This window comes from Micromys minutus (genome assembly GCF_963924665.1).
Source record: "Micromys minutus genome assembly, chromosome: 15".
NCBI lineage: Eukaryota > Metazoa > Chordata > Mammalia > Rodentia > Muridae > Micromys > Micromys minutus.
In genome coordinates, this window is record NC_137984.1 from 9659201 (window position 1) to 9731289 (window position 72089).

The window sequence follows — 72089 nt, forward strand, 5'->3', positions numbered from 1 at the left end:
GGAAAATGGTTCTTTACTTGTAAGATCACTTAAACATATAACAATTGCCCAACCCATGGCTGATGAGGCCAAGGACTGTTGAGGAAAATCTATGACTACCCCTCCCTTAAACCATTGTAATCTCTCATGACACTGTAAATACATATCCTTATACACAAGAGAACTGTAAGTTTCTCTCTCAATCCTCATTATAGAAGCATCCTGTGCCCATGTGTTCTAAGGTTTTCCCTACTTTCTCATCTAATAGTTTCAGTGTACCTAGTTTAATGTGGAAATCTTTGATCTACTTGTACTTGAGCTTTGTACAAGGAGATAAGAAAGGGTCTATTTTCATTCTTTTGCATGCTGAGTGCCACTTGGACCAATGCTATTTATTGAATAGAATGTCCTTTTTCCACTGAATGTTTACATTTGTCAAAAATCAGGTGGCCATATATATGAGGGCTCATTTCTGGATCTTCTATTCTATTCCATTGATCCATGTGCCTATTTCTGTACCAGTACCATGCAGTTTTTAGCACAATTGCCATGTAATATAACTTGAGATCAGGGAGAGTGATTACCACAGATGTTTTCTTGTTGTTGAGGATGGATTTCACTATTCTAGGTCTTTTGTTATTCCAGATGAAATTGCATATTGCTCTTTCCAATTCAATGAAGAATTGGGTTGGTATTTTGATGGGGATTGCATTGAATCTGTAAATTGTTTTTGGTAAAATGGCCATTTTTAAAATGTTGATCCTCCAATCTATGAGCATGGGAGATCTTTCCATTTTCTGAGATCTTCCTTGATTTCCTTCTTTAGAGGTTTGAAGTTCTTGTCATACAGGTCCTTCACTTGCTTACTTAGAGTCACACCAAGGTAATTCATAGATTTTGTGACTATTGTGAAGGGCATCTTTTTCCTAATTTCTTTCTCCACATGTTTGTCCTTTGAGGATAGAAAATTTACTGAACAGAACAACAATGGCTTGTGCTCTAAGGTCAAAGATTGACAAATGGGACTTAATGAGATTGCAAAGTTTCTGTAAAAATAAGGACACTGTTAAGAAAACAAAATGGCAGCCAACAGAGTGGGAAAAAATCTTTACCAACCCCACATCAGATAGAGGCCTAATATCCAAGGTATACAAAGAACTCAAAAAGCTAGACACCAGAGAATCAAACAACCCTATTAAAAATGAGGTACAGAGCTAAACAAAAAGTTCTCAATGGAGGAATATTGAATGGCTGAGAAGCATCTAAGGAAGTACTAGACATCCTTAGCCATCAGGGATATGCAAATCAAAAGAACCCTGAGATTCCACCTCACACCAGTCAGATTGGCCAAGATCCAAAACTCAGATGATAGCAGATGTTGGTGAGGTTTTGGAGAAAGAGGAACACTCTTCCACTGTTGGTGGGGCTGTAAACTGACACAACCACCCTGGAAATCAGTCTGGTGATTCCTCAGAAAATTGGACCTAATACTACCTGAAGACTCAGCTATTCCACTTCTGTGCATATACCCCAGAGACACTCCAACATACAACAAAGACACATGCATCACAATGTTCACAGCAGCTCTATTTATAATAGCCAGAAGCTGGAAAGAACCCAGATGTCCTTCAGTATATGAATGGATACAAAAATTGTGGTACATTTACACAATGGAGTACTACTCAGCTATCAGAAACAATGACTTAACAAAATTCTTAAGAAAATGGATATATCTAGAGAATATCATCCTGAGTGAGATAACCCAGTCACTAAAGAACAGACATAATATGTAGTCACTGATAATGGGATACTAACCCCAGAATGCTCTGAACACCCCAGAAACAACTCACAGACTATGTGAAGTTCAAGAAAAGAAAAAAGAAAGAAAGAAAAAGAAGAAACCAATCTTTACACATCAAGAAAACTTTGACTATTTCCATGTTACATCCTGTTTTACATGTACTTTATGCTCATTGTAAGTAGTAAGACCTTAATGCACAGTATAAAACCTTTGGGAAATAAAGCCAAGCACTGATAAAAATGTATTTGTATACTTTTATGCAAAATTGCTTAAAATTTGTACATTTATCTTTGTTTTTTTAAAATACAGTTGTTCAAAAAAAAAGAAGCATCCATTTATAGGAGAGACCTAGTATATGGAACCACAACTCATTAAAGGGCAGAGGAATAATTATAGATGCCAGACCAAATAGATACATCTATAACACACCTCCTATTCCTATAACATTGAATATTGAAGAAGAGGATTAACAGGTGAAATATTTTATGAGCTAAAGTATCATGGTGTCTGCTGACAGACTATGCCTTCTATATAAGAAAGGAAGCTGTTCCCTAAAATCTGAACAAGAATGTCACCTAAAACATGCCCAGGAAATGCCAATGCAAATTTACATACCAACATAGGAGTTTAGGGAAATCTTATAAAACTCTCCTCTTAAATGAGTAGCTATGGCCTGTGTTTATAAATATGTAGAAATAATAATAAAAAAATAAGGCCATAACTTTGGGAAGGATTTAGGGCAGGGTATGGGAAGAGTTGTCAGAGAGAAAGAGAGAGAGAGAGAGAGAGAGAGAGAGAGAGAGAGAAAATGATGATGATGATGATGATGATGATGATGATGATGATGATGATGAGGATGAGGATGTAAATACAGCACTACAATGAAATTCTCCAAGAAAGGATTGTTCCAACTCAGACACATTGCATAACACATCCATATGGGCCTGGGCCTTTCCTTCCTAGATTCCTCAAGATTCATTTGGAGTGACAATAAAGAGGAAAGGGCTTAAATACCTTCCTGGACTTCCTCAAGCATATTTAGCTGAACACAAAGCAGAAGGGTCAACAATATTTTATGCAGGAACCTTATACTTCTTGCAGTTTAACACACCTACTAAAATCATAAGGTTGATAATCAGAAGGTAAAGGTTTGGTGCCATTTTCTATTGCAGTGGAGATAGGTCTCTTCCCTTTCACATTAATTGTTTGTTGACTGTACAAAATAGGCAGTAATTATACAAACAGAATTAATTATATATGTGAAAATTCCACAAACAAATATTGCTTGTTAGAAAACTATAGAGGAGCTCTACTGTATGTTGGATGTGAATAGTTCTTTATTAGACTGTTTAGGTGCATGCAAGAATCAATGGTTGTTTAAATATTGATTATAGTAGCTTTGTTTCTTCTTCCAAAGTAACTGTAATTTTGAACTTAGACAGTCTCATTATAGTATTTATTTCCTTTATTGATTAATTATAAAAGTATTTTAAGGAGTACTTTTTTGTTCTCTCTTCATACCTCTTTGCTTCACCATCCCCTTATGTGTCTTTCTTTAGCTCTGTCTCTTCTCTTTCTTGTGTGTGTATGTCTGTGTGTTATACATCACTTCCCACATGTGTTGAGTACCCTAGAGTTGAAGTTATAGGATTGTCAGTTACCTGGACATGAGTTGTTGGGTCTAAAATGAGTCCTCTCAAAGAGCCATCACTCCATTCCCCTAAATTAAAATAAATAAATAAATAAATAAAGACACAACACCAAAATTCTTTTTTTCAAATTTATGCTGAAAAAGTTTCCATATGTCTTCTCTAAGTTGTGATGTGATGAAAGCATGTATGGAGTCTTTTTCATTTTATTCTATTCCTTCCCACAAAGTGTTTGTTTTTTTTTTTCTTTCTTGAGAGCTTATTGTATAACTGAAGCCAGCATCGTTTGTGTTTTTCCTGCCCCAGTCTCTGAGTCCAAAGATTAAGGACGTACATCACAATACCTGGTAACATGGAAGCTTTTGAATCCATCACATATTTTACTTTTGTTGTCTTTAATTTCCTGTATATTTTGATCTATTTTTATTTTTAACATAGGGATTTATTGCCACTGACTTCCACCATTATACTCCTTTTACCCCAGATTATATTTTTGACTGATTAAGATATCTTTACTTATCTTCGTCTGTTTCTGTCCAATTTAAACATGTTTTGGTGCATGAGTGAAGCATAACAATTTACAAGAAAGCTTAGTCTAATTCATCAAATTATGATAATATCTAATGAGCACAAGTATATCGGTCATGATTTTCTCAATCCTGGCAGTTCATATCCTGAATAGTATTGACCTCCACTCCTGGTTTCCACCGAGTCTCCATTTGTCTTTTTATGAGGAAATTGCCAGTAGCTGGCAGCAGCGTCAGTAGGGAGTGACCAACTCATGGCTCAGAGAATCTACTGAGGTTCTCTTGTCCCTGATCTAGATATGAGCCTCAGGATCTGTGCCAGAAACTGCTGGGGCAGTAATCACAGTGCTGACCAAGATATCTGGACCAATCCCACTCCTTTCAAGGATAGGGTGTGCCACCCTAAATGAGTTGTCATGTTAACAGCTCTTGTAGACTTCTTGGGAAAATGGTAGATCAGTTGTGTGAAGCTGACATTCTCTATTCCCAAGTCCACAGAGAGGCTGTGGGATTTCAGGTCAAGCAAAACCACAATTAATAACAGTAAGAAGCACACTTGATGGAAGCCAGAGGCAAGAAAAAGGAAATAAGCTGAGCAGTACAGATAGGAACAAGTGTTTGGCAAGGACATTCTACAGTTGACTGCTAATCACCATTAGAAGCATTGCAATTAAAAAAAAAAACATTTAATTTAAAAATATTCAGTGAAGTTTAGAGTTTAAAATTTCAAGAAGATTTTACAAAGAGTGTAGTCTCCATGGAGATTTGGAATATGGTCAATTCCATGTACTACAGAGTCAATTTCTGACTGACAGCCTATCCAGTGTCATGGAAGCTCTACCACATTCCTTCTGTTTTTCCCTTATGTTTCCAGTTTCTCATTCATTTATCCTTTAGGTTAGAAGGGATAGAGAATTTTTACAAAATAACACATAAATAGGCTGGAGAATAAAATGCAAAGAACACATAAAGACACAGTCAGAGAAGGTATCTCTGTCTCATGATGAGGAATTAGCAAGTTCAAGTGGAAGTCCTCACCAAGTTCCACAAAGAAGAAATAATTGTAAAAAGTGCATTTTAAAGTAGTTAACAGAATTTATAAATTGTACCAATACTCAAATTTATATTTACCAAATGACATCAGGACTGATATACATTGCATTTTATTTATTGTATTTAAAGAGAATTTTAGGGCTAGAGAGATAGCTGCGAAGTATACTTACTACATTTTATTGGGTATCTCTGTATTTACATTACAGATGTTATCCTCTTCCCACCAATGCCATCCTGCTCACCCTCCCATTGCCTCCAAGAAGGCGCTCCCTCTCCCACCTCAGTGCTTTGGCATTCCTCTACACTGGGAAAACAAGCTTTCACTGGACTGAAGTCCACTCTTCTCATTAATGCTAGAGAAGGATATCCTCTGCTGCATATGCACCTGGAGAAATATGTCTCTCCATGCTAACTCATTGGTTAGTGTTTTAGTACCTGGAAGCTGTGGTGGGTTTGGTCAGTTAATAGGTTTTTTTTTTTTTTTTTTTTTTTTTTTTGTTATTTTTTCCCATGATGACCCTTTCAGCTCCTTCAGTTCTTTCTCTAGCTCATTTATTGGGTCCCTGTGTTCAATCAGATGATTAGCTGCATGATTAGCTGCAAGAATCCTCCTCTGTATCAGTATGCCTCTGGCTGAGCCCCTGAGGAAACATTCATATCAGATTCCTGCCAGTATGCGCTATTTGGCATTGCCAATAGAGCTTGGGTTTAGTGACTGCTTATGGGATGCATCCCTAGGTGATGCATTCTTTGGTTGATCTTTTCTCCAATCTCTGCTCCTCTATTTGTAATATTATTTCCTCTCATGAGCGTTTTGTTCTCCTTCTAAGAAGGACTTAGTCATCTACCTTTAGGCCTTCCTTGTCTTTGAGTTTCATAAGTTCTGTGAATTGTTTCTGGGGTATTCCGAGCTTTTTGGGCTAGTATCCGCTTATCAGTGAGTACATACCATGAGTGCTATCTTGTAACAAGGTTACCTCACACAGGATGATAGCCACAAGTTCCATCCATTTGCTTAGGAATTTCATGAGGTCACTGATTTAATAGCTGAGTAGTACTCCACTGTGTAAATGTACCACAATGTTTGTGTCCATTCCTCTGTTGGAAGGACATCTGAGTTCTTTTCAGCTTCTGTCTATTTTAAATAAAGCAGCTATGAACATGTGAAACGTGTCATTGTTAGATGTTGGAGCTTGTTTTGGGTATATTCCCTGGAGTAGCATAGCTGGGTCCTCAGGTAATACTGTGTCCAATTTTCTGAGGAGCCGCCAGACTATTTTCCAGAGTGGTGGTACCAGCTTGCAACCCCACCAACAGTGGAGGAGTGTTTCTCTTTCTATACATCCTGGCCAGCATCTGCTGTTGCCTGGGTTTTTGATCTTAGCCATTCTGACTGGTGTGAGGTGGAATCTCAGGGTTGTTTTGATTTGCATTTCCTGATGGCTAGGGATGGTTAGCATTTCTTTAGGTGCTTCTAAGCCATTCAACACTTCTTAGGTGAGAATTTGTTGTTTAGCTCTGTACACCATTTTTATAATATTATTTAGTTCTCTAGAGTCAATCCTCTTGAGTTCTTTGTTTATAATGGATATGAGTCCTCTAGCAGATGTATGAATGGTAAATACCCTTTTACAAGTCTGTTGGTTGTTGTTTTATCTTCTTGACAATGTCCTATGCCTTACAATTTCATGAGGTCCCATTGGTTAATTTTTGATCATAGAGCATAAGCTATTTGTGTTCTGTTAAGGAAAAATCTCCCTCTGCCTATGTGTTCTAAGCTCTTCACCACTTTCTGTTCTATTAGTTTCGGTGTACCTGGATTTATATTGATGTCTTTGATGCACTTGTACTTGAGCTTTGTACAAAGAGATAAGAAAGGATCTATTCGCATTCTTCTGCATACTGATTGCTAGTTGAACGAGCACCATTTGTTGAAGAGGCTGTCTTTCTTCCATTGAATGTTTTTTTTGCTTCCATTGTCATCGATCAATTGGCAATAGATGTATAGGTTCATTTATGATTCTTTAATTTTATTTCTTTGATCTACCTGTCTGTCTCTGTACCAATACCATGCAGTTTTTATCAAAATTGATCAGCAATATAGATTGCATTCTGGGATGTTGAATCCCCCGAAAGTCCTATTTTTTTTTTTTTTTTTATTTTTGAGAATAGTTTTTACTATCCTAGATTTTTTTCCTATTCCAAATGAGTTTGCAAATTATTCTTTCTAACTCTATGAAGAATTGAGTTGAAATTTTGATAATGATTGGATCGAACCTGTAGATTGCTTCAGATAAGATTGCCATTTTTACTGTGTTGGTCCTTCCAAACTATGAGCATGAAAGATCTTTCCAGGTTCTGAGGTATTCTTGAATTTCTTTCTTCAGAGACATTAAGTACTTTATATCCAGATCTTTCACTTGTGTGGTTAGGGTCACACTAAGGTATCTTATGTTCTTTATGACTATAAAAAGGGTATTATGTCCTTAATTTATTTCTCAGTCTATTTAACCTTTGAGTAGAGGAAGGCTATCAATTTGTTCGAGTTAATTTTATATCCAGCCACAGTGCTGAAGTTGTTTATTAGCTGTAGAATTTCTCTGGTGGAATTTTGTTATCACTTAAGTATACTATCATATCATCTACAAATAGTGATATTTTGACTTCTTCCTTTCCAATTTGTATCACTTTGACTTCTGCTATTTGCCTAGTACTTCCAGTACTATAATCATAGGTAAGGAGAGAGTGGGCAGACTTGTCTAGTTACTGATTTTAGTGGGATTCCTTCAAATTTCTCACAATTTGGTTTGATATTGGGTACTGGTTGGCTCTATATTGTTTTTACTATGTTTATTTAAATATGGACCTTGAATTCCTGATCTGTCTGAGACTTTTGACATGAAGAGGTATGGAATTTTGTCAAAGGCTTTCTCAGCATCTAAAGAGATGTGTTTTTTTTTTTTTTTTTTCTTCTTTTTTTTTTTTTGCTTTTGTGTTTGTTTATATAGTTGATAGTTGATTACATTGGTAGATTTCTGTATATTGAACCATTCTTGTATCTCTGGAATGAAGCCTACTTGATTCTGGTGAATGATTTTTTGATGTGTTCTTGAATTTTGTTTGCATGAATTTTATTGAGTATTTTTGCATCTATGTTTATAAGGGAAATTGGTCTGAAGTGTTTTTTTGTTTTTTTTTTTGTTTTTGTTTTTTTTTGGGTAGGGTCTTTGTATAGCTAAGGTATGAGTGTAATTGTGGTTTCTAAGAATGAGTTTGGTAGTGTTTCTTCTGTTTCTATTTTGTGGGAATAGTACTAGGTCATCTATTTATTCTGTATTAAAATGACTACTCCAGCTTGTTTCTTGGGACCATTTGGTTGGATTTTTTTTTCAGCCTTTTATTCTGAGGTACTGTCTGTCTTTGTTGCTGAAATGTGTTTCCTGTATGCAACAAAATACTGGCTCCTGTTACATATCCAGTCTGATAGTCCATATCTTTTATTGCATAATTTAGTTCATTGATGTTCAAAGATAATAAAGAAATAATGATGTTGTTTCTCATAATTTTGTTGTTAGAGGTAGATTATTTCTGTGTGCCTTTCTTCTTTTGGTTTTATTGCAAGAGCATTATTTTCTTGCTTTTCCTAGGGTTTAATTTTCCTCCTTCTGGTGGATTTTTTTTATCTATAATCCTTTGTAGGGCTAGATTTGTGAACAGATATTGTGCAAATTTTATTTTTCCTGGAATATCTTGGTTTCTCCATTTATATTAACTGAGAGTTTTGGTGGATATTATAAGCTGGGTTGGCATTTGTATTTTCTTATTGTCTGTATGACATCTGTCCATGGTTTTCTAGCTTTTCATATTAGAAGAGAAAGTGGGGAAAACCTTAGAACACATAGGCACAGGGGGAAAATTCCTAAATATAACATCACTGGCTTGTGCTCTAAAATCAAAAATCAATAAATGGGACTTAATGAGATTGCAAAGTTTTTGAAAGGCTAAGGACACTATCAAGAAAACAAAATGGCAGCCAACAGATTGGGAAGAGATCTATACCAATCCCACATCTGATAGAGATCTAATATCCAATATATAAAAAGAACTCAAGAAGTTAGACTCCAGAGAATCCTATGAAAAAATCCTATGAAAAATGTGGTACAGAGCAAAACAAAGAGTTCTCAATTGCAGAATATCAAATGGCTGAGAAGCAGCTAAGGTAATGCTTGACATCCCTAGTCATCAGGAAAATACAAATCAAAACAATCCTGAGATTCTACCTCACACTAGCATGGTATTGGTACAGAGATAGGCAGGTAGATCAATGGAATAGAATTGAAGTTCCAGAAATAAAAGCACACATCTATGGTCACACAATCTTTGACAAAGAAGCCAAAACCATCCACTATAATACAGTTGTATTACACTGTATGGGCTGGCATATATGTGGGTCAGAGCACAACTCATGGGACATAGTTCTCACATCTCACTATATGGGTCCTAAAGATCAAATTTAGGCCATCACACTTGCCTATAGACATCATTTTATCTGAGCCACTGGATGGTCCTCAGTAAACTTTCTTTGTAATATTATATAGGCATTTTCTATTCTAATGCTCATTTCTTACCCTACTTGAATTATGTTTTTAAAATATTATTTCTAATTGCAATTCCCACAGTATAAGTAAATAAGGCAACCAGAAGAACCATGATTATGTACCAGAAAGTTTTAATATTTATGTATACTAAAAAGTTTCACTTACATGTTTAGCTTAAGGAAAGTTTTTTATTTCCATTTAAAGTAGCACTAGGCTTATAATGTGACAGACATTATTTTCAACTTCCCATTGTAAGAATAACTATGCAACTCAAGACCACACTCAGTTATCAATAGGGAAGTCTCTTATTCCTGTGTACCTCTTTATCAATAAATAGGATCTCCTTCAGAAGTCTACATGTCTAGGAGTTTAGTTATTTTTTTTTGTTTTTATTGGATGTTTTTTGTATTTACATTTCAAATGTTATCCACTTGCCTGGTTGGTTGATATTAATGCTCTGGTTGGCTGATATTGTTGTTCTCCATATGGGGTTCCAAACCCCATTCAGCTCCTTCAGTCATTTTTCTAAGTACTCTTTTGTGGTCTCCATGCTCAGTCCAATGGTTAGCTGTAAGCCTAATAATCTGTATCAGTGAGGCTATTGCAGAACCTCTCAGAAGGCATCTATATCAGGCTCCTGTCAGCAAGAATGTCTTGGCATCAGCACTAGTGCCTGGGTTTGGTGGCTGCATATGGGATGAATCCCTCAGTGGGGCAATCTCTGGACGGTAGAAAGATAATACCAACCAACCAGAATGCCCCAGTGCTCCCTGAGACAAAACCACCAATCAAAGAATATACATGGGGGGACCCATGGTTCCAACTGCATATGTAGCAGAGAATGGTATTTTCTGGCCTCAAAAGGAAGAGACACCCTTGTTCCTGTTAAGGCTAATTTTCCCAATGTAGTGAAATGCCAGGGTATTGAAGTGGGAGTGGTGAGTAGGAGTGGGAGCATCCCAATAGAAGCAGGGGAAGTGAGTATCGGATAGGGGAGACCTGGGAATGCGGATAACATTTGAAATGTAAATACATAAAATACCCAATCAAAAAGAAGGCTTTTTGTAGGTTCATAGTTGCAGAGGTTTGCAGACCACCTCAGGGGAGTCTGGGAAGAATGGCTTAGTCCATTATGACATGAGCATGTGTCAGAGCTGTCTCCATAGTGGCAGGGTCAGCAGCCTGCTGGAAGAGAGCAGCTAGAATGGAATCCAGCTAGAACCATCAAAACCCTGATGGTTGTGATCTGCACATTTATGCTGGGCCCCACCAGCCACATGTTACACAACATTTCCAAGCAGTGCCACTATCTGGGAACAGATGTTACAAGTATCTGTGTTTGCAAACATTATTTAATCTTTTGAATTCTTTTTGTCAGATGCTATAGAAGGACAATGGTTTATCATCTATTTCTAGCATCTATATGTCTGTCTGTCTGTCACCTTTTATTATCTGCTTCTCTTTAATAGTGATGTTGATGATATTGGGGATGAGGATGTGATGAGCAGTATTATGGTGATGATTACTTGATTGATAGATCTTTGATGTAAAAGTATTGCGTATTTTATATAGAAATATCTATTGATTGGAAAATGTTCAACTCATGAAATATCAAATTAATTATTTGTGTAGATGTTCTATTTACATTTAGATTTTAAAAGTTCAAGGCCTCAATAAGTAGAGTATACAAAGTCTTTCCCTTGATCAGACTCAGAAAACAGTAATTTTCAAGGCCCTTTATATACCACATAAAGTTTTTTAAAGACTCCAGTACAACCTCCTTCTAATTATATATATATATATATATATATATATATATATATATATTTGGTAATTGTGCATACATGTGTGTGGGCCAGTGGGTGAGAAAGAATGTCTGTGTGTGAGAGTTTGTGTCTATGTGAACGTATATATCTGTGTTCATATATGTGTGTGTACATGTATGCTTGTGTGTATGCTGTGTCAGGTGCCTGTGGAGTCCAAAAGATACTGTCAGACCCTAGGAAATAGACTTGACAGGTACCATGGGCCAGGATACTATGGGTATTAGAAACTGTGGTTTCTGCAGGAGTAGTTATGCACTCTTAACTGCCAAGATAGTTTGCTATCTCCACTGTCCTATTTGTATCTGATGTATCTTGGATCTTTTGGGGTCATTAAGATTCTTTTGATCATTCTAACAACTATCAGAATCTATAACCTGCTATACTTCTTATATGTAAGTTAGTCAATAAAGGTCCAAATACATAAAGAGTGATCCTTGGTGTGGAAATTGCCACCTCACCTAAGATCATTAGTACATATTAATTTTTGTTCTTAAAATCATTGTAATTATGCCTTTTATATATATTCAAAACATCATCAAGCTCAAAGGAATGAGAGCTGAAATATTAACAATTTCACTGTGAGTAATCCTTATATTTGCCTTTATTAAATGCACAAGTAAATATTGCTTAGTTTTATTCAATTAAAATGTGGCATTAGAGTGTTGTTCTCTTTTGGTCCCCAGGATTCATCAAAGAATACTGGGCAGTTCACTGCAAGAAATATAGACCATTTCTTTTTGTATTTAAAAATATTGTAACACTTCTTATTATTCTTCTTCCAGATGCAAAATTTGATGCTTGTTATACAGCACAGTTATTTAAGGTGTTCACACGGGAGTGTGCACTCAGCACTGTGAAACTGCTGCTAATTTTTACTTCCACCCCATGTCACTTTGGAAGACATTGGGAACAAGTGCTGGGGCGAACTGCTCACTCCCCTTCCTCCTTTCTGTGTAATGCAGCAGATGAGGTATTGGTGTGCCACACTAATCTTAATCATTGTGACAAGCTTTGCTGAGGTTGCAGTGGCAACAGCAATAATACTCATTGTAAAAAGAAAAAAAAAAAAAAGTGCCAAAGCACTGCCTACCCATACTAGCCTGTGCCTTCTTCCCAGCTTACTTTATTTTCCTTGCCAGCATAATCTGTATTCCAGTTAATAATTTAGTGCTATTCACTCCTTATCTTCAGAAGAAGGAGAGTCTGTTTTGAATCACAAGGCAGCTGACCTTGGAAGCAAGTGTAATACACATACATGTATATATTTGTATACCATCCAGAGCTTTCCCTCTATGGATTTCTTGGTCCCAGCTGGGTTTCAGTGTGCAATCATCAATGGTCTTACCTGATTTAATCATGATATGAAATCAGTATTTCTTAGTCTTGAACTTCACTTGTATTTGTACATGTTGTTACAAATCTAATGGTTATATTTAAGTAGAACACACATAAATCTGGGAGAGAAAAGCAGGGTTATCAATAATTTAAAGCTAGCTTGGGTTTCAAAAGGAGACCTATGCTTTGAGCAAACAATCAAAATATCTAGTTAAATAAAACAGCTGAGTCATACCACTACTGCTAGAAAGAATAAAGTCATTGCTTTCAATCTTCCTTGTTGTTTTATAAAGCACTTGTGTGTCCTCAGACTGTTTTTCTAAACATTACTATCAAATGGCATTTTCTAGAAGTATGGAATGGTTCTCTTTAGCCGAAGAAAAATCTATGAATTAAATATAAAGCCAAAAGGTTTATGTTCCTGAGACTAAAGTTTGTGGCTTACAAAACATTAGTTAAAAAATGTCACAGAAATAATAATTTTAAAAGAAGAATTTCAACAGTTATAAGAGTTTAATTTAGATTTTAAAAATCATTAATGCTGTGGCAGAGATTGTCAGTATATGACACACAATTATTCATAATAACAACAATAATAGGTCAGTAACACACTTTCTGTCCGGAGAGAGTTTTGTATACATGCCCCAATGAGTTGATAGATGTGATTCTGATTAACATTACATGGCTCTACTAGACCTGAAAGAAGAAGCAGGAGGAGGAAGGGCAGGAGGAGGAGGAGGAGGAGGAGGAGGAGGAAGAGGAGGAGGAGGAGGATATGCATGTTTTCTCATTTGAAAAATCATAAGCAATCTGAACTTTAAAAAATATTAATCTTTCTGAGAATTACACCTATCTTCGCTAACGACTAACTTGTTTGTGTATCAGTAGCAGCAATTGCTTTGAAGATAAACATTTCCATCTTTGTTGGCCTTGGCTCTTTTGTATTTACTTTTTTTTCATAAGCTTTTCATCTCAAAAGAGGAATAATAATTGAGCTAGTGCAATAATAACCAGGAAGTATAATGATTTTATTGAGTTTCCTATGAGAGGTGAGAAGTTGTTTTGTTTAAGTAATAGTTTACTATGCTGAACGGATTTTATACATGGTGGTTTTCTGTTTACAGTGACAATTATTCTGTGTCTGTGTGGGTTGGTTTTCCCCTTCACCCCATATTTACTTACCGTATTTGTGTACTTTTTATACTGGTAAAAGAGAATATGGAAATAATGGAAATTACAGATATACTTTGGGAGTAAATTTAGAGAACAAATTTCACTAACTATACTTGAAAAGAAAATATTTTTATGTAGATATTAGCCTCAAAAATTGCTTTCATGAAAATGTCCTAATGAAAATAACCTTGATGTTTATTAGCCTGTATTCTATTTTAAATCACACTAGGACGGAATGATTAAATAAAACATGAAGCATAGGACAATTGAACAGGTTTAATAGTCCTATAGATAAGATAGACATGTTTCTGCTATTATCTTGAGAGTTGGAAGTAAACTTAGTTTTCTTCTTTAAGCACTAAACTACTCACTACATTTCTTTAAAGAAAATTAAATGGTGTATTTTCTTAAGACAGTTTAGAGAATCATTGCTTTGGGAATAACATTCCTAAGACTCCTTCTTTAAACTAATTCCACAGATATTTTGAATATAGTCCCCATTCCCTTCAGAGTGATTAGTTGCCCAGGTCTCAGAGAGTATGTGTGTGAGCTATCTAAACACTCAATTCTTTTAAAGAGTAGAACTCTATTTCTTGTCCTTCAAAGAAATAGTGAAAAGTGGGCTTAGTTAAGAGGTATTTTCAGTAAATGAGTGGTGGTGAACACTTGTGAATAAAGCATTCAGAAGCAGAATTCAAAGGGATTTCTGTGAGTTTGGAGTCATCCCATTGACTTAGTGAGCTCCACAGCAGCCAAGGATGACAGTGAGACCAGTCCTCAAACACAGAGAAAAGGTGGAGGGGGGAGGGCTCAGATATACTATCATTTCTTTCTTCTGTTTTTTTTTTTTTTTTTTTTTTTTTTTTTGATGACAGATAACATTTATATATTTCTAGTTTACAAAATGTGACTTATTCTCAGGGTTCATGTATTCATCATGATCTCAGTGGGCAGGTGATTTTTTCAGACTTCCAGGGTTAACTAAGCAACTGTGTTCATCCACTTAGCCGAATGGGGGGTTCAGTAGCTTCGGTCTCATCTCCTCAACAATTATGCTGTTTTTCTTTTTATTTAAGCCTTTGAAAATATCTAACATTACCTTGATGATTTCCTCCTTCTTTCCCTACCAATAAACGACATTTAACATGAAGACATGTAAATGAATATTTCACCTGTCTTGAATCTGAGGTCAATGGAAATTTTATCTTATAACTTTATTTTGCCTATTAGTGCCATTAGTATGTTTTATGAGTTATGTGAAATCCACAAGCAATTTTGAATGGAAAATAAAAGTAAAACTAGAGAATATGATGATATACTTTTGATTATGATATATAATTAACAGCACAATCTAATAACTTTAAAAATCTTTCTCTTTCACCTTTCTTTTCCCCTTCTATAATTCACAATCAATGTTGAATGGAAAATACAAGGAAACCTAGAGTCTGATACTTGTTTTGCTTATGTTTCATAATTTTCAGCTCTGAAATTATAACTTTCTCTGCCTTTTATTTCTTTCAATTCTCCATCCCACTCTGTGCATCTGCTTTCCAGGATTCCTGTCAGCTCTCACGTTCCCTATATTTTCTTCAAAGAAAGAAAAACTATTGTGAAGAGAGTCAAATATACTTTAGAAATAGATAACAAGGTATATTCTTGAAAGTGATTACGAGCTAATTTATAGTTAGAGAGAATCTTAGTTTAAAACCAGTACAAAATAAATCCTTTGAATTAGCTGTCTCCTGTGATCAACACAGACACTTGGTTTTCCATTAGGGAACACGATAATTATCATCCACCTCATGGTTTTATGCACCTATGGAGGCTTGACTGTGTTTGATATATAGCAGATTTCTCTCATTTCTTCTTGTTGTTTCATTTAATAAGATATTGCAGCAATTTATATATTTAATATTGTAGTAAATTTTCTATAATCTAGTGCAAGATGAGTTTAATATGTGTTTTACTGTTTCCCCTTAATCCAAAAGAAATGGTATGGAATTGAGTAAAAGTAAGTTGAATTATATATAAGAAATATTTTTAACTGTAAAACTCTAATCTATATTCAAATTACTTCATAGGTAGCTTTTACTTTTATTCCTATTTATAGGAATACTGAAAATTGAGGAGAGTACATGGAATTTATTATTTCTTTTAAAAAGAGTAGAGTCTTTAGCCATGGAGAGTCACTCAGAATTAGTCTTTTTCTATAATCCAGCATTAGCCTGTCCACTTGTTGGAAAGCAAGGGCACATTCACATCCCTTTCAATTCTAGTCATTTGTTTAAATGGTACAGAAAATTATCTGTTCAAGAATTATCAGAAGAAGGATTGTACTGTACCTTGTAAGCTAAGTACAAAGGCTGGAGGAGCCTTTTTTTTTTTTTTTGGTAAGTGGAGGCTGACTGGATTATTTGAGGGTGCCCATCTCTGAAATCATTAAGATGGCAAGCTATACCTGAGGAGATTTGCCTGCTGTTTTGGATCTGCTGTAGCTCTTACATTTTACTATTTTAGTATGCGATATGCAAAGAATAATTTACCATCCATTGGGAGGTAAACACATTCTCTTGGAATCCAGCCCCAATGAATGCAAAAATCTTCTTGAAGACCCATCCTCAGACACTACCATCCCAAAGAGGAACACCCTGGACTGATTGTCACATTCACCATGAGATGGAAACAGGATAGTTCAGAACAATAATAAAACTATGGAATTACTTTACTGAGCTATGATTGTGTTGTTTTACCATTGCCAGTGTAATAAACAAAGATTGTGCTGCCATTTCACCCTGTTGGTTAGTTAGCATGTATATGAGGAAGGTAGAGGGCTTCACTTACAGCCTTTGAATCCCATGGGAACACAGCCCTATCTTATACCACAAAAGGAAACACTTTATATAAATAAGAAGCACAACATTCATTTGCTTCACTTCTTCAATGATGGAATAATGGTGTTTACCTTTCATTTAAAAGCTCTTAAATTTAAAGAAATCCTTAATTGGAAATTTGAATATCATTCTGAGTGAGATAACCTGGTCACAAAAGAACAGACATAATATGCAGTCACTGATAATTGGATACTAACCCCAGAAAGCTCAGAACACCCCAGAAACAACTCATAAACTATATGAAGTTCAAGAAAAAAAGAAGAAAAAGAGAAAAACATTATGTTTACTCCTTAGACCCCAAGAAAATTTTGACTAATTTCAGGTTATATCTTGTTTTACATGTACTTTATGCTCATTGTAACTAGTAAGATCTTAATGCACACTATCAAACCTTTAAAAAAAACCAAGTACTGACAAAAATGTATTTGTATATTTTTATGCAAAAATGCTTAAAATCTGTACATTTATCTTTGTTTTTTTTTTAAAAAATAAAGTTCTTCAGTTAAAAAAAGGAAATTTGAAATATACTGATTATGAGGCAAAGAGGCTATTCCAATGGTCAGTATAATTTGGATTATTTAATTAATATTATTTATATTTTCTTCAGAGTAAGTTTTGAGTTTGTCTTAGCACACTATTTTTCTGTGGGGAAATGTGTTCATATGTAGCAGTATTTACATGAGTAGAAAATTGATTTACGAGATCATTTACTATAATCTTTTAACACATAGAATACAAACTTTTGAACCAAAACAATCAAAAGGGAGCTATAGCATTCTCTTTTAGAAACTAAAATCAATAAACATATTTTCAGAAGTAAAATGTTGATATTGAATATTAACTTTTAAATATTTCCTGAACTCAGAGTATTTGTTCATAACAACACATAGAAAATATGTTCTCTTATATGTTGGTGTGGATCAGAATTATAAACCCATGTGTTGGGGATAGCTTTACTTGACTAATGTCTAGGATGTAATTAGATAAAATTAAAATGACTTCATAATAATCACTGAGTTGAAGCACACTAGTCATGTTGCTGACCTTCAGGAATTTACAATTGTGGAGAAACACGGATGGTAAATTAATAATTAGAAAGGATATTATGCAGGTCATATTAAGACTCTGCCTGTACATTTCTAGAACACATCATAAATCTCAGTCACACAAATTGTAAATCTACTCTACTCCAAAATAAACAAAGTCACTTTTATTGTAGATATAAAGGAGACCTGCCCCTGTTAAGTGTTTGTGTGCTAAGTGACAGGTTGTAGTTTTCACTTACCTAATTTTGAGATCAATATGCATTTGACTTTTAAAACTCTGTAGTATGTGTTCTGAAGCTCCTCACGTGGGCTACCATCCTCAACAATTTTAGGTTAAATCCTGACAGGGACTCCTGTCTGTGTTTAACTGCTCTCTAAGTGACGTCATTTATTGTGTACTAGAAATCAATTTAGAAGACCATGTTAGTCTACTAAGCGCTTCAGATAACGGCAGTTCCATGAAGCATTCCAAGATTATCACAAGGAATTGCTCTCAAGGGCCATAAAAGAAAAATGAGCAGAACATGACCTGCTGAAGGAGTTACAGTTTGACAGCCCCTCCCACAGAAGCACTGAAACCACCCAGTGACAGTTAGCTCTGGTTAGTACTCCCAGCTGGAAAGCATAGCAGCTTGCCCACTCTGGGTGTGTGGAGCCATTCGCATGTGTGTCTCTCAACTGATGATGAGGGTTTCAGAGCCAATACTAGACATGGACATGGGAAACTACAGTGAGGTTCTGGACCCAACTTACTCTACCTTGGAATTTGACACCATGCAGATTCTCTATAATAGCAATGGTGAGTTCTCATTCGATCCTATGAAAGAGAAAGGAGCACAAGAAAAAGAAATGGAGCTTTTCTGATGGGTCTGATTAGCTTTGTGGCTGGAGAATTCAAGAGCTGTGTCTAAGGCCACAAAACTGAACATGAATCTCGATTTTTCTGTAACCTAAGCTGTTTAATGTTAGATGTAGAATAGTTTATATTTGTGTTATGAAGTAATCTCAAGATCCTATAGGCAAGTGGTTTACAAAGCAGTTTGAGGGTCTATTTAATTTGCTGTCCATCAAAGTGATAGTAATTTTGACATATTGGCCTTGATAATAGATTTTTCTATAGAGTATGCAAGGTAGCTTATGGTCAAAGTTACACAGGATGCTGGGGGAGGTTTGCTGGGACCACTCCTCATCTGGTTATCTTAGTACTCCATTGCTGTGGATGAGAAATTTCACCTAAGATAATTGTGCAGTCACTTCACTGGACACAGAAAAAGAAATAAAGGTTTATATTATAACCTCAGGTTGACGAGCTAATGTTTAGCTTTGAGAGCTAGGGGCATGTGTCTACTGTAATATTTTAACCTCATAGGAGACAGATTATTTCAGGGTTGAGTCTTTACATAATATACTATGTATTCAGAATGTAGACTTCTTTTGATAAGTAGAGAGCTTACCTGAGACAGGTTGTAAATGTTAAAACATACAATATGTATGCTATGGAGAAAGTATGTACCTGTCTGTATGTGTCTGTGTGACTATGTTTGTATTGTTCAGAACTGAAAAATTGTCTTATGTTTAGCTTAATACTTTTCTGAACTGCAAACTTCATATATTCAATAAGCAAATAACATTATTGGGGACATTTGTAGAAACTGAAAATGCAGTTCTCTAGCTTACCATAAATTCATAATGAAACTCTAGTGTAATTCTTAGGAAGACACAGGTTTGAGAACTCATTCCAGTACTCATTGAACAGTATTTATTTCAATAGAATAATGAGTAGTATTCATTTTAACAGAATAAGAGTTTTAATAAGAGACCAGAGAATCATGAGTAGTAGGTACAGATGTACCATGAAATGTATTGGATATTTCAGTGTATACTAAAACAATTCATACTCATACTACTTGTACAGTAGTTTCTCATTTTATTTGCTTCTAACAACATTGTCAGCTGAATGTAAATATGGCATTAGACATAAAGCCAGACTTAAATTTGTTTGTAAAAAGCAACTCTCCACAGACTGTAACCAAGTAAGAAGATACAAAAATATGGTATTTATTATATGAATCAACTACTCCTGGATGAGTTCTTCCCATAAGTGATTGGTTTACTCCTTCTTATTGGAGAAAATTGATTTTCTATCTCCCAATAAGTATAAATGATATTTGAGTTGTTCATTTTATGTTAGTGGCTAGGTTTTTTCATTCATTCATATTTTTTTAAATATATAAAACAAAATATAAGAAGATCAAACCAAACTATCACACAGAAGTTGGACAAGACAAACTTACAAAGGAAAGAACACTAAGGAAAGGCACAAGACTCAGAGTCCCACTCCTTCTCCTACACAGGAATTCTGGAGAAACAGTAACCTGGAAGCCATAATATATATAATGTGGTTCAGACTCATGTAGGACTTATATATTCTGGTTCAACTCATGTAAGTTCACATGAGCCTTGTTAGTTGATTTTGAGGACCTTGTCTCCTAGTGTCCTCCATTCTTCTGCTTGTTACATCCTTCCCTGAACTCTGAGGGGAAGAAGTTGATGGAGTCATCCCATTGTGGATTGAGTGTTTTAATGTCTCTCATTCTCTATGTAATATGTGGTTGAAATATGTAATATTTCAGATAATTCTAATTTTCATTCTATGTTGCTAATATCTTGTTAATATTGTAATTCAATTACTGCATGCCAACTTTTTATTTTACTGGTTTTTATTAGAGATAAAGTAATAAATATAATGTATAATGGTTATTTTATGCTCAGTTAATATTTTGTGGTTGGATATATGGTTATGAGCCTACAAAGCAAGTGCTTTATCATTTGGTGATGTCCTTAGGAAACAAATTTCAAGTTTTAATATATTTTTTATGCATTTAATGACTTTGAGTATCTTGTAATTCATAGAATACTTGTAACAACATGAACATACTAAAGAAATATTTATATAGTAATAATTATATTTATATATACATATATATGTATAAATATCAAGGAACTTCATATAAGCTCATGGGTCACACAAACAGACACACACACATATACACACATATTCATTTCATTGCTTTTAAAACTGTATTAGATGTTCCAGTGTAGCTGAGTACAGTTCTAAAAATGAAAATCAGGATGAGAGAAGCAGATGAATTCTTTGACATTATGATACTGATATTCTCCATGTAAAGATGTATTTGTGAGCCAGGCCACTTGTAGTACAGTTCTAGGCAATAATAATGCATGTTTAAATGCATTTTTAAAATAATGGTAGTTTGTACAACTCTAGGCTTTGCTTGAAGGATAGTTGAGACATAGCTGTCTTTTAATTCTCAAAGCAGATTCATACAAACATGAGAAGTGTTCAGGAACCTCAGAGTTAGCTTAAATAAGGGCATGGGCATGTCCAGGAAACGTTGAAAAATACAGTTGATGAAATCTGATTTCAAAGAATACAGAAAGTCACGGTGGTATAGAGCAATGAACAGGTTGGAAGTTGTAAGAGACAGTAGGCTGTGGGGGATGGGGATGCATTAGGGAAGGGTACTTCATTGGGAGGAAGGTCATTATGGGTAGTGGTGAAATAATTGTCTTCATGCTTTCCAATGAAATGGTCCAGTGCAAGATGTCCAGTAGAAAATTTTAAAAAATGAGTTTAGATGATAGTGTGAAAACTAGAACATTCTCCAGTCAGCCTTGGAAAGGATGATGTTAGGTCAAACCTTTCACCTTTGCTGAAGTTGAGAAGTGAGACCCTTAAGTCGGCCATTACATGCAATGTAAACAGTAATAGAAAGAACACATGAAAGACGTCTAAAACTTTATCTCTGATGTAGAATCGCCAGTTTATACGCAGAGGCCCAAATGAGGCAGAAGATCAATTAGGGAATAAAAATTCCAAATTCTATGTTTAATTATTATGCTTAATAGGCATCAGATTAAAATTCTTAAATAGGTTTTTATGTCTCTAAATCTGCATTCTATAGTGTTATCATGGAAGAAATAAAATCTGAAGACTTATTTTATCATTGAGTTGGTATTTGTTGTTACCAGATTGCAAGAGCTTCCCTTAAAAAAAAGGTGGTAGTTACGGGATTAAGACAAATCATACCCTGAAATTAAATGATCAGAAATAAGAGACAGAAGCTAAGGAGGATGCTCTCAGCACTTGAAAGGAAAGCAGAAATAAGGAAGCTTCTACTAAGCAAAGAATGATGCAGGAGCAAACAGTAGGCATTGAGATGTGTAGTTACCTGTACTAACTTCTCTCATCTTTCCTCAACAGACAGCTCTGCCCCGGAGACCACAAGTATGAATACCACAGACAGTGGTGTCAACTGTCTATGTGCCATCTGTGGTGACCGAGCAACAGGAAAGCACTATGGGGCATCCAGCTGTGATGGCTGCAAAGGCTTTTTCAGGCGGAGCATTCGGAAGAGTCACGTTTATTCCTGCAGGTAGTGGGGCAGTGCTCATTTCAGCAAAATTTTCTTCATTAGTGCTTAAAAATGGCATGGGCAATGCGAGGAAGGCCAGTTAAGAGCTTTCATAGCCCTGCAACTCCCAACCAAATTGACAAGCTTCAAAATAGTTTATATGTGCAGTTCACATTCACATTGCTAGTCCCATCCTACGAAGAATTTGAGATTGTAAATGTGCATAAAGAAATCCACTTGCATACCACCCAGTTTATAGCAATGTAGTTGAACACTCCAGTAGTCACCTCAGTGGCCCAGGGGAAAGTACCATCTAGAATTTGGTGTTAATCTTTTCCTTGTGTCTCTTTATTGTTTTATCACTCGTTTATAGGCCGCTAAACATTGTTTTAAATATGTTAAAATGGCTTCTTAAGGTGTGCCGTGCTTTTTGTTTTGTTTTGTCTTTAATTTCTCTCCAGGGTACACAGCATAATTCATTTGTTCATACATTTCTACTAGTCTTTGCTATAGGACCTATTCCATATCATACCCCAGGTTAAGTTTAGGTATTTATTCTGATTGATTTCTATGATAGTCCCTGAATATATACTGTTTAAGTTCAACTTGGTCTGTTAACCCAAACCACTAATTTTTAGTAGAAGGAAAAACAGTCTATTTTTGTTCTGTCAGTATTAGACATTATCACTGATGATTATTGTTACCATTTGGCTGAACTGGGGATTCAATGTGATTGAACTACATGTGATTCCCATTAATTGGGCTTCTACATAGTTTTGACATCTAGCAATCTCTGTGGTCTTCTTCTTTTCTTCTCAAAAACAGTTACTATATGGAAATTGAGAGGCCACGCCTTTAAAGTCAAGATCTTGAATGTGACTATTACTTGGATTGATAAATTCTCATTCTACTTTAGTAGTGCTATGCTACTGAAGCTGGCTTTTCCCTCCTATAGTACTTAAATCTTCTACTTTAATACTATTTATAGGACACTTTCTGCAACTTCTGTCCGTGTTTCTGTGTATTTGTAAGATTGTAATTTCTTTTAACTGCAAATATAGGCAACATTCATCTATTCTGTGCCTACATCAAGATCTTGAACATGTTAAGAACTTCATGGTGTATGCTTCTTCTTTCTTCATTGTTCAATTAATGTGAATTAAATGTACTCTCCCTGCGACTTTTGGTCACCTGTTCCCTAAGTCTCTTCAGCCCCATACTCAAAAGCGTTACTTCACTTTCTAGATTATAACTCATATGTAGCTTTAGTGTCGATCAATGTTGGGTCTTGTCTGTAAGTATTAATAAGTCACAAATCACAGTGTGTTCTCTTCCTCATTGAATCATCATCTGCAACAGATTAGATAATAACTTGGTTAGCTAGAAACTCGAAAATTAGCATATTCAGAATTGTGTGATTATTGTTACCATCAATCAAAACCAGCCCTTAATTACTCTATAAAGAAGTCTCTAATAGGAGGGCATTCCACAGTTTCCCCAGCTCTATTGCAGAGTAAGGACCCAGTTGTAGATTTGCCTGCCTGGACACTGCACTACATGATCATATCACCTTTATTTTGGAGGGTTTCAAAGTCCTTCAGCATGTGTTTTGGTGGGGCTTCATTCTAACTTATTAACTGTCCCATTGTGTGGGGTTTTATCCCTTTATCTCTCCATTGGTTTTTATTTCTCTCTAGAATGTACATAATGGAATTACTGTGTCCTCTTCATAGCTCTGTGTGTAACTTTCAGGAAAACTGCTAAGCATGTTTCCAAAGCAGCTAGTTGTGTATTTCAGACTTGAGCTGTGCATTGCCACGTATGCTCCATTCCTGAGATGTTCAGTTTCGTAGGAAGTTATTCTTATACATGCTTTGTATTGAGACTTGATTTGACTGTAGTTACTTAAAGTTGGATTGCTTGCTTATCTGCTTTATTTGAAAAATGATGATAATGCGTGTTTCCTGTTACAGGTTCAGTCGCCAGTGCGTTGTTGACAAGGACAAAAGGAATCAATGCAGATACTGCCGATTAAGAAAGTGTTTTAGAGCAGGAATGAAAAAAGAAGGTAATAGCAGTCATAACGATGATTATAATTACGATTATTGATGCAAAGGAATAACAATGTGCAAACATTCTCATTAATCACAATAACCTACTTAATAAGTTCTGATTTCCCTCAATGTATTAATGGAAAATCTATCAAAGAGTTCCTAGTTAAACAATTTACCCCAAGGACATGTCAATAGTAAGTGGAGGAAATAGTTTTTATCTATGCTGAAATTTGACATCATCCTCTCCATAGGCAAATTCTATGTACAGAGTAAAGACATGGGTGTACAGTATATACTGTTTACCTTTTTAGGAACACCTGGGTCTCTTTACTCATTTCAGGAGTATCAACTACAGATGTACTTTCTGTGCATTCCTCTAATGAAAAAGATTCATTGGACATTGCTGTTTCTTAAACATTTGTCAAGATAGTGAGATCTCAATTGTGACCAGGACAGGGAAGATAATTATCTATCCTGAGAAACTCATATTCAATAATAGAAGTAGTGCAGATATGGTATTCAGTGTATAGAACCTTAACTTATGCCAATCAAGTCATCTCATTTTATTTCTCCTCAGTCGGACATGATAAGAGGCCACTGTGCTAAACACCCCTAACATCAGACAGGTTTAACAGCTGCAAGATTTCATACCTGTATTTTGTTATGTACCTGTGCTGTCATATGCAAAGATCTGTTTTTGACACATATATTAAAAACTCACAAAAAGTATTAAATCAAATCATGGCACTGAAAAAGTAAAATATATACTCAATATCTATTCTTTCTCTTAATAATTTAAAAATGTGAAATTTTGTTAACCTTAAAAGAATATTACAAAAGCAAAGTTCACTACATTAGAGACAATTTTTAATTTCAGAAACAATTAGCTAATGTCCTAAAAGCTCCATTAGGTAGTTTATAAAAATAATTACCTAATTTATCAAATATTATTTTACCTGAAAACCAGTCTTTACCTTTATAAAACTATAAACAGAAACAAGCTTGCTTTTCCCCTGTAGAGTCTGACAATTTATAAAATAAAATTACCTTTGAAAATACTGAAATCACATCTTCTACTGTTCATAAAATGATGGTTTGATTTTACTAAATAGATTGGAAAGTAACCTTTGAGTTTAAAAATGGATGCATCTAATTCTTTATTAAATAATATAGCTTACTATCAATATTAATTAAATGGAAACAGAAACAGGGTCTTACATAAAATTTGCAAAGGTTTATGATATATCAGAAATATACTTAAATGTTTTTACAAAGTTTGGTAATATGAAACAAATTTATAAAATCAGAGGAACATATTTTCACTTCTATTTATTTCCACATAAGTGGAAAAAATAAGCTACTACTTTGTATAATTTTTAAAATAAAATGTTAAATATTTGACTAACCCTAAAGATCTCTCTCTCTCTCTCTCTCTCTCTCTCTCTCTCTCTCTCTCTCTCTCTCTCTCTCTCCAAACACTTACTACTTTGTCTGTTAACTTAATTTGAATCTCTGTGACATTAATGTTGAAATTGGTGGATTTTTTTTTTGCTGGAGACAAATTTTAATATTTTGATATAATATTTCCAACAGACCCAGTTAGAGTATTCACCTAAATAATTGAAGGGCCATAGTCCTTGTCTTCTTGTCTTTGGTTAGTGGAAGATAATTTTGTGTTCTTATTTTTGAAATTTAACTTTAACAACCAATTATTTTTACATTATTATTCATGCAAGTTTCTGGTGTAATGCTTCCCTTTTTTAGTCTTATGTTTAAAACGTTTTTTTTCATAATTGTTTAGGATGTGTATTTCTTGTTCTTTCCTCTCTAAATCAAGTAAGGAGATATATCTCTCTCTTTCAGAAATTTTATATAATGTGAGGAATGATTTCATCTTTCTGTAGAGCGGGTATTCTGTAGGTACCTCAGATTATCCACTGATTTCTGAAGCTAACACCTGTAAACATTGCTTTATAATAGGTCACAGGTTTACTTAAAACCATTGTAACTAAAATAAATTCACTTTCCAGTTTGGTAGTGTTCTATAGTTAAAAAGAAAATAGCAATTTTGGAAGCTATGGTTCACATCTCCTGACAGTGACTATGTTGTTATCTTTGACCTGGCCAATCCGACAGACAGTGTTCTTTGTCTCATTATCGCGATGTTGTATTAAATGAGAGAATAGAGACCTATCTTATTAAAAACACAGCTTGTCAAAACTGGGTGACCCAACAGTTCCCAGCATTCATCTTATCACAAAGTTCAAACCACAAAATTTTATGAACTCTGGGGACAGTTTTAGCTATTCCTATCTTTTGAAGGGTTTCAAAGTGGTTCAAGAGGGAAATTAAAAATAAAAACGGTTTAAATTTTACATTTTGAAAGACCATATCTGAGCTTCTTTAATTTTCCTTATTTCCAGCTCTATACTCTAGCCTACACTAGAGATCTAATAAACAACTGTGGTTTTTTCTCTTAGCGGTGCAAAATGAACGCGACAGAATCAGTACGAGAAGAAGCACGTACGAGGGCAGCAACATCCCGTCTATAAACACTCTGGCACAAGCCGAAGTGAGGTCCCGTCAGGTACATGCCACAGCTCAGCATTGGCTCTGCAATAGAATTCAGTGTCTGTGGATGCGGAGTGCCATCCTCTGCCTGCACTGTCTTGTGCACACTGCTAAAGTTAATATAGACTGGCTCAAGAAGAGCACTGCGAAAGTCATAGGGGGACGGTTGACTTTTTAAAATTTTGGTTCTGAATTCTTTGCTTTTTAAACAAGACCCTATCTTTAAATGAAAAATTTCCAAGTGTAAGACTGTTTGGAAATTTATTTATGAGGTCAAGTAAAAATATAACATAGCATGTTGCTCTGTTTTATTGTAGTATTTTAGTGGTTAAATTTGTAAAACCATCTGCTCCAATTTTGAGGGCACTTTCATCAGCATTTCTTCCCTTAAAATTTATGCCTGCACTCAAGAAGTCAACTCATCATCCCCTTAGGGAGCAAATGTTTTGATGAGCATTAGAGGCAGAACTCAGGAAGTAGAGAGGAAAGTAAATTTCATTACTTTCAAATTTTAGAGCGAGAATATCAGGTGTGAAGTTAAAAGGATCAATCAAGCATTTTACACATGAAAAACACCCATTAAGTCTGACATATAATCCTCTGAAGACAGTTCATTCTCACATTGCCTTTATTGGAAATGTTCAGGGTGTCTATGACAAGGTAAATGATGAAATAGCTAAGCAGTTAATCAGGTACTCTGTGGAGGCAGTGTGTCTACTTTCGTTCTTGATAACACAGGAGTAATGTGATGAGGTTAACATCCCATTATCATCACTATTACCTGGAGATAGCTTGATGGTCCAATAAAGCATTTAGAGCCCTGCTTAAAAGGGAGTTCTGAGAGAGTATTGGGGTTCACATGGCAAAGGCATACATCCACACACATGCGTACACACAAGAACCTATGGCTAAACTTGACGTTACAAAGATTTCATTAGGTAGAAAACATTGTAAAGTATCATTTATATTTTCAAAGTCAAGAGTTATGTACAATTGTAGCATAATTATCCTTCTATTACACATTTCACCTTTGCCGGGTTTGTTTTTCAATTTTGATTAGTTTTTAAATTTTAGTTTATGACCTTCTAATATTTTTAGTTTATTCTCTAAATATTTTCCCCCTTTGATCAATTTCTCCACTATCTCTTTTTTCATAAAAACCAACAAATATAAGATGGAGATCCTTAATGAAAATATGACTTTTAACTAAAAATACAATCACAGAGTATATTTCTTGTGGTTACTATCTATTTCATTATGGAGTCAGTTTGAACCACAAACTTCCTACAAAAACCTAACTTCATTTATAGATTAGGTATCTAAAATAAAAGTCTGCACTTAGAGTCTTTATTTATAATTATATTTTCATTTAGCTGTAAACCAATAAAGATTTTATTTTTCAAATTAATAATGCCTAATATATACATGATATTACTATGATAATGACGATTCTTCTTTCTATGCTGTTGATATTATATTGTCACAGGAAATAGAAGAATTATTGACTACTTTGCGGTTTCAATGATAACTTTATGCTATATTGTGTTCACATTAGATCTCTGTTCCAAGCCCCAGCACCAGCACTGACATAAACATTAAGAAAATCGCCAGCATCAGTGACGTTTGTGAGTCTATGAAGCAACAGCTCTTAGTATTAGTGGAATGGGCCAAATACATTCCTGCCTTCTGTGAACTTCCCTTGGATGACCAGGTAGGACTTGAAAGAAATCATGACTTCATTAGAGAGTGTTTTTGATATCTGCTAAATTCTCTTGCTCTTTGATCTGTATCTGTAATGGATCTAATATATTAGACAGTAGTTGAATTATTATGGGAACTAAACACAAGGTTTTCCCTGATCCTTTTTTTTACCTTTGTCTTCTCTCAAGAGACAGAAGTGTTTCTTGATTATTGTCTATTGGCTACTCCCAGGAACTAATAAAATTATGTACTGGCTAAGAGTTAATGAAGAAGCCCTTCTGCAGTTTTGGAGTTTAGAAACATCTACGAGAAAGAAAGATAAACAGCAAACACTAACAGTCATAACATTATTTTCTGGGTATTAGAGGAGTAAATATTTGGGGGATTAGCAGAAGCAAATGGTGAGCTGTGCTGTCTCAAGTTTCCTGAAGGTACTGAATGAGATTATTCAGAAATGCCTGGCAACTCTTTGACAGAAACCAAGGAAGACGGGTTGGTGTCTGTGTGGACCGTTTATATAATTAAGATGTAAGGTTTTTTACTTTATGGTACCAATTTTATTCTAGCATTTATTGTATTGAAATATAGATGTAGCAAAAATATCTGTAGATTCCATATCTAAAATCTGTAAAGGAAAAAACAAGTAATACACTGTCTTTTTTTCCCCTGAGATACACATTTTTTTCCAAAGAGTTACTTATTATATATACACAGTTCTGCTTGCATGTATGCCGGCAGACCAGAAGGTGCACCAGACCTCATTACAGATGGTTGTGAGCCACCATGCAGGTCCTGGGAATTGAGCTCAGGACCTCTGCAAGAGCAGAGAGTACTCTTAACCTCTGAGCCATCTTTACAGCACCAAGTATACATTTTTAAACTTGGCATATTGATAATAAACATTTTAAATAATAACTTAGAATTTTTTCATTAGTAGCTGAAGATTTATTTGAATTTGACTCACTTTGAGCTGTTTTTTCTAAAAAGCATATACCTTTCTATAGATGAAAATACTATTAAGGTTTCCAGTTCTTTCATGTTGAAAGAATTAACCACACTAAGAATTTAATACAGTGTGTGCACATCCTCTGAGCAGTACTGTAAAACAAGTGTGACTGTAATAATTAAGGAAAAGGGAAATATTCACATACCAGAAAGGAACAAAATCATTATAGGAATATAGGAGTTAGATTTCTAAGAAGGTACTTTACTCGGTGACAGGAAAATGTTCCATGAAAACTGAAATCACCCTAACAGTATTTTGTAACTACCTTCCTGGAGTGAGTCACTGTTATTGGCATGTCATAAAGATAGCTTGGCTCAGAAGATTATGTCACAGTGAATAATGCTATGTTGCTAAAACCTTCCAGTCTCACCCCAAGCAATATAAGTTGGGCTGTGTTATTTATCAGCTTTATATTTTTATTACCATTTGCATTTAAAACCTGCTGACTTAAATATAAGACGATTTTTGAAATAGTGGGAAATTGGTGCTTGGCAACTATTTTAAAAAGCCTTTGTTTACTTCTCATTAATATTAACAGCATAATGTTCATAGTAGGAAGACTGAATGCTGGGAAGGCGCTGATGTATAAACTCTCAAATGTATGCTCAGCTATGTTATTCCATTTAATTCTTTTAGGAGCTTTGTGGTGTAGGTGTTATCTCTATTTTACAGTTCCTGAAACTGGACCCTGGCTCAGTTTATTCCATCCATAAATTCATGAGATGACTATTTACTAGCAAACTACTAGTTTCAGTTGGGATGTGAGGGGATCCTGCCATAAAAGTACATATTGTTTCACTGGTATCATAAACTTTGTAGTCTATTTGGGAGAGACAAACAGTGAAACGAATCTATACAGATTATGAATAAGTTGACTAGGTAGGGGTAAGTTCAGTGGGGGTTGGATGGAAAGACTTGATGGGAATCAGAGAACACATCTCCCAAAGCAAAAATGGCAGGGGCCAAAGATGAAGGAGAATTCTTGAGTACATGAACACTGCACTCAGACATTGTCAGGCAGTGAGGAACAGTGAGTGATACAAGGTAAAGCAGGGACAGAACAGGCAGGAGGTATGTCACATGTGAGGCCACAACAGAGGAGTGTGGACATGGCTTTAAGGACAATTTGAAGGCACTGGTGTTTTTTAGCAGATATGTGGTATGTATATATAAGTGGCTTAATCAAAGATGCTTTAGGACTGGGGAAGTGATTGAGACACAAACATATCAAGTGGGTGTGCTGGAGTAGTCCAGAAAACCAGGCACAGAGTAGGAGCTACAGAGAAGATAAACACTGGGTGTATTTGGTTAGCGCTTTAATAACTGTCACCAGATCTCTGACAAGTTGAAGAGCACTCCACATAGACTTCTGTTGGATCCAAACAATCATATTTGGATGCTGGTACCATTTACCACTGAGCAGAAAACGAAAGAGAAGTACTCATTTGAGATGTGCTACACTTTTTTTGATTTCTCTGGTTGTAAGTGATGAGGCCCAGCATGGAAGTGAGTGCCAGAAAGAAACTTGGTTGAATGTTTACTGCTGCAATTCATAAGCCCAATCCAGACACAATCAGGAGCCAATCAGTTTCCCCCTTTCGCCTAGAAGCCTGGGGTTTGCTTTGTTTATTTAATTTATTATTTGCAAGAAATCGTGTTTATACACATTTCACCATTTAACTCCCAGGACAATATTTGGTATTTTGCTTTTTATATAGAAGCAGATGAAATCCAAACATACTAGCATATACGCAAGGTTAAACAAGAGATCAGGGAGCAGGCACCACGCTGAAGTATAAACTCAAGCCTGCTCCATTCTGCTTGCCTCAAAACAAAAACATCTGCTTTTCTCTGCTACCCCAAAAGCAAACACTTCTGATGTGCTAAGACTGAAACCTGGAATGTCCAATAATAATACGTGTTGAATATTTTTATGTCAGAACAAACCAAAGCCTAAAGGTAGTCAGACTTAAGAAACACTGTAAGTTAATGAAACTCATCTTGTGCTGTCTCTTAATTGTTACACTTTATAATTACATGTTAAATTTGGGAACTTTCTTTAAGGTGGCCCTATTGAGAGCCCATGCTGGGGAACACTTACTGCTTGGAGCCACCAAGAGATCCATGATGTATAAAGATATTTTGCTTTTGGGTAAGAATTGTTTTAAAGAAGATCTTTCGCATATTTTATCTTTTTAATATGCAGTATTTATTCAGCATGTACAAGCATCCAGCTCTCAGGAAATAGTGCTATGATTTTCCAAAGTGTATGTGTACACTGTTTATTTTCCTCACTTAGCTCTAGTGTGTTATGTACACTGTGTGTATGATGTGGTATGTGTGTGTGTGTGTGTGTGTGTGTGTGTGTGTGTGTGTGAGAGAGAGAGAGAGAGAGAGAGAGAGAGAGAAATGTGGTGTGTGTGTGTGTGTGTGTGTGTGTGTTGCCTGTGGAGTGAGAAAACAGATGACTGAAGTCCTGAAGTCAGTTCTCTTCAACTCTGTGTGTTCCAGAAATAGGTCCTCCTGCTTGGTTGCAAGCATTTTTACCCACTGAGCAAGCATTTTTACCCTCTTTAGAAACCTTTTCCAATATATTCTGGAAAACAATGCATCTTATTCTTCATTCTTGGTGATGTTTTCTTTAGTAAATAGGTCAGATATTTCACATGACTCTGTAACATGACATAAACTACATGCAATGATAATTATGTTAGTTTGTCTGGCTGTGATAATCATTTCTTTTTCCATGTATGTATTCATACAAGCATCATGTTTGTACAGTTTACATATATACATCGTCATATGTGTGTGTATGTATATATACACAATATTTTAGTCCATCACATATCAAGAAAGCTAATATGCAAGCTGGGAGATTGGTTATCATTCCATAAACACTCTTTGACTTATAGGCCAAGGTACTTGGAATTGTTGTTTGGGTCTGTGAACAGAGCAGAACGCCATGCTTGCTGTGTTGTTTGGAGTACTTGGGAGATAACACTACTCATTGCAAGAAGAAAAAAGAAAAAGGCTAGACTCTACACATTCTCCTCAAGGACACACATTCAGGGCTGCAGAGACAGTTCAGTGGTTAAGAGCATTGAATCTCCTTTCACTGGACGAGGGTTTATTTCCCAGTTACCACATAGTAGCCCAGAACCATCTATTATTTCAGACATAGGAGAACTGGCACTCCTTTATAACCTTTGTGGGTAAGAAGCACGCATATCCTACACAGAGACATGCATGGCAAACACCCATGTATATAAAATAAAGTTAAATTTTAAAAAGACCACCTTTTCAATGGCATAAGCCCTTCCTTCAGGGCCCCAGTTTTAAAAGACTTCACCATTTCCTAGTGATGCTGTGGTTTGAAGTTCAAGCATTCAATACACAAGCCTTTAGGAAATATTCAAGATTCAAACAGCAATGATCACCTGTAGTGGAATTCTTAAAATCACAATTGTTCACATAACATCAGGAAATAGTCATCTAGATTATAGGAATTATGGTAAAGATTTAACATACTGTAGCTAGAGAATGTCTAAGGTAAAAATTCTGGAGGAATTAGGTGGTCCTGCTCCATCAAGTTTCAGAACTCCATGAATTCAGTTCAATAAATTATTTAAGCCACCTCTATTTAAAGAAAACAAGGATCTTAGTTAGGATTTCTATTTCTGTTATAAAACACTGACCAAGAGCAATTTGAGAGGAGTGGTGTAATTTGCTTACACTTACATGTCATTGCTCATCTTGGAGAAAGTCAGGAACTTCCCTCAGTAGGGCAGAAATCCAGAAGCAGCAGTCAGTGTAGAAGCCATAGAGGAGTGTGTATTTCCTATGGCTTATTTCCCATGGCTTATTTCCCATGGCTTGGCCTGCTGGTTTTCATATAGAACCCAGGATCATCATCCCAGGGTTAGCACCTCCCACAATGGCCTGGGCCTTCCCACAACAATCACTAATTTAAAAAATGCCTAACTGTTGTGCCCACAGCCAGCTCTTATGGGGGTATTGTCTCAGTTGAGGTTCCTTCTTCTCAGGCGTCTTGAGCTTAAGTTAAGTCCATATAAAATCCAGGTGGCACACCCAGGAAAACCAGGCTGGGAAGATAAATCAATGGGTCAAGTTCTTGTAACACAGTCGTTAGGAATCAAACTCAAATCTCCCAGACCCAGGTAAAGTCACGTGCTTTAGAATGCATCCACAGGCCCAGGGAAGAGGAAGACTCCTTGGATTTTCAGGGGCTAAATACCCTAGCATCCAGCACGGAACAGCAAAGACATCCCCTGTTACACAAGGCAGTAAGGCCAGGTTGTCCTCTGTCTTCTGTGCATATCCTGGGTCTATTACAGGCCTAGACTCATCCTCCCCCATCCAACACAGCTGCACACAAATTAAACAGAAGGAAGAGCTATCCATGGAGAAGACTTAGGACAATTCGCTTGCTAATTTTCCTCCCTGTACTTAAGCTTATTAAACTGCATCTGATAGGTCCTTACTCCAAAAACACCAGCATGCTGGTTTTAATCTACTGTTAGAGAAGAGAATTCTTTAGGATTTGTGTTAAGCTCCTTAATGAGTAAGGCACTAATAAAGGTCTGACACAGTGGAAGGCTAATCATTATCGGTCGATCCTCCCCTGACAATAATTAGCTGGTTATGAGTCTGTACATTTTTGTTGTTGTTGTCAGTGACTGGGGCTGTTAAAACGCATGTGGGCACATTATTGTTATTGATTCTCCGAAGGTTCTGACATCCCAGCCTCCCCAAGTCAGTGCTAGAGAAAGGTGTTAAACCTGACACAGCCCCTTTTCGGAAGAGACCATCCTGAACACTGCTACATAGAAAGGCAGATAATGTCCAGCATAGAAGGGGGCTAATTCTTCTTTGCCTCTCAGGAAACCACTACGTTATTCACCGCAACAGCTGTGAAGTTGAAGTCAGCCGTGTGGCCAATAGAGTTCTTGATGAGCTGGTCAGACCCTTCCAAGAGATCCAGATAGATGACAACGAGTACGCATGCTTGAAGGCCATTGTGTTCTTTGACCCAGGTTTGTTTTCAAAACTCAAAGTCAGTGTCACGAAATTTAAACTACCCTTTTTTGTCCTTGAACCTTTCCTCTCACGATCTAGCCTGATGACATCCTAGTATAACTGAGTTTCTTCCTCCATCAGATGCAAAGGGATTAAGCGACCCTGTGAAGATTAAGAACATGCGGTTCCAGGTGCAGATCAGCCTGGAGGACTACATCAATGACCGGCAATATGACTCGCGCGGCAGGTTTGGGGAACTGCTGTTGTTACTGCCAACACTTCAGAGCATCACCTGGCAGATGATTGAACAAATTCAGTTCGTCAAGCTGTTCGGGATGGTCAAAATTGATAACCTCCTTCAGGAAATGCTGCTGGGTGGTAAGTGTACCCGGGTGGCTTCTTGTTGCTGTTTAATTAATTTTTTTTTAAATTGCTTAGCTTTAATGCATACAGTAGGACCAGGTGCCCCTTTGGCCCAGTGACATCAACTTTGAAGTTCCCATTTCTTCCTCCTTTTGGACAAATAACAGAGCCCAGGAAATGTAATTTGTTCCATTTAGAAAGTCTACATAGTTTGGTGGCTGCATATGGGATGGATCCTCAAGTAAGAATAGACTCTAGATGGCCTTCCCTTCAGTCTCTGATTTACACTGTGTCTTCGTATTTCCTTCTGTGAGTATTTTGTTCCCCCTTCTAAGAAGGACTGAAGCATCCACACTTTGGTCTTCTTTTTCGTGAGCCTCATGTGGTCTGTGATTGTATCTTGGGTATCCCAAGCTTTTGGGCTAATATCCACTTATTAGTGAATACATACCATGTATGTTCTTTGGTGACTGGGTTACCTCACTCAGGATGATTTTTTTTTTTAAAGTTCCATCAATTTGCCTCTGAATTTCATGAAGTCATTGTTTTAAATAGCTGAGTAGTACTCCATTGTGTAAATGTACCACACTTTCTGTATTCATTCCTTTGATGAAGGATATGAGGGGTTTTTTCCCAGCTTCTGTCTATTATAAATAAGGCTGCTATGAACATGGTGGAACATGTGTCCTTGTTATATGTTGGAGCATCTTTTCAGTCTATGCCCAGGAGTGGTATAGCTGGGTCCTGAGGTAGTACTATGTCCAGATTTCTGAGGAACCACCAGACTGATTTCCTGAGTGGCTGAGTGGTTGTACTAGCTTGCAATTGCAACCCCATAGGAAGAAAAACATCAACCAACCATACCCCCCCAGGTTTCCAGAGAATACAAAACCAACCAAAGAGTACACATGGAGGGACCCATGACTCCAGCTCTTCAGCTGCAAATGTAGCAGAGGATGAACTTATCAATGAGGGGGATAGGGAGAGAGGGAGAGAGAGAGGAGAGACAAGAGAGAGAGAGAGAGAGAGAGAGAGAGAGAGAGAGAGAGAGAGAGAGAGAGAGAGAGAGAGAGAGAAGAGAGCAGGATGTCAAGAATAAGTTAAGTAATCACCATTATTTTATATTCTGATTTAGATTAAAGACACTATATTTTTTCTGGCACTTAATATGTACCTAATAATATCTTTCTGAAATATAAGTTGTTCATGCTATTAGGGTGATTCCAAATACTATAAACTAGAGGTAAGTGATTCTTGGAACTGCCTTAACAACAGGCAGAAAGCCCAATGGTTCCAGGAAACAGCACCCACGGCCTATTGTTAAAACTCAGCATAATGATATAAGCATTCATCTCTCCAATGAAGCAGGAAAGCCGGCGTGTCTTTAACATGAAAGTTTGTTCTCTTCGTTTGTTTTTGAATTTTCCATAAGTACTTTGAAAATAGCTATATTTAAGCTGTTGCTGGCAATGTCTTCAAGGTAAGTCTACAGTTCCTGTAACGGTCACTAATGCAGGCATCTCTGTGTCTTCTGTAGGTACTGCCAATGATGGTAATCATCTCCATCACCCAATGCACCCACATTTGTCTCAAGATCCACTCACAGGGCAAACCATTTTTTTAGGTCCCATGTCCACACTGGTTCATACAGACCAGATTGGTAAGTATCTGGGGAAATCTGCTGCTATAAATAACAACTCTTACGTTTCATTATTTGGGGAAAAATATAATTTAGGAAAAAAGACCTGCTAGTTCCAAGGAACTGCAAACATTAGGTAGAATTTCCACTGCTATACTTAGCAGTGAAAAACAAAAATACTCTGTTTGTTACTTACATGCTCTCTATATATGAATTTGCATCTTAGGCTGAAAATATAAAAAAAAATGTAAATTTTTCTTTTGTGTAATTCTTGGAGGCATTCATTTATTGCTTTAAAGGATGAAACTAAACCAATAAATTGTAATAAACCACAGGGTAATCACAGTTGCTGATGACTTGTAACTGGTTAAGTTTTAGGACCTCGTCACTATAGATGGAAAATGTGCAAATAAAATGAAAACAAATAAACTTGCAGTACTGATTTAGGCAGTTCTAAGGGATCAAAAACCATGAGAACTAAAAAAAAATACAGCAGAGCAATTGCACACTTTCTCACATCATTGCTCCAGAGGCTGTGGGAGCTGGAGGAATTGAGCCAATCGCTGAAGTCTACTGAACTCTCATGCAATAGGCAATGATATCCAAAGCCTCCTACAATGTATCCTCTGAGGGTCAAGAAAGATTACCTGAGTAAAGTTCTTATGAGATCAAGCTGTATCCCATCACAAGGAAAAGCCACACATGGCCAAATCATGATTTTCCATGGAGGACTGTAATATAAGTTTTAAATATTTAACAGAAAGCAAAAATAGGTAATCAGGAGCAAATTGACTGCTATCTGCTACCCCTACGCAGACCACAAAAGAGCATTCCAAAAACAATTCCAACCTTTGAAGAAACTGAGGTAGCAAGATTCTTGTCTTGTTTTCGTAAAGTTTTCTCACAAGCACTCAGAATTCTCTTCATAGGACTCCATTCCTGGTTTATGTTTCAACAGAGGGGAGATGTTTTCCCTGTATGATGATCTGTTTTACCCCTTCAAAATTTTACACTCAGTTTCTCCTGTTTTATGTTTTCCATGTTCAATATTCTGAAGTAGCTGTGAACATTCATTTCTACTCACTTTTTCCATTAATGAATTCTTTTAAATCAACAATATTTCCCTCACTTGCATCAACAAACATTTCTTCTTACATTCCTAGATTCATGCTTATAGACTTGAACAGCAACACCATCTGCTGAGCTGCTTCTGCTATGGCCCCTTATCAACTTGAATTTCAATTTCCAGATGTTAAAACACATTAGAAGCACATTAACCATTGTAGACATCAAAGGTAGAGTTTAATAACTTGACTGGTCATCAATTCCTTCACCTTTAAAACACTAGTGTCCAGAATTTAAGAATTGCACTGTCACCCATGCTAATTTTTTTTCTCTGCTCAGAACAGTGTCTATGATGCTGGCTTTTAAAAGAAACTTGAGATTTATTTGTGTGTGCATGAAGCTGTTCCTATTAACACATCAACTAAAAAATTCAGGTTTTTCTTCTTTAGAAAAGACCCCTAAATTTTTTAAATCTAATATAAATTTCAAAGAATAATTTGAGCAGTAAATTTCCATATTTCTATTCAACCAAGCTACATTAAAATGTCATACTTGAAGTAATTATGGATCTATAATTAGCAGTAATATAAAATATTATGGGTACCAGCCAAATGGAGATTGTTCTTGTTTTACAGCCATTCTTTAAAAACTGAAAAATCTATAAAGTTTATAATGTAAGCAAATACTTTATGCTAGTTCTATCAAGTATTTTGTTTTATAGAATTAAAGAATATCTTGTAGATTATTTTATAAAATGGCAAATTTTCACAATTGAATAATTTTCTATACAATAAAGTATTCAAACTGCATTTGCAGAAATTGTTCAATTTAATTTTTTATATTCAATTACTTTCTATTCAATTATGCAGGCTTGCTCTTAACATTGATGAGGAAGGAACAGGGAAGCTCAATTGTAATAGAATTATGAAGCAACAGACTAGCATGTTACAGATACTACTAACTACAGCTTAGCTCTGAAAACACTCATAAAGTTCAGTTTTCAGATAATCTACTATTATGAACTAGAAGAATGCAAGCCAAATAAAATTTCATTATATATATGTAATATATATATAATGAATATAATGAATACACACACACACACACACACACACACACACACACACACACACACACACACACATATATACCTATCTTGACTACAGAAGTTATAAAAATTGTTTCCTAATATTTTGGAAAAATTACTATGGTATGAATTCTCTTCACTACCTTTTTTCTCCTGCATGTGATGGAGTATGTAGTATTTACAAATGCTATTACAAATGACAAGAAACATCTTGAAGTGAGACTAGAGTGTTCAACATACCCATCTATCATTGTTTAACTCTATTTGGGAAGGGAGGGTAAGAATGCCCTGCCATTAGTATATCAGTGTCCCGGTAATTCATGATACAGATCGATACTTTACATATGACCTTTTATTCAAAATATAATAATGCATACTGACATGATGAAGGACTTTGTGTGGTGATGTGGAGTGACCGGTTCTATCATATACAATTCTCTGCTTCCTTTGCAGCAACACCAGAAACCCCACTCCCTTCCCCACCCCAAGGCTCTGCACAAGAACAGTACAAAATCACTTCAAATCAAGCTTCAGTCATTTCCCATCAACCCCTTTCTAAGCAAAAGCAGCTGTGAGATGGGGCTTCATCCTGAAAGGCCCCGCAAGAATGTGAAACACATTGGTCTTCAAATATCTCAGGATGATACTTTTGTCTAGTTCAGGCAGGGCTTCTTCATGGTGCTGTTGAAAGATAGTATCCTGTTTTCTTGTGTGTGAACACATGTTGTTTATTGTTGCTGTAAAGTAAAGCTTTCACAGGCAACCTTTGTACATTTGACTTTGAAGCTGTTATACAGTACATCATTTCCAACCAACTGTGCAACTGTGGGTGAACCACTGCTGTATGACTTTGATTTGTTTTCATGATATTAATTTAAATCTGTAAATATTTGCTTTATTATGATCTGATGCTGAAATAACTGTTCTTTTTGGTAGATAAGAAATGCTAGTTCATATGAAAAAAATCAACTAAGTTTTTTTTTTTTTTTTTATGGAAACAAATTGTAAACTTGAAGGATTAGTAACTGTAGAATAGAATATTTATCTGATGGAGAATCCAGCAGGGTGTGCTATGGCCAGCAGTAAATGTGCCTATGTTAAATTCAGAGAATCAGCAGCAGTGTAAATATGACTGAAGAGTTTTTGCAATATGACTGCATGTGAAGGGGTCTGCTAAAGAAAAGCATGCTGCTTCTTTGAGTTAGCATACAAGCCAAAGGAAAGCAAGAAAATGTGAAACCATATTTCAACAAAAAATGTCATTCATTTTTTTTTACTCTTGAGAAATCTGGAAATTTACCCATTCATTGGAACTTAGCATGTCCCCAAAGCCTGCTTTTTGGGAAGCCAGGAGAGTATTTCTGGAGGGACCTGTGTTCGTTTCGGATATACATGTATGGGAGAACGAAAGCTGGGAATCAGATTATTTATTAGTTTGCTCAACCAGTTCTGGTTGGCTTTAATGTGAATGTGTCACAAAAGAATACATGAAATTATAACAGTATGCTTTTGAAAACACGCAATGGCCAATGATGGGAAATTATCTGTCATGGTACTCATAAATCCTAATAAGTAAGAAGTACAAAATTGTTGGCAGTATTTACAGTGAAAAGAGACCAATTTTGTATCTTTTGCAATCTTCATGAAAGAAAATAAAATGTACACTAGATGTATTTTGATGACTTAGGAACTTCTGCAACATAGATATTTGCTGAACATCTAATTCTAGATTGAATAGTAGCCCCAACTATTTGAGATAGCCCATAGCTGGGATTTATTTTAAAAGCACTAAAAATTAGCTATGTGTATTTGTGTATCCTCCCTCCCGCTACCCCCTCTCTCTGTGTGTGTCTGTATGTCTGTGTGTCTGTCTCTGTCTCTCTGTCTTTCTGTCTCTCCATGCCCTGCTTTCTTAATTCCGTCTCATATTTACTGAAGTGGTGAATATGGTTGAAGAGATAACTGTAAAAAATTACCTAACATTTATCAAGGAAGGAAAAGTACCTGAAGCTATAGGATATTTGGATTAAAGGTCTTTAGGGTTCTTCACAGATTCTCAGATTGTGAGTTCCACCCTCCACCAACCCAAAAGTGCAAAGATCACTTTAGTATTAACTGCTGACTCTAGAAGTGGAACAATGTGACAGTTATCAGTCCTTTCACAGCATCTGTTTTATTTACTCACATGCCATTATCCACACAAAACTAAAATATTACCATGATGGGGAGATGGGAAAGACAAAGAGAGAGAACGAGTTCTTAATTCTGAATATTTTGAACCTTAGCTCTTATTTCATGAAATAAGTTATTATATTTCGTGAACAAAAATATTATCTAGATATTTGTATACTTGTTTATTGTTAATTTTTTTGAAAGATAAAAAGTTGTCTATGTGGGACCATATGCATATATCATTGTGTGTGTGTGTGTGTGTGTGTGTTTGTCCATAACAAAATACATTAAACTGAATAGAATAAACAAGAGAAATTTGTTTCTCATAGATGTCCATGTTGGGAAGCCCAAGATAAAGAATTATCTGATGCTCTAATTTATAAATAGTGATCTGTGAGATAGCTCTCAGGAAACCTCTTTCATGAGAACAGGATGCTCTCACATGTAGGCTCCACCCTCTTTCTCTCCATCAGCTTTCAATTTTCCCACCTTTGCATATCATCCTGCATGTGACTCTGTGTCAGCATAAATGAGGAGGTATGTGTGCATTCAAGCCATAGGGAATAATTTTAAAATACAAAATATAAGATTTATTTTTAGTAAATAATGTGTCCATAATGATTTATATTAAACATATGTTTTTGAAACTATTACTCATAATTGTTTAAAAAAAAACATGGTCAGGGAATTTGTAATATAGTATTTTTGTATACTCACTGCCAGACATGGTGGTAAAAGAAGAACTGATGTATTCATCATGCTAACAAGATATTTTTAAAGTTATTGCTTTTATATAATACATTTTCAGGTAATAGATATAAATAATTTATTGTAAAATAATAATTCATTTTATAAATGCAAAATTATTTTTATAAATTTCTTTGTTGAAAATCAGAAATGAGTAGTTTTTATAAATGTTGAATTATAGTTAAATTAAAATATTTCTAAACTGTGATACCTGTTTTCCTGAGCTTTCTAAATAAAAACTGAGAAAAAAATAATTAGAATGGGATGCTTCATTAGTAATTAAAACTAATTTTAGAATTTGGAAAGTATATTATCGTCCTTGTTGTCATTGAATTTTATTGATATAGACAGTCTTTAGACACTACTCCTAGAGGGAGAAAGGTTTAGTTTTTAAGCATATCTTCATATAATCATAGGTTTGGAATTTGCTACAAAAGATAATTCTTATATGTACTTCAATTTTATGGCAGTGTTTGCTTTCTGATTTGACACTAGTATAGTAATTAGCATGCATGATCTAAGATGGCTTAAATGTAATACCACATAGGTACACTGCTAAACTTGTGCATTAGAGACACAAAATATTTCTGTAATAAATCACAAAATCCAAGGCAATTTATAAAAAAAATAGGTTTTTAGGATTTTTTTTTTAATTTTTTTTTATTTTTGGAAGTGTCCATCACCATGGTGGGAAAGCAAAAGGCATAGTGGCATGACTCCGGTGGTAAAGTAAGGGACCATGATTCACCAAAGAATGACTGGTCTCCTGAACTCAAATAGTATAAAACACAAAGAGTGTTTATTCTACAGAAGTCCATCATACAAGAATCTGCCATTATCAAGATGGAGAGACTACCAAGTGAGCTCACAGACTCATTTCAAAGCACCTTGGACTTCAGGGTAGATGAGCTTTATCTTACTTCATAGGTATTCGAAAATCATTAATGGGGCCTGTTTTTTATTTTTTATTATTAGTAGTAATTAGCTAGCCTGTGCTTGCCTGGACTTTCCCAGTTCTTAGGCTTAGTCTCCTTAACTGCAAATTTGAAGTCATTGATAGAATTAGCCTAGCCATCTCATTTCCCCATTTCAGTAATGGGTCATCTCAAATTGTCGAGATGGTTCTGGGGCTCCTATACTAGCAGCTCTAGCCAGCCCTATGTCAAGGAGAGAAGCTAGTAATACAGTGGAAATGACCACCATTTTAACTCAGTTGTTTGGAAGTGCTAGCTGGTTGAGGACATCCTTCCCAGAGTAATTAGTCATTCTAGATACAAGATGTATTAGTACACAAACATCCTCAGTCTTATTACAATTAGACCATAAATGAATGGAGTTAGCTGTGAGGTACAAGACCATCAATAATTCTCTAGGGGCAACAATTATTTTGCAACAGTGTGGGTGTCAGTGTGGTTGCAGAGATAGGAATAGTCTACAGGTACCTTATTTCCAGTGCAGAGTTCCTGTGTTACCAATAGGTGTGTGCTAAGTCTGTGGAGAGAGGAATTAAGGACCTGCAGTCCAATCGACCTTGAACTTGCAGGGTGAACTTGAGGACAAGGTTGTTGCATTGCCCCCTGGGAGTACTCAAGCAAGGTAGTAGGTGCTGCAACAAAGCATAAACAGCAAGCAAGCAGGATCAGGGGTGCGGGAGTTGTAACATTTACCTAGAAATCTAGCCTTACAAAAGGCACTAGAAGGTCAACCTTGACCTAAGGAAGTTAATTACACCCAAGGACCCTAGAAATTACAAAGAATATATAATCCCAACCCAGTAACACATACACACATGTGCATGCTCGTGAATACAAACACACACAAACACACACACCATTACTAAACAGGAACCAACAAAAACAAAATGAAGAATTAAAAAAAAAAAAGCAGGAATCATTTCCTGATGCTTCTAAGCCAAACAGCTTGACATGAAAGAAAGCTATTACCCAAGAGTAGAATGATGGCAAAGAATGTTCCAATGAAATGGACCAATGCAAATTGGTATAGCCATTTTAATGTCTGACAAATTAGACTTCAAAGAAAATTAAGCAGAAAAGATAGAGAAGAACACCATAACTTCATCACAGGATGAATTCATTAACATTTCAATCCTTGACATCTATACACTAAACAGAAAGGAATCCAGGTTCATAAAACAAAGAAACAAACCAAGAGACAAACAAACGTATTACAGCTTGAATCACATATTGACCCCCCCCCACACACACTCTCAGTGATATGTGAGGCTTTAATATGCTGCTGGAGAACAGAGAGGTCATTCAGATAAAAACCAAACAGAACAATACTAAAGCTAATTGACATTATAAACCAAATGGTTATAAAAGATATTTACAGAATATTTCACCCAAACAGAAAAAAAAAAAAAAAAAAAAAAAAAAACCTTCTTAGCACCTCACAAATAGTATCTAAAATCTACTACCTACTTGAGCACAAAGCAAGACTTAACAGAGAAAATTGAAATAACTTCATTGAGACTATCTATCCAAATAGGTTTAATGGTGGATATAAAAAAAATCAAATACAACAACAAACTTATGAAATCAAGAAAACAGAACCAATCACCGCTGAATTAAAAATGAGACAAAAATAAATTCATAAAGAATTTGATATCATTGTTCTTCTTATGGGGTTTCAAACCCCTTCAGCTCCTACAGTTTTTTGCTGACTCCTCCATTGGGGTCTCCATGCTAAGTTTCATGGTTGGCTAAAAGCATCTGCATCTGTATTGGTCAGGCTTTTGCAGAGTCTCTCAGGGGACAGCTATATCAGGCCCCTGTCAGCAAGTGCTTCCTGGCATCAACAATAGTATCTGGGGGTTTGTGTCTGGAATTGGGATGGACCACTAGGTGGGACAGTCTATGGCTGGCCTTTCCTTTAATCGCTGCTCCACTCTTTCTATCTGCATATCCTTTATAGATGAGCAATTCTGTGTTTTCACCTTTATGTATTTACCCTTGAATATCATCACATTTTTTTTCTTGATGGCTGAATAACATTTGACTGTGTAACTATAAGAATTTTTTCATTATCTGTCCATTGGTTGAGGGACATCTAAGTTCTATCCATTTCATATCTATTGTTAAAAGAGAAGCAATGGGAACCATACCAACAGTAAGAAATATATATTTTTGAGGTATATAGAATCCTTTGGGTATTTGTCAAAGTGTAGTTTACATGTATTTTGTGCTAGATTTCTGCCTTTTTGATAAATCCACAAGGATTTTCACAGTGACATTATCAGGTTGTATTCTCACGATTAAGGGGGAAAAGGGTCCTTATTCCCCTTATCCATGCCAGCATTTGTTAACATTTTCTGACTAGGGTCAAATGAAATCTCTAAGTATCTTTAATTTGCATTTTCCTGATTGTTAAGGTGTTGACATATTAAAAATATATCTCAGCTACTATTATTTAATGTTTTAAGAACTCTTTGCTTAGTTCTCTGGCTCATTTTTGAAGGTAGGTTGTTCCACTGATATTTTGTTTTTCAGTTCTTTGCACATTCTAGATATACATCTCTCAGACAATTAAGATGTTTTCCCAGTCTTTAGTTTGCATCTCCACTCTACTGATAGTGCCGTTTGTTGTACAAAATCTTTTTACTCTCATGATGTCCCAGTTATTCATTCTCAGTGTTAATGCCTGTACTACTAAGATTCAGTGAGAGAACCTGTATAAAAAACTAGGTGAAAAAGCCATAGAAGGTACTCAACATTACTTTCTGGAATGCACACTACCATGTATGAGCCAGTATAGCTGCACACAAAAATAAACACACATACATACACACACACACACACACACACACACACACACACACACACACACACACACACACAAAATACAGCCATTATACAAAACTTGTAAACAAAATTAACACTAAAAATATTCAGCATCTCTACAAATGGAATACTGTCAACACTCAATGATTATATGGCTTTTTACTTTTCTCACGGGCATTTCTAAATCAAGTTAAACTTAAAAGTTTTACATAAAAATATAAACAAAAAATGGGATACTTAATTATTTGACCTTTCAGTACAAATCGTTACTGCCCTTGTACTATTTAGAAACTTGTTTAGATAAATATTAACAGCTAACCAACTGGTAACTAATATTTGGGGATGAAAAAGATGGTGGCATTTTCTTAGAAAAACATCATTCTCTGAGAGCTTTATCGCTTTTTCCAGAAAGGAGATTATGTTATTTCAATGCCAGTAGTCTAACTGAGGCATTAAAGGAGGAATCTAAAATGCCTCTCACAGTAACAGAGGACACACCAAGTAAGATTTCAGAAGCATAAGATACTTGTTAATGAGGTTTGACTCTCAGAATTGACTCTGTATTTCTCTACAACAAACAGAAAGCAATTGTACAATAAAGAATATCATTGTAATTCTAGAAAAAAATGCCATTAAGAAACATCTAACCATTCAAGAATAATTAATACTTCACAAACAATTATTTTATGTGTGCTGGGGGCAAGAAATAAATTAAGGAAATGTACTCAGGACCACACAGACAGTTTCATTGTTGTTTTAAATCTAGTAAGTGTCAACAGTCGTTAATATTATTAAGGCAGAATATAATATGCATTAGAATGTAGTGGATGAATGAATGTGCACAGAGATTTAAAAATTCAGTCATTCTAGACTCAAATTCAGGTTCTGGTGTTCAGTATCTATAGAATTATTTACAAGCAATTTTTTTCAATCTTAATTTCTAAAATAAAACAAAAGAATATTTATACTACTTGTACAAATTCCATTATAATAAGGATAAACTGTGGGTTAATAAGCACTCAGAAATGATGTCTGAAACTCTTAGTAGTGGTATGAATAATAGAACATGAAACACAAGGGACAAGAATAGAATTTTTATTTTAAAAATGTTCCATTCAATCAAGTATTGATCAAAACAGAAAAATATAGAAGAGATCCTTAAACATATTACATATACTTTTTCATATGTAGCCAAGTATAACAATATTGTTTTATAAACTGGTGAAGCATTTCAATCTTTGCATAATCTCCCCGAAGGACTATGGGCCAACAGCTTATAAACATGACTGAGAATATGGCAACTACTGGAGTATGAAATGAAAAACAAATACTTCTACCCTGTGAAGGAAAAAGCTTTCGAATATATGAATAATAATCTCAAAGTGATGTGTGATATCTACTTCCATTCATTTCTTTTTATTAAGTAAGAAATGCTTGGCTGAGAAAGAAATCAAGATCAACAAAGTGGTTAATCCCTTAGCAGAGTGGTGGTGTAACAGAAACCTGCAGCTAGAAAGAGCCCCAGACAAAACCAGATGACTAAGTGTGAGATGATACCTAAACTCTCAGTGATATGAAATTTGTGTTCTTGCCACTCCATGTACCACAATTAGAGAGATGTAATTGTCTGAGTGTCATACACAAGCCTATCCAAATTTTTGTAGGTTGGGATTTTTCTGAAGTTACTGATCACTCAGAATTCTGATAAACCATAGATTTTGATATCTGCCTGAGAATTCTCAGTATTCTGTTGGGACCAGACTATGGTCTTACAACTCTCAGACACTCCCAGATGAAACCCTATATTGAAGTAAGCTGTCTTTGGAGAGATACTTACAAAACTACAAAACAATGTCTTTCTCATATGCATTCCAAGGGCCAAAAGTCTATGAAATTTTTGGTGCAATGAATATAAATTTGCAGATATTAGTTTAAAATACATTTTATTATATAATATTAAAATTGTACTCTTTTAGATTCTCATTATATTTTGGAAATTAAGCATAATTTTCTTGATTTAGTCAGGAAAAGCAAGTCTCTGGAATTGAGTTAACATGTGAAGAGTGAAGAAGGATAAATGTTCTATTGAAAATCTGAATTTGTGTGTCACAACAAAACCTAAATGATCTTCGCCCCCCTAATACCACCTTGCTACTTTCACCATACCATGGAGGTGATGCTATGCTGTATTGAGGTCCCCATGATATACTAAAGGAAAAGTATCAGAAGCTCAGGACCCCTAAGGCCAAGTTCTCAGCACAAAGGAGATTTATTTGTCCAGAGGGACAAAGGACAGGAAATAAGAGATGAAGACAGGAGATAAAGAATGAAGGAGAAGAGGAAGAAAACAGGGAGAGGGAGAGGAGTATTTGTCCCTAGGGGAAGAAAGGACAGCCTCTGGATACAGGGGAAAGATGAATAATACATAGGGAAATGGTGGTTTAAAAGGTAAAATGGGAAACCCCATGTTAGAATAAGGTGTTTCGTCTTAATGGGACATGTTAATTATGTAAGCCAAACTGGACTTTTGACTGCTGGACTTTAATACAACTGACAGTTGGTCAACTTCAGAAGGAAGAAGTGGGCAGACAAGGGAACAGATCTTGGTGGCTAGCTTTAAGAATGTAATATAGAGATTTTTAGCAAGACAGAGGAAGTGAGAGGAGGGCAAGGCCTGCCAGAGCCACAAGCTCCAGCAGGATAGTTTTTCTTCAATGTGTTTATCCTATCTCTCAATGGTCACCACATGTTAGACTACCTTTGCTCACAACTGAAGCTTTGTCATGACCATCCTCATCAATGTCCTTCCTTTTGTAGAAGAAAATGCAGGTACTCACCTGATAGCCAGCTTACCAGGTGTGCTGTGCTTCTAAATAAAAAGCATGACACACCATACTTCTGAAGCCAGAGCACTAAGGTAGCATGAGTAGCTAGACTGCAGATGAGTCTGTGTGCAACACTTCTCCTTCAATGTGCTTTATTCATGTAGGGAGCCTAACAGGACAAGACTTTAGAGTCCAATCTGAAGTAAAATGCTAATCAATCAAAATCAATAGGTTTCCACTGTATAAGGGATTTATCCTATCCAAAAAAGCAGACCCTGTTCACCAAAATTGTCAGGGAGTGCTTTATTTATTCACCTTTTACAGACACACAGGCTTTGTGATCTGGCTAAGGGACACTTCAATAACTACAGTACCTACTACTCTTCAGTGTTATCATTCTCTTGATTATTTTGTTCATGGAAGCATTTATCTTTACACAAAGAGTTTTTCCCCCTCAAAGTATTTTCATATGGTTAAGATATTATAACATTTCACCTTGTTTACCCTTCAGCAATCTCTCCAGACATGGATCAGGACTCTCTTACTTTCCTGAGGCTTTTGCTGCTGTTTTGATGCTGTCTGGTGATGCTAAGATTACCTATGCTGTGATTTTCTAGACTACTCAACTACATTTCACCTCTCAACCCCTGTTCTTAACCACTAATTTTTCCATAATTTATAATGTTAAAACCAAAATCTAGAACTGGGATCAGAAGCATAGAACATTTCATCCCTTCTCTTCTTCCTTCTATTTGATTTATACTTGTTTTATGATTCTGTGTATATATCCTCTATAAGAGGGTGACCATGAAGGTCAAATGACAGTATCAGACAGAGTTAGAGGTGATTATTAGTCTCATGACATGGGTTCTGAAAGCCAAACTTGGGTCCTCTCTAAAACTATTAAGTGCTTTTTATCTGGTGAAACATCTCAAGCTCTTTGTGAGTGATTTTTAATTTGAGTACACAAATGGAAACAAAATGAAAGACGTAGGGACTGACATGTATTGTGGATATACCTTTTCTTTCTATGTGATAATATGGATAGGTAATTTGTATGATGTTTCTTTTTGGATAACTATTTAGTAAATATGCTAATTTTCAACTCTTATTTATTCAGTACTAACAATCAAATTATGTTTATAGACTCACACAACTTTAAGGCATAACTGTATAATGGCTTCTAGCTTTGCTATCAAAGTCTGAAGTCATCTGTATAATCTAACCAACAAAAATATAAATAAAGTGAAAAAATCAACGACTCTTCCATCTTTCACCAACTGAGGTCACTGCAAATTGCTAGGGTTTCCTGCTGGTGTGTCTGACATGCACAAGTTCCAAGGTGAACTCAGCTCTTGTAAGTGGCCTTAACCCTTCTCTGAGTACTATTTCCATAAATTTTTATATACCTACAATGAAAATTACGAAAAACTGGGTCACTTTTCTCTTTTGTTCTTTTATTAATCATGTCATTTATTTACATTTCAAATGATATCCTCTTTCCTGGTTTTCCCTCCAAAGGCCTCCTAAGCCATCTTCTGTATCCCCTCTCCCCTTTATCTCTATGAGGGTGCTGCTCTACCCACTCACCCACTCTCCTCACTGATCTAATTGAGTCATCAAGGGACTCCCCTCCTCTTTGACACCAAAAAAGTCCATCCTCTGCTATCCATGTATCTGGAGCCATATATGCCTCGCTGTACACTCCTTGCTTGGCAGTTTAGTACTTGGGAGCTCTGGTTGGACCAGTTAGTTGGTATTGTTCTTCCTGCTGGGTTGCAAACCCTTCAGTTACTTTAGTCCGTCCCCTTGCTTTTCCACTAGGGTCCCCAGCCTCAGTCTAATAGTTGGCTGTGAGTTTTTGCATCAGTATCACTCAGATGCTGGTAGAACATCCCAGGGAACTGCCAGACCAGGTTCCTAACAGCAAGGGCTTCTTGGCAATGGTAACAGTATCGGGTTTGTTGTCTTCAGACAGGATGGATCTTTATGTGAGGTAGTCTGTGGATGGCCTTTTCTTCAGTCTTTGTTCCATGTTTATGTCCCTGTATTTCCTTTCAACAGGAGGAATTCTGACTTAAAAATTTTGAGATGTGTGGGTGGCTCCTGTCTTCAACTGGTTGCCATGCCTATCTACTGCAGGTGGTCACTAAAGTCCTATCTCCCCTTCATTCAATATTTGGCTAAATTTATCTCTATTGGGTTCTGTGAGCCTTTTGCTTCCTTGGCATCTGGAGTTTTCTAGTTAATTCCCCCCAATTTCCCATTCCCACTGCTATCTATTTTTATTCAATTTCCTGACAATCTGTACTTCTTGCTTATCCCTTCTAAAACCTGATTCTTACCACATAATTTGCTCCTCACTCTTTTCTACTTTCAAGGTCCATCCCTCCCTGTATGTCCATGTCTATGGATTTATTTTGTTTTCCCCTCTATGTTTAATTGAGGCATCCATATTTTGGTTTTCCTTCTTCTTACGCTCCATAGGATTTGTGGATTTTATCATGGACATTCTGAGCTTTTGGGCTAATGTTCACTATTAGTGAGTTTAAACCCTATGTGTTATTTTGTGTCTGGATTACCTAACTCAGGATGATATTTTCTAGTTCCAGTCATTTTTCTGTGAATTTCAAGAAGTCATTATTTTTAATAGCTGAGCCTTTCTCTATTGTGTATATGTACCATATTTTCTGTATCCATTCTTCTGTTGAAGGGCATCTGAGTTGTTTTCAGCATCTGGCTATTATAAATAAGGCTGCTATGAACATAGAGAAGCATGTGTTTTTATTATATATAAGAGCATATTTTGGGTATATTCCTAGGGGTGATAAGAACCTCATATTGATTTCTAAAGTGGCTTTACCTGTAGGTTGTCCTGAAGCTGTGAGCATTTTAATGTTAATTCCACTTCACAAGGAAGGGCTGGCTAGTCATGTGACTCCAACTGAACCTTCCCATTTTAGTTAGTAAAATAAAGGAAAGCCAGTGACTGGGCAGGGCTAGGGAAGTAGGAGGGCAGAGGAAGTCAGAGGAGGGAAGGGGAAGATTTTAGAAACATGGAGCTTCCCAAGGACCAGCTAGATCCAGGTGATATTTATTGGTGTTAAATAGCTATGAACATTAAGGATTTTGTAGGTCTAGCATCTTATATGAAGGGAACTTTGTATCTTTGTCTATTTGATGTAATCTTGTTGTGTAAAGGGTTTGTGGATTGAGAGTTGAACATGTAAAGTTGTATGAAAAGCTAATGGGCTGTAGAGTTGTGTTTGTGTGGGGTTTTGGGGGTACAGAAATACCCCGTGACAGAGGCGGAAAACAAGAGGTAAAAAACCACCAAGGGAAGGGAGTTATGGGGACAAGTTAGGCCATGTTGGCAGCTCAGACCAGGTGCCAGAGGAGTGCGTGGCTCCAAACTAAAACAGGGCCTGAGTGAGACCTCAGGGCTGGTAAAGAGTTAAACCCGATTTGTTTTTCAATAATTACTACAACTTTACCAGCTTGCAGGCCCCTTAGCAATGAAGGGATGTTTCTCATTCTACACATCCTCTCTAGCCTCTGCCGTTGCCTGCCATTTTGACTTTTGTGAGGTAAAATCTCAAAGTCATTTGATTTGCATTTTATGATAATTAAGGATGTTGAACATTTCTTTAACTGCTCCTCAGCCATTCAAGATTCCTCAGTTGAGAATTCTCTGTTAACTCCACCCCATTTTAATAGGCTTATTTGGTTCTCTGGAGTCTAACTTCTTGAGTTCTTTGTATATTTTGGATATTAGCCCTCTATTGGGTGTATAGCTGGTGAAGATCTTTTTCCATTCTGTGGGTTACTCATTTGTCTTATTGATAGTGTCCTTTGCCTTAAAGAAGATTTAATTTTATGGTTTCTAATTTGTTGGATTTCTATGTTAGGGCATAAGCCATTGGCATTCTGTTGAGGAATTTTCCCCCTGTGGCCAGGAATTTAAGGCTCCTCCCCACTTTCTCTTCTATTAGATTCAGTATATCTAGTTTCATCTGGAGGTTCTTGATATTCTTGGACTTGATTTTTGTAAAAGGAGAGAAGAATGGATCAATTTGAATTCTTCTACATGCTGACTGCCAGTTGAACTAGCACTATTTGTTCAAAATTCTGCCTTTTTTTCCCATGGATGGTTTTAACTTCTTTGCCAAAGATCAAGGGACCATAGGTATGTGAGTTTATTTCTCGGTCTTCAGTTCTATTTCATTGATCTAACTCCCTGTCTCCGTACCAATACCATGCAGTTTTTTTGTTTGTTTGTTTGGTTGGTTGGTTGGTTGGTTGTTTTTTTTTTTTTTTTTTTTGTTTTGTTTTTGTTTTTTTTTTTATCACTATTGCTTTGTAATACAGCTTCAGGTAAGAGATGGCAACATCCCCAGAAGTTCTTTTACTGTTAAGAATAACTTTCACTCTCCTGAGTTTTTGTTATTCCCTATGAATTTGAAAATTTTTCTTTCTAACTCAAAAGAATTGAGTTGAAATTTTGATGAGGATTACATAGAATCTATAGATTGCTTTCTGCAAGATGTCAATTTTTACTTTATTAACCCTGTCAATCCATGAGCATGGGAGATCACTCCATCTTCTGATGTCTTTTTTGATTTCTTTCTTCAGAGAATTGAAGTTCTTGTCATACAAATCTTTCATTTGCTTAGTTAGTGTCAGTCACACCAAGATATTTTCTATTATTTTTGACTAATATGAATGGTGTTATTTCTCTAATTTTTTTCAGCCCACTTATCCTTTGAGTAAAGGAAGGCTATTCATTTGTTAGAGTTCATTTTAGATATAAGCACTTAGCTGTAGTTGTTTATAACCTGCCGGAGCACTCTAGTAGATTTTTGGGGACAATTATGTATACTATCATATGATCTGCATCTAGTGATATTATGACTTCTTCCTTCCCAATTTCTATCCCTTCGATCTCTTTTTGTTGTCTAATTGCTCTTGCCATCTGGATATCTCCAGTGTTAACTGGCCTTGCTGTCACTGACTAGAGCCTGTCCCTCTTGTGAGCATGTGATCCTGGTGTGTCAGAACTCCAGTGGATTGTTCAAGCTGTTTCTGGATGTGGGTAAGTTGTGGGAGGCTAGGATACATGTTGATGCAAACAAGAAAGGTCTCCTGTCTCTGGCTGTGTGGGGGTTCCTGTGTCTGCTATGTCCCATGGGGTCCAGGTTAGGCCTGGTATGGGTGTAAGGGTTGGGACTTCACCTGTGATCCTCATTGTGTTAGAACAACTGGAGGTCAAGCAGTATCTGGATAAGGTCAGAGTGGGTGGGCAGCTAAAGCACAGGCTTTGCTCCTGGGTCCAAGTGCAAACCAGAAGGAATACTTCTATATATAAAAGTGGGGGGGAGCTGGGTGTGTGTAATTTTTTTTTCCATTAACAAGACTTGTCCTGCCAAAGCCAAAGCTATTGTGTCTTCATCAGAGTCTAGTTAATTAATCAGGGAAATGATGCCCATAGTCCATGATACATGCTTCTGAGGAGGAAGAAAATGTGCCTGACCTGCTGCTGGCCATTACAAGTACCACTTGGGAAGTGCAAGTGTTACATTGCAGGCTCATTAAAGAACTTCAATAAAATCAGAGAATTATTGGAAGGCTTTACTAGAGCTCTTTACAACATTTCACTCTCTACTATATTAGCAAAGGGATGTTTACATTATGATTTTTAAAATGATTAATTGCTTCCTATTCTTCGTACAAAAATTTACAAGACAAAATTAGGAAAACATAGTCTAAGGTGGGAAACAGGTACAGATGTTGGGAATAATCAAGAAAAAAATGTATAAAAATTTTCTAAAGTCTCAGGGTAACCCATCAATTTTGGGTAGTGAAAGGTGTCTGTAAATAAATCCAAGTATTAATTAATAGCAGCATGTTATGTTATTGAATGATAATGCTCAATATTGTTGTTAGTTTGAGTATATTAAGCTGATATATAGTCAAAGAATCATCAATTGGTTGTGGGTGTAGGCAAAATTCATTGTAAATATTAGATAGTACAGCAGAGCACCAAGATCAACAATACAACATGGAAAGAGAAGATGACAATATGGACATTGAAAGACTGATATTTCCTGCAGAACAGTGATAATCACTATACTGATTGATGCAGGAATGGGTAGTGTAGGTAAATAGATTATAGTAGTTGTTTTTGTATCACTGCAATAAAACAACATGATGAAAAGCAGAACATGCAAGAAAGGACTTGGTTTGGCCCATGGCTCCTGAGGTGAGTCTATAAGTGGTGGGAAGAGCTTGGTCGCAGGTAGCCAGTATAGGAACACTGTCATTTACCTGTGACAGTGAAGCTATAAGTGTGAACTGAAATTGAGACTAGACTGTGAACTTTCACCCTTTGAACCAAGAGAAACACTTCCTCCAGCCAGAATACTCTACCTTCCTAAAGAGCTCAACCATTTAAAAACTAGTATTCAAATAGCTGAGCCTGTGTGGGACATTCTCATTCAAACCACAAAGAGCTAAGAAATAGACTCACATAAACACCCTTAACTCACTTTGACTTTGTAACAAAGTGAACACATTAAAGATAAAATAGTCTTTTTAAAAAACATTTCTGAAATAACTGGATGTTCACCTGCAAATCAAGAGAATGAATTTAGGTACAGATCATATACTCTTCACAAAAATTAACAATGCAAAATGATAAATTGCATGCAGAATTTTCATAGGAGACAATCTGATGAACAGTCAATTTCAGAGACATGAAGCATGAATTACTACATAAAATAAAATCTTCAACCTTACTAAAATTAAAAGTCATTTGAAATATACTTTTATACAAAATTACAAGCATCGGGCTGGAGACATGACTCAGCAGGCAGAGCCTATTGCTACCAAACTTGTTGGCTTGAGTTCAATCCTATTTTTTTGACATTCCTTAATACTTTTCTCTCTAACGTTCATTTCCACATGTTTAAAAATATTATTTCCTTTTATAGTCCAGAAAGTGAAGTTATTGCTTGCTACGTGTGCTTTAGGAAGATCCATATACTGGTTGCTGAACATTCTTCCTGTGAACATTCTCCCAATTAAAATGATTCTGCCACTTCCTTCTCAGCTATGTTGAAGCATATGAGTCCCTCATTTATCTGTACTACAATATTGATTGATTGTTTTGAATAGGTAACCATGGCCTCTGTGACAGAGTGAGTTCAAAGGCCATGTCATACCCATATAACATTTCACAGGACTCTTCTCCAGCCTCCATCTCTTACATTCTTTCTGTACTCTTTCATGATGTTCCTTGAGTTCTGAAGATACTGATATTGTACTGATTTGTTTTTGTGTCAATTTGATGCAAGCTAAAGCCATCTAAGAGAAGGGGATGTCAATTAAGAAAATGTCTACATTAGTCCTTTCTCTGTCTCCTCCATTGCTCAGTCTTCTGGTTAGCTTAAAGCATCCTCATTTGCATCAGTAAGGCTCTAGCAGAGCTTCTCAGGGGACATCTATTCCAGGCTCCTGTAAGCACTCCCTTCTTGGCATCAGCAATAGTGACTGGATTTGATGCATCCCTGGGTAGACAGTCTCTGCAAGAACCTTTTCTTCAGTCCCTGCTCCACTCTTTGTCCCTGTATTGCCTCCCATGAGTATTTTGTTCTCCCTTCTAAGAAAAACAGAAGCATCCACACTTTGGTCTTTCTATTTCTTGAGCTTCATATGATCTGTGAATTGTTTCTTGGGTATTCTGAGCTTTTAGGCTAATATCCACTTATCAGTGAGGGCATACCATGTGGGTTCTATATTGACTGTGTTACCTTACTCAGGATGATACTTTTTAGTTCAACCAACCAGACCCCCCCAAGCTCTCAGAGAATAAACCACCAACTAATGAGTACACATGGAAGGATGCGTGGCTCCAGCTGCATATGAAATAGAGGATAGCATCTCTGCCATCTACAGGAGGAGAGGCCCCTTGTCCTGTGAAGGCTCATTTCTCCAGTGTAGGTGAATGCCGGGGTGTTGAGGTGGGAGTGGGTGGGTGAGATAGTAGTATCTTCATAGAAGCAGACAGAGGGGAGATGGGGAATGGAAGGGGGATAGGGGTTAACATTTGAAATGTAAATATATAAAATATCCATTAAAAATGAGATTGAAAAAAGAAAGAAAATGTCTCCATAAGACTAGGCTGCCTGCAAGCCTGTACCAAATAAGTGGCTGATGAGGAGAGGATCTAGCCCATTGTGGGAACTGTCATTCCTAGACTGGAGGTCCTGGGTTCTATGAGCAAGCCATATATGGGTGCTGGGAGCAGAACTCAGATCCTTCGGTAGAGTGGTCAGTTTTCTTAAATAATAAGACATTGCCTCAGAGGCATGATTTTCAGTGTGCAAATTTTGCATCACTCTTCTGCATATTTCTACACCTTTGAGTTACATAGGGAGAAAAATAACTGAAAGCAAAATGTGAAACAAAAGTCACCAATATATGCATTAAATCGTCAAATACTGTACCTTTTTATGTGTTTGCATCAATAAAAAACCACAGATATGTAACGAACAGGTAAGATGTTTCATCTCTGCAGTAGCATATTGATCTCATGGTATTCAAAGATCACTGTTAAATTCTAAACAATCATTTCACAACTTTTTAAAAATTTCTCACATTTCAAACAAGTCAACAAAGCTAACTGCATGAGAAGCAAGCAAGTAAATAATTGTAGCACCATCCATTTTATGTAAGTTTAAAGATAAAAGCCATCTTCAAATTCTCTAAAATAATAACTTTCAAACATAACCCACTTTTCAAAAATAGTACTTTGCTTTTTGAGTTCCTTGTATACCTTGGATATTAGGCCTCTATCTGATATGGTGTTGGTAAAGATCTTTTCCCATTCTGTTGGTTGCCATTTTGTTTTCTTGACAATGTCCTTAGTCTTACAGAAACTTTGCAATCTCATTAAGTCCCATTTGTTAATATTTGACCTTAGAGCTTGAGCCATTGGTGTTTTATTCAGGAAATTTTCTCAAAAAGCTAGACACCAGAGAATCAAATAACCCTATTAAAAAATGGGGTACAGAGCTAAACAAAACATTCTCAGTTGAGGAACACCGAATGGCCAAGAAACATCTGAGGAAGTGCTCCACATCCTTAGCCATCAGGGAAATGCAAATCAAAACAACCCTGAGATTCCACCTAACACCAGTCAGATTGGCCAAGATCCAAAACTCAGATGACAGCAGATGCTGGTGAGGCTGCGGAGAAAGAGAAACACTTCTCCACTGTTGGTGGGGTTGCAAACTAATACAACCACTCTGGAAATCAGTCTGGCGATACCTCAGAAAATTGGATATAGTCCTACCTGAAGACCCAGCTATTCTACTTCTGGGCATATACCCCAGAGACACTTTAATACACAACAAAGATATATGCACCACAATGTTCATAGCAGCTCTATTTATAATAGCCAGAAGCTGGAAGGAACCCAGATGTCCTTCAGAAGATGAATGGATACAAAATCTGTGGTACGTTTACACAATGGAATACTACTCAGCCACCAGAAACAATGACTTAACCAAATTCTTAAGAAAATGGCTGCATCTAGAGAATATCATCCTGAGTGAGATAACCCAGTCACAAAAGAACAGACATAATATGCACTCACTGATAGTGGGATGCTAACCCCAGAGGCTTGCACTCCCCCAGAAACAACTCACAGACTGTATAAAGTCCAAGAAATAAAGAAAACAAAACAAAACAAAAAATATTTACAAAACAAGAAGACTTTGACTGTTTCCATGTTGCGTTTTGTTTTGCATGTACTTTACGCTCATTGTAACCATTAGGTTTTCAATGCATACTGTCAAGTCTTTGAAAAAATCAAGTACTGACTAAAAATATATTCATATAGTTTTATGTAAAAATTATTTTAAAATCTGAAAAAAAGTACTGACAAAAATGTATAATTTTAAGCAAATATATGTTTAAAATCTGTACATTTATCTTTGTTTTGTAAAATAAAGTCGTTTTTAAAAAAAAGAATATAAAGACTTAGGATATTCATGAGTATTTAGAAAGTGTCATGTGAAAAAACTGTTAAATGAATGAACAATTAAAATGTATGTTATATATGAAATGCATTTTAACATTTAATTGACAAATAAACTTTGTGTTTTTACAATGTAAAAAAAAAAAAAATAGTTCCTTTGCTAAAAATATTTGTCCTAAAATAGTAGAGGGATGAAAACATAGCTAAGTTAGGTAAGTTATTACCTAATATTCATTAATGTTTTGACTCAACCTCAGCACCTTGTATCCTAGGTATGGAGGGGCACAGCAGCAATCCTGCACAGCAACTCATGAGATAGACCATCGTTGGCTATAAAGTACATCTGTCTATACAGCAACTTTGAAGACAGACTAGACTACATGAGTTCCTATCTAAAAATTAAGTTAATGAATAAATATGTTAAATCAACAAGCATATCCACAATATCTGGATATGTCAGAGTGTCTGTCAAGATTTCAAAACATTATCCTTAGGGTAAGATTTCAGGAGACACATCCCACTTGTATGAGGACAGGCTGCCCGCCTGCACAGATCCCTGGGAGCTCAGAAGAGCTGCAGGAATGCTTTCTATCCTCAGCAGAAGGGTGAGTCAACTTCTTCTGCCCACGTTCAACACCAGGAAAGGCTGCACAGAACTCTTGAGGTTCAAGCAGCAGGACTGAACAGGGGTACACACTTCTAGCCCAAGGCCAGACCCAGCCCACTTGCATCAGAATGGTCGGTCTGCCTGTGCACATGTCCGTGGAAGGCTGGAAGAGAGGCAGGAATGCTTTTCACCCTTCTGCACATGACTGAGCCCTCAGAGAAGCCTTGCAAGTGCTCTGAGCCCACAAGAGAAAGCCAGGTGACTGCCATCAAGACTTAGTACCTACCCACAAACAGCTGAGACCCCTGAACAGCCTTGCAAGTACTCTTCTGATTGAATCCAAAAAGAGTTTGCCATACACCCTTTAGGGACTCCTGGGAGGGATAGCCAGAAGGCCCTAGAGGCCAACTGGCATAGTGCACTCCTGGATTGGGTCATTTCAGGCCCAGCAAGAGTGCAGGGTGTCTGCCATCAAGGCTCAGGACCCACTTGCACATGGCTGAGAGCCCAGAATTGCCTCATAAGAGATCTCCCTCCTGAGCCCACAGAGACAGAACAGAGTCACTGCAATCAGAACTCACTGCCTGCCTACAAAGAGCCAAACACACAGAAACAATTTCTTTCCTGAGCCCAGGGACCCTCAGTTCCACAGGAGAGGCAGGCTCCACCCAGAGACAACAAGATCACCTATCATCACAGAGAACATGATAGCAAGAGAAAAGCAAAAATACCTAAGCAATTGAAACCAAGACAACCTGTCAACTTAAGCATCCAGCTCTCCTACCACAGCAAGTAGTAGATTATCAAACACACCAGAAAAACAAGACTTAGACTTGAAATCATACTTCATGATGATGATGGAGATCTTAGAGAAGCGCATAAATAACTCCCTTAAACAATTTCAGGAAAACCAGGAAAAATCATTCAAAGAGCTACAGGAAAACACAACCAAACAGATAAAGAAATTGAAAATGGAAATAGAAACAATAAAGAAAACACAAAAAGAGACAATCCTGGAGATGAAAAGCCAAAAAATAAATCAGGAGTCACAGATACAAGCATCAGCAACAGACTACAAGAAATGGAAAAGAGAACCTCAGGGACCAAAGACAACATAGAAAACATAGACTAAACAGTCAGAGAAGATGCAAAAACCAAAAAACTACTAGGTTAAAGTTTCCTTTCCTTGTGTGTGTTTGAGGCAAGGTCTCCCTATGCAGCTATAGTCCAGATTGACTCTGAAATCATCATCATCTTTTTTTTTTTAATTGTCCTGAATCCTAGAATGAGTGTTTTGCAACATGGGTTAAAGAGGCATATCTTTCTAACATTCACTTAAGCATCCTGAAGAATTCTAGAGTTTTAAGGACTTTGACACAGGCCAAACCCAGATTTGTGATTAGATGTTCAAAAGGATTTCAGGACCCTCTCGGTTACAAAGCAAAACTACTTTGGTGACTACTGTAGACTTTAAAAAAGGAGTTAGTGGGAGAAAGGCACTCAGAAGAAAGTCAAGTGCAAAGATATATGCTTCTCAAAAATCAGTAGCAGCTCATTGCTTTATGACAGTCATATATAAAATTTATTTATGTTTGAAGATACAATCTTATTACTGGGTGGGTTCGGGGCTATTTGACTGGGAAAAGTCTAACTTTTGGGGATGCAGGAAAAGAGAATATCTTTGCTGTGAGCAAACTTAGGTTTTGTTTTTTGAGATTCTCAGGCATGAGTTGCAGAAAGGATTGAGGCGCCATCCAAAGTAACAAGAATCTTTAAATTTGGTTCACAATAGAAAGTATAGGTGTATGAATGGAGTGTTAAAATCTACTTCATCAGTCTTGAGAGTAAATGTTAATTATGCTGAAGTCTATGCTTAGCTGGCAGAGTCAAGGATCAGGATGCAAGAGGTACCAAGCAAATGCTAAAGCAAATGGTGATAGTTTACATTAGATCATAAGTACATTTATGGTATAAAACAGACAAGAGATTTCAATTGAAAAAGATAATCAATTTATCAAAATATTAAATCCAGATTGCTAGCATAAGAAATAAGTTTGGGGGTGAAAAAGGAAGAGATTTCATTCCAATAAATGTGTTTTAATTGGGCAAAACTATATTATTTATAAAGGTGATGCACTATTCACAAAAATGACAGACATCAGGGTAAGAAGTCCTCATGTTTTCTGCTGTAAAGCAAGAGGAGACTGGCTCTAGCCTTCATTGACTAGGTTATATCTTCATATGCTCTTTAAAGGAATGAAATCTGTTATTCTATTTGAAGTTTAGAATTACTCTTTTCATCTCTGTGATGAATTGGGTTGGAATGTTGATGGGAATTGCATTGAATCTGTAGATTTCCTTTGATAAGATGACCATTTTTACTAGAAAATCCCAGTGATTCGTGAGCACAGGATATCTTTCCATCTTCTGAAGTATTTGACATTTGTTTTTCAGGGCTTCCGGCTCTATTCATATGAATGTTTCACTTGGTTTGTTAAAGTTATACCAAAATATTTTATATTAATTGTGACTATTGTAAATGGTGTTGTTTCCCTAATTTCTATATCAGCTTATTTATCCTTTGTATAAAAGAAGGCTACTGATTTTCCAAAGTTAGTTTAATATCCTATCACATTGCTGAAGTTGTTTTTTTAGCTGTTGGAATTCTCTGGTAGAATTTGGGGGGGGGCTTATACATACTACAATATCATCCACAAATAAGTTACCTTGATTCTTTCTTTTCAGTTTGTATCCCTTTGAACTCCTTGTGTTGTCTAATTGCTCTAACTAGAACTTTGAGTACTATACTGAACAAATACAGAATATACAGCCTGCTTTTGTTCCTGATATTCTCTCCAATAAAAGATCTTGTGGGGGAACCACCATCCCTGACATCAAACTGTACTATGAAAAATAGTAATAAAAACACATTTGTATTGGCACAAAGACAGGAAAGTTGATCCGTGAAATAGAATTGAAGACCTAGAACTAAGCCCACATACCTATGGCCACTTGATCTTTGACAAAGAAGCCAAGAAAACCATACAATGGAAAAGAGAATACATCTTCAACCAGTGGTGCTGGGATTACTGACACACTGCATATAGAAGAATGCAAATTGATCCATATTTATTACCTTGTACAAATCTCAAGTCCAGGTAGATCAAGGACCTCCACATAAAACCACTGAATCTAATAGAAAACAGAAGTGTGAAATAGGCCCGAATATATTGGCACAGAGGAAATTTTCCTGAACAGATCAGAAATAGCTCAAGTGATAGGATCAACAATTGACAATTGGGACCTAATGAAACTGAAAAGCTTCTGTAAGGCAAAGGACACTGTCAACAAGACAATGACAAACTACAGATTGGGAAAGGATCATCATTATCCCTACATCTGATACAGGGCTAATGTTCAAAATATACAAAGAATTCAAAAAGTCATACTCCAGAAAACCAAATAACCTTAAGTTTTTCAGGCAAAAAAAAGTAGACAATGTTATCCTTAGTGAGGTGACTTAGAACCTAAAGGACATGGTATGTACTCACTAACAAGTGGATATCAACCAACAAAAAGTACAGAATACCCCAGATACAAACCACAGAACTCAAGAAGGTTACGAAACCAATGGGCTCAAGGTTTGGGGGCAGGTGACAGAAGTGAAGCCTTGAGGGCCAGCAGAATGAATGGAAACAGGCAACCTTGGGAGGTAGGAGTGGGGGATTGCCTTTGGATTGTACCAGAAATTGCAGAGGTGAGCGACTCTTAGGACTCAAAGGGAAGGGGTTTATATGAAGTGGCCAACCATCTCTCTTAGAGTTCATCTCCAGTAGAAAGCCAGGGCATCAAGTGGAGGGATTGGGTTGCCATATCACAGTCAAAAACGCTGACCCAGTCTTGTTCCTATCTAAAAGAACTCCAAAAATGGAGAAGAGATGAAGAAAAAGGTTTAGGAACAGGCCCAAATTGGGATTCATCTCAAGGGGAGGATCCAAGGGCTAACACTATTACTGATGCTATGCTGTGCTTAGAGACAGGAGCCTAGCTTGACAGCCCTCAGTGAGGCCTGATAAGCAGGTGACAGAGACAGATGTAAATACACCCAACCATGGACAGAAGCCAGGGACATCTGTAGTTGATTTAGAGGAAAAGGCTGGAAGAAGTTGTGGAGGAGGGAAACCCCATAAGAAAATCAACAATAGCAACTTCAATTAACCCATACTCCTGAGATCTCTCAGAAACTGAACCACCATCCTGGCAGTTTAAACTAGCTGGTACAAGGCTCATACACATATACACCTGAGGACTGCCTGGTCTAGCCTCTGGTCTAGCCTCAGTGGGAGAAAAAGCACACAACCCTTTAGGAGAAATTAGATCACAGGGAGTGGGGAGGCCTGGCTGGATGGGTTACAGGGATATGTCATCTTGGAGAGAGGGAAGACAAATAGAAGGAGCAATTGTAGAAGGGCAGATTGGGCAGAGGATAAAGACTGGACTATAAAAAAAAGATTAAAGACAATTTTAAAAATGGGCTAAGCCCTAAATGGAAAATTCTAAATGGAGGAATCTTGAATCTTGAGTGTCCAAGAAACAAGTAAAGAAGTGTTCAACATCTTTAGTTACCAAGGAAATGCAAATCAAAACAATCCTGATATTCTACCTTACACCAATCAGAATAGCTAAAATTAAAAATTCCAGCAAAAACGGATGCTGATCACAAAGATGTAGAGAAAGAATAAAATTTCTCAATTTCTGGTGGGATTGCAAACTGGTACAACCAGTTTAGAAATTAATCAGGCAGTTCATCAGAAAATTGAAAATAGTTCTACCTAAAGACACAGCTATGACACCCTTAGTCATATACCCAACAGATGCTCCAGTATATCATAAGAACATGATCCACTATGTTCATAGCATTCATTTTATAATAGCCAGAACCTGGAAACAACCATCTGTCCCTCAACTGAATAATTGATACAACATATGTGGTATATTAACAGAACAGAATACTACTCAGCTATCAAAAATTAGGACATCATGAATTTTGAAGGCATATGGATATGACTGGAAAATATCATCCTACGTGACATCACACAGACCAAAAAGGACAAAATGGTATATACTCACTGAGAAGTAGATGCTAGTCAAAATGTTCAGAATACCCATGATACAACTCAGACCATATGAAGCTTCACAAGAAGAAAGGCTTAAGTATGAATGCTTCAATCCAACTTAGAAGGAAGAAAAATAATCAAGAGGAGAGGGGAGGGTGGGGGAAGAAAAAGGGAGGCAGAATCGGGTATGGGGGGAGACAACAGAAAACCACATAGGGCTAGGAAAATGAATAGAAATATAGGATAGACATTGGGGGAACCTCTAGAAAGGCCCAAGGACCCAGGATCTGATAGCCTTCCAGGAGTCCATGGGGATGACATTAGCTGAAATGCCCAACAATGGAGCAATAGAACCTGAAAAGACCACCTCTAGTAAGTATATCCCAATCCCGTTGTGGGTTGGGGCCACCCACCCATCTCAAATGTTTTTACCCATGGGCAGTCACCAAACCCTGACACTATTGCTGATGCCATGCTGTGCTTGCAGACAGGGGCCTCTCCTTTGAAAAGCTCTACCAACATCTGACTTAGACAGATGCAGATACTTACAGTTAACCATGGGACTGAGCCTAGGAATCCTTATGGAAGAGTTAGAGGAATGACTGAAGGAGCTGAAGTGAATCAATTAGCAGCTCCCTTCAGTGCTCCCAGGGACTAAGCCACCAGCCAGTAAGCATTCATGGTCTGGTTCATGGCCTTGCTACATGTGTAAGAGAGGAGTGTCTTGTCTGACTTCAGTGAGAGAGGGTGAACTTAGGTCTGACATGAATTCCAGTAACAAAATGATAGTGTTGTGAAATGCTGTGTCCTAAGCAATCAAGTGAAGCCATTACCCTTTCACATCTTCAGTGATAGCATCACTCGCAGAATACTGAACAGGATTTAAAGAAGTACTCGAGTGGCTGCTCCTATGCCCAAGGATTCATAAGTATGTTAAAGGCTTTTGTGAAGAAAGAGATTTTCCTTTAGCATTGTAACTAGTCATAAGTAACCCTTGATTTTTTAAAGAACTCCTCATCAATGTTACTGTAAGTAACCCCAATTAAACTTGGTTTATCTAACTAGATTTGGTATGCTATTATTTTGTCTGATCTATACATCACTATATTTCTTATAGGATAGATGATAGATAGATAGAGAGATAAATAGAGATAGAATCGAAAAAAATGATTTTAATATTGTTAAAATATTCTTTTTAGACTAAGTTGAATGTACATTGATAAAATGAATGCAGAGTTTTAGTCATAGTAGAAGTCTGTAAATATGAAAAACAAAGCATCAAATCTGTTGGGGTTGGGAAAACATTTCAAGGTTATTATATTGTTTTGTGGAAATGGAGCAAAACGGCAAAAACATTGAGTCGGTTTAAATAAAAATATTTTATTTTATTGCCTCACTAAGAAGGCAGTCAAACATATTGACCACATGTTTGAAGATATATTCAATGGATTTATGTAAATATTGTTCATCATAACATAGAATGAATGGTAGCAAACCAGTTAAAATAGGAACAAGATCAAGATCATATAAATTAGAGAATTTTTATAGATACACTTTACATAAATATGTGTCAATAGGACCAACGCACTGAAAAGGGGGCTTACATTCATAGTTTCCAGGAAAATAAAATCTAACAGAAGCAGACGAGTGTACCTAGATGTGAGTAGCTAGAAGAAAGCAAATGGAAATGTGTGTCATGACGTTGAATGATTAGATGTTGTCAGTGAACTTCTTTAAAAATGACTTTGAAAAACTGTGTTACAGGATGACTTTCTTTGAATGAATATATGTGTAGATATAATAAACTGTTAGTGGATAATTTAGCTTCTAGATAGATAACCTAACAGAATGTGCACATATATTTTTCAACAAACATATGGAACTATTTATAGAAAACCCAATAGTAATAGTTTCAAATCAGGGAATGCTCCTCTGTGTGTATACACAAACACGCACACACACACACACACACACACACACACACACACACACACATACACACACACACACACATACACATACACACAATATACTAGAGGAAAGCATTCTACACCAATAAAATGAAAGAGCTATGCACAGCTACTCATTTATCACAAAGGCATTGTTTGAGCAGATATATAAAGAACAAAAGGATATATACTATACAGAAGAGAGTTCAGAAATATTTAAAACTCATTAGTGGTATTAAAAATCAAAATAGTAATGGCAATATTTAAAACAGTGTAAACAAAGGGTTTGAGGTACAATGATTTTTATTTCTTGATATGACTACATTATAAAAAATTAATCTTTGTGCTTATGTTTCAGACACTTTTTTTACTTTGCTTCCTTTTTTCATTTTTATTGAATATTTTATGTATTTACATTTCAAATGTTATCCCCGTTCCTGGTTCCCTACTCCCACCACTTCTATTAGAATGTTTCCCCCAAACACACAACCCCACCTCTACCTCAACACCATAGCATTTCCCTACACTGGCCAAACAAGCCCTCAAAGGACAAAGGGCTTCCCCTATTAATGCCAGACAATGTCATCCTCTTCTACATAGGCATCTGGAACCATGGGTTCCCTTTAGATGGTGGTATAGTCCCTGGGTGCTCTGGGGGTGTTTGGTTGGCTGATATTTTTTCATTTATATTTTTTATATTTATTTTTTGTGGTTCTTCCTATGGAGTTGCAATCCCATTCAACTCCTTCAGTCCTTTTTCTAGCTAGTTCATTGTGGTTCCCATGCTTAATCTGATGATTCGCTACACACATCCTCATCTGTATCAGTAACATTCTGGCAGAACCTCTCAGGAGACATCCATATCAGACTGCTGACAGCAAGCATTTCTTGGCATCAGCAATAGTGACTTGGTATGGTGACTGCATATGGAGTGGATTCCCAGGTGGGGGCAGTCTCTTGATGGCCTTTCCTTCAGGCTCTTTTCCTCTCTTTGTCCCTGCATTTCCTCTCATGTGTATTTTGTTCCCCCTTCTAAGTAGGGCTGAAGCATCCAAATGTTGGTCTTACTTCTTTTTGAGTTTCATATGATCTGTGAATTTTATCTTGTATATTCTGAGCTTCTGGTCTAATAGGCACTTATCAGTGAGTAGGTACCATGTGTGTTCATTTTAACTGTGTTAACTTACTCCGGATGATAGTTTCTAGTAACATCCATTTGCCTTCGAATTTCATGAAGTATTTGTTTTTAATATCTGAGTAGTACTCTATTGTGTAAATATACCAATTTTTCTGTATCTATTCCACTTTTGAGGGACATATGGGCTCTTTCCAGCTTCTTGCTATTATAAATAAAGCTGCTACACTTTTATGTATGAGGGTTTTAATTTAATTTAAATGTTCACAGTCCAGACCAATGTGTGGATTATGTCAATAAGGAGTCAATGGGAGTGGTCTACTTGCCTATTGTAAAGTACTAGAAGGCTGATAATTTTGTGAAAATTATTTTTGAGATACTGCACATCAGCAAGCATATAACAATGTGCCACTGAAAAGGAAAGCAGCAATCACGCAGAATTTTGCCTGGAGAACGAGTCCAATCTGATAGACCATGATATAGGAAGGAGAATCAAAAACAGAGCATCACAGTCATGAAGAAAAATACTGAAAGACAGATAAGAAAGATGGTAGCAGGGAGAGGGGACATTTAATTATCTTCTTTCTACTTCTCTCACATCTAAATACCATGCTCTTTTTTGTGATTACTTCATCTATGCCAAAGTTCAACTTTTACACTGACACCCACGTAGATCATTCAACATATTGAGAATTGTGTATCATAAAGATAGTTTCTCTTAGAAATAACCAAAATAGTTTAAAACTAAAATCATACTGTTTTATACTTATGTAGGTATATGTTTTCAGGGACCTAAAATCCATTTGCTTTTCTCAGAATTTCTTTCAACATCTCTTAACTTCATAAACTAGACATCAGTCCCTCTCTACCCACTGTATACCATGAGGGTAACAAAGCCAAGACATAATTTTGGGTCAGCATCTTAAGAAAGGACCTGTGTTAACATCAGTAATTTTGTTCTGTAATTCTTTAAAGCAGGCTAGGATCTCACTGGTAAGCAACCTTGCAATATATGTGCTTGTGTGATAAAAATCTTATGAAGGAAAGTCTTTTTCTTGAGTGAGTTTCTAAGTGCTAAACTTCATTTCAAATAATGTGAGAGGTTAGAGACTAACTTAGGGAACAGATTCAGTTTCTGAATGTGGCATCAATAGAGTTGAAGTAAAGAGATAGATTGCATGGGTAAGGAATGCAAAAATGGATAATGGATTTAAGAGCTTGTGTTCTAATGGGAAAAAAATAACGTTCTCTATAAGAGTGTGGTATTTTTTAAAATGCGGCTACCATTAATAGGTCATACACAGACAAAAGGTAAGCTGTGTGGTGGCATATAAATCATTAAAAAGCTTTCAATAAAATCAAATGGACAAGTATTTCCATCTCTCTCTCCTGTCATTTTGCATCTTCAGGGTTGCTGTGTATCAGTGTTATTATACTGACAGCTACACTGAATATAAAATTGTCTTCAGTCTTCTTTCAGTTATAGCAATGGCAACAACCAACACTCTATAAGCATAGGTGAAAAACAGTTTCCTAATGACGAAGGATATTGAAAATCTCTTTACATTCTTCATGACCATTGATGATTCCTAAAGTGGGCCTGGCACAAGGATGCTTGTGTTATAATGTTAATTTTGGTCCCCAAAACTCTTACATGAATGTCTACACATAAGACATTGAGGGGCCCTGTCCCCAGTTATCTCTGATTGGTAAATAAAGATGCCAGCAGCTAATTCCTAGGTAAAACTGACAGACATAGAATCACCAGAGGAAGGATATTTAGGATTCCCTGGGTTGGGAAAGAGAAGGAGAAAGGAGGACAATTACCATAAGAGAGGCATAGAGGTCCAACCATGTAAAGATGTGGTAGGTGGCTCTAGTGAATATACTTCTGATTGGGTCTGAGGTAGCAGAGATGAAATATAGACCTTAAAGGATAATTATCTCCTGAATACCTGTATTTGCTAGCTGGGAGAAAGGATTTGAAATGCTTGTCAATGCATATTAAAATTAATTTGTGTGTGTGTGTGTGTGTGTGTGTGTGTGTGTGTGTGTGTGTCTGTGTGTGTGAGTGTGTGTGTGAGTGTGTGTGTGTGTATGTGTGTGTGTCTGTGTGTGTGTGAGTGTGTGTGTCTATGTGTGTTTTATTTATGAATCCAGATAATTCTTAGGTGGGTCTGTGTGTACTCAATTCTTCATAGAGTTGGAAAAAGCAATTTGCAAATTAATTTGAAAAAACAAAACAAAACAAAAAAAACCTAGAATAGATAAATTTATACTCAAGAATAAAAACACTTCTGGGAGAATCACCATCCCTGATCTCAAGCATTATTATAAAGCAATTGGGATAAAAGCTGCATGGTATTGGTACAGAAATAGGCAGGTAGATCAATGGAACAGAATTGAGGACCCAGAAATGAACCCACACACCTATGGTCACTTGATCTTTGATAAAGAAGCTAAAAACATTCAATGGAAAAAGGACAGCCTCTTCAACCAATGGTGTCGTTTCAACTGGCAGTCAGCATGCAGAAGAATGCAAATCAATCCTTTCTTATCTCCTTGTACAAAGCTTAAGTCCTAGAGGATCAAAGTACCCCTCATAAAACCAGGCACACTGAAATTATGAGAAGATGTGGGGGTAAGCTTAGAACACATAGGCACTGGGGAAAATTTCCTGAACAGAACACCAATGGCTTATTCTCTATGACCAAGAATTGATAAATGGGACCTCATGAAATTGCAAAGTTTCTATAAGGCTAAGGACACTGTTAAGAAGACAAAACAGAAGCCAACAGATTTGGAAAGGATCTTTACCAGTTCTACATTTGATAGAGGGCTAGTATCCAATATATACAAAGAACTCAGGAAGCTATACTACAGAGAATCAACTAATCCTATTAAAATGGGGTACAGAACTAAACAAAGGAACAATGCATGGCTGAGAATCATCTAAAGAAATGCTCAACATCCTAGTCATCAAGGAATGGCAAATCAAAACAACCCTGTGACTCTACCGCACACCAGTCAGAATGTCTAAGATCAAAAACTTATAGCAGATGCTGGTGAGGACGTGGAGAATGAGGAACACTCCTCCACTGTTGGTGGGGTTACAAGCTGACAAAACCACTATGGAAATCAGTCTGGCCATTCCACAGAAAATTGGACATAGTACTACCTGAAAGCTCAGGTATCCCACTCCTGGACATATACCCCAAAGATGCTCCAACATATAATAAAAACACATACTCCACCATGTTTATAGAATCCTTATTTATAATAGCCAGAAGCAGGAAAGAACCCAGATGTCCATCAACAACTGAATGGATACAGAAAATGTGGTACATTTACACAATGGAGTACTACTCAGCTATTAGCATCAGTGACTTCATGAAATTCATAGGCAAAAGGATGGAACTAGAGACTATCATCCTGAGTGAGGTAAACCAGTCACATAAGCACACACATAGTGTGCACCCAGTGATATGAGGATTCTAGCCTCAGAAAGCTCTGAATACCCAATATCCAAGAAACAATTCACAGACATTATGAAGCTCAAAAAGGAGGAAGGCCAAAATGGGGATACCACAGTCCTTCTTAGCAAAGAGAACAAAACTCTCATGGTAGGAAATGCAAGGTTAAATAGTGGAGCAGGGATTGAAGAAAAGAAGCTGCCTGACCTGGGGATTCATCACATATGCAGTCTCCAATTCCAAGCACTATCGCTGATTCCAAAAGTATTTATTGGTGGGAACCAGACAGAGATGCTCACTCAGGACTATGCTAGAGTCATACAGATACAGCTGAGCTTACTTGCAGGTAACCATCAGTCTGAACTTGGGGAACCCAATGGGGTTACTAAAGAAAAAACCTAAGGAGCTGAAAGGGTTTGCAACCGCATGGGAAAATAACATTATCAACCAACCAAACCCTTCATAACTCCCATGGAGTAAAACACCAACCTTTGTGTACACTTTGAGAGACCTATTGATCCAGTTGTGTGTGTAGTTGAAGATAGCAGTGTCTGGCATCAATGTGAAAGAGACTTTTGATCCAGAGAGGGCACACTTTCCCAACGTAGGGGAATATGAAGGCAACAGGGTGGAGAAGGGGATCAGAAGGTAGTGCACCTTTGTGAAGGCAACTGGAGGGGGAGAGGGTATGAAAGTGGGGCAGAGTAAGGGATAACATCTCAAATGTAAATACAGAGTATCTAATTTAAAAAAGGTGAAAGAAAAAGAAAGTTAACTATACCAAAGAAAACGCATGTTTAAAAAATGAAAACATATGAAAAAATAATTCCATACTAGCAAATCAAAAAGATGAGAAATCCACACACACACACACACACACACACACACACACACACACACACACACACTACACACACACACACACACACACACACACACATACACACACACACACCACATACTACTACTACTACTACAACTACTACTACTACTACCAACAATATGAACATGTATCAATTACCACTGATTGGTCTTTAATATCTCACAATATCAGTGAAATTTAATTCTTCAAAGACACAGGCTTATGGGATGAATATGAATCTTTTACAAGAAAGCATTTAACTGGGTATTGTTTATATAGTTCAGAGTTTTGGTTGATGATCATCATGGTGGGAAGCATGGAAATATGAAGACAGACATGGTGCTGGAGAAATAGCTAGAGAGCTTTTCATCTGGATCTGAAGATACCAGGAAGAAAGAGGGACACTGGATCTGATATGAGCCTTTGAAATCTTAAAGCCACCCCAGTGACATATTTTTCCAACAATACCACAGGTGTTCTAAGAAGGTCACATGTCCTAATTGAGTCACTACCTAGAGAATAAGCATTC

The 72089-nt window shown here is 36.5% G+C and overlaps 1 protein-coding gene across 1 annotated transcript; it reads left to right on the forward strand.

The window, feature by feature from the left end:
• Nucleotides 1–18541: 18541 nt before the first annotated feature.
• On the forward strand, nucleotides 18542–39409 carry HNF4G (hepatocyte nuclear factor 4 gamma; the record flags this gene model as incomplete). The annotated part of the gene is made up of 10 exons (XM_080929522.1): nucleotides 18542–18677; nucleotides 22161–22332; nucleotides 24285–24379; nucleotides 26846–26952; nucleotides 28492–28647; nucleotides 31708–31795; nucleotides 34545–34697; nucleotides 34822–35058; nucleotides 36581–36703; nucleotides 39288–39409. The coding sequence occupies 10 exons, from the start codon at nucleotides 18542–18544 to the stop codon at nucleotides 39407–39409; spliced, it is 1389 nt and encodes a 462-aa protein (XP_080785648.1).
• Nucleotides 39410–72089: the final 32680 nt, after the last annotated feature.